This window comes from Lactuca sativa, chromosome 1 (genome assembly GCF_002870075.4).
Source record: "Lactuca sativa cultivar Salinas chromosome 1, Lsat_Salinas_v11, whole genome shotgun sequence".
NCBI classification, from domain to species: Eukaryota; Viridiplantae; Streptophyta; class Magnoliopsida; order Asterales; family Asteraceae; genus Lactuca; species Lactuca sativa.
In genome coordinates, this window is record NC_056623.2 from 72,635,244 (window position 1) to 72,707,332 (window position 72,089).

The 72,089-nt window shown below is 34.8% G+C and overlaps 7 protein-coding genes across 8 annotated transcripts; 2 read left to right on the forward strand and 5 right to left on the reverse strand.

Moving 5' to 3' along the window:
• Window positions 1–24,305: 24,305 nt before the first annotated feature.
• Window positions 24,306–27,766, reverse strand: LOC111916670 (mRNA-decapping enzyme-like protein). Its single transcript, XM_023912343.3, has 8 exons — window positions 27,492–27,766; window positions 26,779–26,819; window positions 26,653–26,702; window positions 26,424–26,568; window positions 26,148–26,198; window positions 25,951–26,074; window positions 25,390–25,866; window positions 24,306–24,638 (listed from the first exon to the last, which is right to left on the reverse strand). Exons 1-8 carry the CDS (start codon window positions 27,648–27,650, stop codon window positions 24,582–24,584), a joined length of 1,104 nt encoding a protein of 367 aa, XP_023768111.1. The 5' UTR covers window positions 27,651–27,766; the 3' UTR covers window positions 24,306–24,581.
• A 476-nt stretch (window positions 27,767–28,242) lies between these two features.
• On the reverse strand, window positions 28,243–29,332 carry LOC111916576 (casparian strip membrane protein 1). Its single transcript, XM_023912236.3, has 3 exons — window positions 28,960–29,332; window positions 28,708–28,831; window positions 28,243–28,591 (listed from the first exon to the last, which is right to left on the reverse strand). Exons 1-3 carry the CDS (start codon window positions 29,247–29,249, stop codon window positions 28,385–28,387), a joined length of 621 nt encoding a protein of 206 aa, XP_023768004.1. The 5' UTR covers window positions 29,250–29,332; the 3' UTR covers window positions 28,243–28,384.
• A 2,433-nt stretch (window positions 29,333–31,765) lies between these two features.
• On the reverse strand, window positions 31,766–32,550 carry LOC128127505 (uncharacterized). Its single transcript, XM_052765965.1, has 3 exons — window positions 32,301–32,550; window positions 32,163–32,232; window positions 31,766–31,955 (listed from the first exon to the last, which is right to left on the reverse strand). The coding sequence occupies exons 1-3, from the start codon at window positions 32,548–32,550 to the stop codon at window positions 31,766–31,768; spliced, it is 510 nt and encodes a 169-aa protein (XP_052621925.1).
• Window positions 32,551–33,123: 573 nt separating this feature from the next.
• LOC128133601 (uncharacterized) lies at window positions 33,124–36,611 on the reverse strand. 2 transcript variants are annotated; one of them, XM_052771103.1, is made up of 3 exons: window positions 34,885–36,611; window positions 33,902–34,221; window positions 33,124–33,835 (listed from the first exon to the last, which is right to left on the reverse strand). In XM_052771103.1, the coding sequence occupies exons 2-3, from the start codon at window positions 34,217–34,219 to the stop codon at window positions 33,278–33,280; spliced, it is 876 nt and encodes a 291-aa protein (XP_052627063.1). In that variant the 5' UTR covers window positions 34,220–34,221; window positions 34,885–36,611; the 3' UTR covers window positions 33,124–33,277. The 2 variants fall into 2 exon arrangements, with proteins under 2 accessions (XP_052627063.1, XP_052627062.1); XM_052771102.1 differs by having other exon boundaries at window positions 33,124–34,221.
• A 151-nt stretch (window positions 36,612–36,762) lies between these two features.
• LOC111916672 (60S ribosomal protein L21-2) lies at window positions 36,763–37,748 on the reverse strand. Its single transcript, XM_023912346.3, has 2 exons — window positions 37,463–37,748; window positions 36,763–37,185 (listed from the first exon to the last, which is right to left on the reverse strand). Exons 1-2 carry the CDS (start codon window positions 37,697–37,699, stop codon window positions 36,928–36,930), a joined length of 495 nt encoding a protein of 164 aa, XP_023768114.1. The 5' UTR covers window positions 37,700–37,748; the 3' UTR covers window positions 36,763–36,927.
• A 6,056-nt stretch (window positions 37,749–43,804) lies between these two features.
• LOC111916577 (dirigent protein 22) lies at window positions 43,805–44,560 on the forward strand. Its single transcript, XM_023912237.3, has one exon. The coding sequence runs from the start codon at window positions 43,856–43,858 to the stop codon at window positions 44,438–44,440; it is 585 nt and encodes a 194-aa protein (XP_023768005.1). The 5' UTR covers window positions 43,805–43,855; the 3' UTR covers window positions 44,441–44,560.
• Window positions 44,561–68,930: 24,370 nt separating this feature from the next.
• On the forward strand, window positions 68,931–69,696 carry LOC111916579 (dirigent protein 21). Its single transcript, XM_023912238.3, has one exon. It carries the CDS (start codon window positions 68,972–68,974, stop codon window positions 69,551–69,553), a length of 582 nt encoding a protein of 193 aa, XP_023768006.1. The 5' UTR covers window positions 68,931–68,971; the 3' UTR covers window positions 69,554–69,696.
• Window positions 69,697–72,089: the final 2,393 nt, after the last annotated feature.

Consider the following 72,089-nt stretch of genomic DNA (forward strand, 5'->3'; position numbering starts at 1 on the left):
CATCTAGGAAACCATTGCATAATGGTGTGGCTGAGAGGTTAAATTGAACCTTGTTAGACATGGTTCGTTCCATGATGAGTCGAGCTTAGTTACCGATCTCATTTTGGGGGTATGCCTTAGAGACTGCCACCCATATCCTTAATCTAGTCCCAACTAAGAAGGTTTCCAAAACACCTCATGAGATGTGGATAGGGAAGGTTCCCTCGTTAGCACACATCAAGTTTTGGGGTTGCTAGGCTTTAGTAAGACGAGAGACTCACGACAAGCTCGAACCTCCCAGTGAGCAATGTATTTTCATTGGCTACCCGTAGAAGTTCTTTGGGTATCTCTTCTATAGACCGAGTGACAATGTTGTCTTCGTTGCAAGGAGAGGAGTCTTTTGCGAGAGAGAACTCATATGCCAAGACGACAGTGGGAGGCAAATTGACCTTGAAGAACTTCAAAAGATAAGTGATGAAGGAACCTCAAACACCAGCGCTCAAGCCGAGGAGGAAACTCATGTTGAACCGATTGACGAATCCGTACCTCTGAGACAATCCAGTAGAGTTAGTGTTCCACCTGTGTTATATGGTTTTCATATAACAGCTGAAGGTGATACATTTATCAATGATAGTACATTAATAAATCTGGATGAACCTAATAACTACAAGGAAACCATGGCATGTCCTGAGTCTTCGAAATGGAAAGAGGCTATGGACAGTGAGATTTAGTCCATCTATGACAATCAAGTTTGGAACCTGGTTGACAACGTGCCAGGTCGCAAGACAATCGGGTGCAAATGGATCTTCAAGAAGAATAATAACATGGATGGGAAAGTACACACATATAAGGCGCTATTGGTTACAAAGGGCTTTACTCAAACTGATGGAGTTGACTATGATGAGACCTTCTCACCAGTAGCGAAGATTAAATCTATAAGGGTTATGTTAGCCATAGCTGCATTTCATGATTATGAAATATGGAAAAAGGATGTCAAAACCGCTTTCCTTAATTGAAAGTTGGCTGAAGATGTTTACATGTGTCAGCCAGAGGGTTTTGTCAATGCAAAGTACCCTAATAGAGTGTGTAAGCTTGAGAAATCTACCTATGGATTGAAACAAGCATCTTGCAGATGGAATCTTTGTTTTGATGAGAAAGTCAAAGAGTTTGGATTTTTGAGAAACGAGGATGAGTCCTGTGTATATGTCAAAGCTAGTGGTAGTATAGTTAGATTTATGGTATTGTATGTGGATGACATACTACTCATAGGAAACAACATCCTAATCTTGCAGGAGATGAGGTTCTGGCCTGGGAAGTGATACGATATGAAGGACCTTGGGGGAGCTGCTTACATTCTCGGGATAAGGATATTGAGAAACAGGAGTAAAAGAATAATAGAACTTAGTCAAAGTACCTACTTAGACAAGGTGTAGATGAGTATCAACATGGTGAATTCCAAGAAAGGTGACTTACCTATCCAGAGCAATACCAAACTGAGCAAGGCTCAGAGTCCAAGAACCGATGAAAAGATAGAGGATATGAGTCAAGTTCCATATGCCTCTGTTGTCGGTTCAATCATGTATGCTATGACGTATACTCACCTTGATGTGGCTTATGCTTTGAGCGTGGTTAGTCGATATCAAGGGAACCCTGGTAGAGCTCACTGGACTGTAGTTAAGAACATTCTTAAGTACCTATGAAGGGCAAGGGACTGGGTCCTTACCCTCGGTGGGAGTGATGACTTAAGAGTGACATGGTATTGTGACGCCATTTTTTAGACCGACAGAGATAATTTACGCTCTCATTCGGGCTGGGTGTTTACCGTAAACGGAGGAGCAGTAACATGGAAAAGTTCCAATCAAGAGACTATAGCTGATTCAACATGCGAATCAGAGTACATTGCAGCGAGCGAAGCATCGAAGGAGGCAATATGGTTGAAAAACTTCATCAGATACATTGGAGTTGTACAATCCATAAGGAGCCTGTGGAGATTTTTCTGCGATAATGAAGGGGTGTTCGCCTTAACCAAGGAACCGAGAGATCATGGAAGATCCAAGCATATCGACAGAAAATACCACTTCATAAGAAATCCAGTAGAAGGACACCTCACTATGAAGAGGGTATCATCAGAGGACAACCCAACAGATCCCCTTACGAAGGGGTTGAGTAGGGTTAAGCACTTGCAGCATGCAAAAGGAAATAGGCTAAAGGACAATGTTAGTTTTAATGATTAGATAAATATTTAGAAACTTGTAATAGCTAAACTGTAATTGACATTTGATGATTGAGTAAAAGGAGTTTTATTTATAATTAAAGTTACTATCTTGTGTCAATTATTTACTATTGTTTCACTTTTTCATGTTTTGACTTTCAGAATAATAAGATTATTCAAACTATCCACAATCGATCATACTTTGTAAGTCGGTTATGAGGCTAGAGTGTCATGAATTGGCTTGTAGATTGTCTAAGGTGTTAGAGATAGCAAAAGTTTGCTACAACATTCATGAGTGCTCTTGAAATAAGATTTGAGTATTGGATTAAACCCACGCTCACATGAATCACTTCATGGAATTTATCACAAGTGATTGTGAGACGATAATATCATATAATCTTCAAACCAAGATATATCAGTTGTTGACGACGAGTTGGTTGTGCATTGATGGTATGAAAACACATCAGTAACTTGATGATATAAAATGTATCGTTGTGCATGATTTAACGAGTAGTTAGTCCAACATATAAGTCGAAGTTTATATGTTCCTTTTATCCTAGGAGGATTAAAAATGATATCTTGCGCCCCTTGATGATTTTGTTTTGGCTTATGTGTCGGGCCCGGTCAGGAATCAATTGATGTGTTCAATTAAGTTTTATGTCAAACAAATCGGAAATTGGGAAACAAACTGTTAGACAATGAGTATGACTATGTTCCATGTATTTCTCCACACGATATCTTGTAGAAAAGGGAATTATACAATACCTTATCTAAAGGATGTGTCACTAACTAGCTCAGAGTTCGACAATGGCTTTTGAGAGCTACAATTGCTAATCGGATTTTGAAGATGCATTGGAAATTATAGTTACTAGACTTATCCAAGTGGGAGACTGTTGGATTAGGTGTCTAATCTCATAACTATAATTGGTATGTACTTTACCCGATTGTAGCATGGTCCTTTTGGGTTGCCTTCACCAAAGCAATTTGATAGGATTGAATCTTTGAGAAGAGGTTATTTGTGGTTTATTAATATATTATATGTATAATATATTAATTGAGAAATCATATTATTTAATTAGTATTGATCAAGAATTAATTTGGAATTAATTTAGTGATCAAAAGAGATTGATTAAATATACGGGGACTGATTATGTAAATCAGTAATACTTATAGTTGGGCTAATGATCCATGGTTGATTTGGGTGGGATAAACATATGTGATAGTCTATAAATGTTTAACCCATGTAACCTAATAAATATGAAGGTTCATGTGAATTAGGGTTTGCATGGATGTAACCCTAGGCTTTGCCAGACTATAAAGGCAACCCCACAATCACCAAAATCGGCCCCCATGCAATCTAAGAAGAGTTATAACCGTTTTTGAGCTACCTAGCCACTTCTCATAAGCCTCCTTTTGCACTTGCTGTTTGTGACACATTAGAGGCATCATATTTGAGGTGCTAAAGCTTTTGAAGGCTAAGAACTCTAAGCTACATTAAAAGTTATTCATTAGTATTTGTTTTATGTTGTATATCTCAAAATTTTGTATGCTAGTTTAGGCTTCATGCTTTGGAAACAATGTTGCATGTATAATAGGGAAGACTTAGATCCAAAGTATCTAGGGTTGCATGTGCGACATAGGAGTGTTATAGTGCACAAAACCCAACATATACAACATACACTTAGCAATTAATGTAACCAAGTAGCATATAACAAAAAAATTCCCTATGCTATAAGGCATCATAGAAGTCAGGAAAATACTATCATACAGTTCCTAAAGGGATCATTAGCCTATCCACTAGCATGCATTTCTAACAATTCACATATCATCAAGCTCAAATTCAACATACAAAACTAGTATGGATATTTTGGGAATCACTTTCCTGTTCGGGCTCCGGCTGATTTTACACATCGCATCTTCTTGTAAAACCCAAGTTGATTCGAAGGACCATGTGTTGGATTTGGTGTCTAAGCCCATAACTATAATTGGTATGTACTTGAGTTGATAGTACCATGGTCCTTTTAGGTTGCCTTCACTCATGCAACTTGACAGGATGACTTTTAAAGAAAGAGGTTAAATTTATTATTTGGAATAATAGATTAGAATAATTGATTTATTAATGTATTATGAAATTAATATATTAATTAGAAATCATATTATTGATTAGTATTTGATCAAAAATTAATTTGTAATTAATTTTCTGATTAAAGGAAATGATTAATAATACAAGGGTTGTTTTGCAAATCATTGATAGTTGTGAAATTGGGCTCTTGGACCCCTTGGATAGGAGTGGAAAAAAACTATAGGGAGCCTTACAGATTTTCATCCAAGGGATTCTAAAAGAGGGGTATGTGGGTTGCTTAGTCCCTAAGTAGAAATTAGGGTTTCCACCTGAAAACCCTAGCAACCACAAGTATTTAAGGAGGGTTACTCCTTGAATTTTCGGCCACTGGAACCTAACCCTAGCATAGCTGAAAATCATAGAGTGCCTCCACCGCTCTCCTTCATCTTATTGCATTGGGTGTTTGTGAACCATTAGAGGTGCAACATTTGGGGCACTAAGCTTTCAAGAGTTAAGGATTGTCAAGGTTACTTGTTCTTGTTATTACTACATAACAAGTAAGGTAATCTACTAACCCTAGTTTATAAATTAATTTCGATTTGTATGCTAGTTTCTAGGTTTATTGCCTTGGTATTCAATTTGCATGTTCAATTAGTGAAAAACTTAGATCCAAAGAAATTAGGGTTGCATGAACACATAGGTTTGGTGTTTTGCTCATAACCCATCAATGGTATCAGAGCCTAGGATGTTTTTCAATTGAATTTGATGCAATAGTGAATTGTCCAAAGAAAATGAAAATCGGATTTGCTCCTTGTTCCAGGAACTCGACGAGTTGGCCCAACTTGACGAGTTCAGTGCCTGACTTGACGAGTTGACTCACCAGATCCCTGATTTTTCATTTATGATATCTTTGTTTGATTAGGATTATTGCCTTAGTTCATTTTTAATGCCTAAAATAGAATCTTTTAAGAGGTAATATGATATCCTTATCTTAATTAAAGGATTTGGTTAAATTTGGTTAATGATAAGATTATTTTCCTAATTAAAATTTAACCTAGTATTCTGAAAAGTTTTAAAGTACACCCTTTTGGTTTTATAATTTAAATTTGAAATTAAAAGTTTACTTTTGGAAATTTAAATGGAAAGCCCTAGAAGATACCCTTGTGGATTTTATTAATAATTTAATTAAAAGATTAATTAAAAGACAATTAATAAATCCATGTGTGATTTAAATTTAATTAAATCAAAAGGTTTAATTTATTAGAAGATTAAAACCTTTAGTATTTTAAAAGTTTAAAATACACCCTTATACTATTATAGAATTAAAAGTTTAATATTATATATGTATAAGAAAAGTCAGTCGTACCGTTAGTAGGTCTTATTCACGAAGTTGGTCTATAAGGGGTGTTTAAGGAAGCGGCCAATAAAATGACTGACATTGGGTATCCATTCTTACCCACAGCACCCCTGATTAGTGGAGGGTCGTTAGCCGAACAGGTAGGATAGGACACTAGACTCTCATTAAAAGTATAATGAATTAAAAAGTAACTAAACGCTTTTATAAAATTCCAAAATCTTAGCTACTTTAGGAAAAATTTGAATTTGATGCTAACCCATGAAATTGCACATTGCACCTTATTGGTCGTTAATGGAGCATGTGTGGTTAACTGGCACACTAATATCAGACGAATATTGTTGGCAATGGTTGTCTCACAAATTATCATTGAGTCAATGGAGTGTGTGTGATTAACTAGCACATTGATTAGGTGATAAATGACATTGAGAGTACCAAGCTAATTTGGATGGTAATCCACATCTCATTTGTGATCCTCGGCATCCCAATCACAAAGTGAGAGCATATTTGAGATTAAACATGCCATTGAAAAGTTCAATGAATCTCAAAAGATCTAGGAATTTCATTTAAAACGTAATTCGTTTAAAATTTCGTTTTCACGGTTGAATTGGTAAATCGTCATTTACCTACCTTCAAATAATTTACAATTGGATTACGGTATCCCTCTTCTGAATTGTGAATTATTGTGTTGGGTCCTAGACTTAATATTTCATTTGGGTGTTATATTAAGCATTAAAATCAACTAACTTGAATTTTCTCCCTTTATAGATGTCGAGTTTATACAACTATGGTCTTCCTCATCCTTTTGGAAAAAGATTTCCGTTTGAAGATGATCTTCCACGTGTCAATCAAGGTGAGAGATCAATCCCTTCTTCGTGCATTGGTGGAATTGGAAATCATACTTCTCTTCCTCCACCCCCTCCAGTGATTCTCCCTAGCCCATAATTTCGTCAACTTGAAAAGTTCAAAGTCACTCAAGCCTTATTTGCATGCAAACACCAAGTATGTGTGTCCACGCATCCTCAAGATGAAGTCGCACATTAGCAGATTGGGAATGTTGGGTGTCGTATTCCCAAGGAAGCTAGTTGTTGACTTGGTTCTTCACTCGCTTCCTAAGTCATATAGTCGGTTCCTGAAGGACTTCTACATGATTGATCACGCTGTAACCCTAATCGATCTAACATATCTGCTAATTGTTGCTGAAGCAGCAATGCTTTGGCGCACTAGTCAAGAAAATTTGTTTGGAGGATCTATCTCCCAAAGTTCCAAGGACGTTGGTGATGGCAACGGTGATAGTCCGGAAATGGTTTCTCCTCTTAAGGGAGAGAGATTGGCCAAGGTTAAAAAGTCTGACCATAAGAGAAAGACCAATTTTGAGATAGTTCCATGTGATAATGCTAAAGATTCCACATGTTTCTATTGCCAATCGAAGGGGCATTGGAAGCGAAGCTTCCCAGGCTACCTGAGAGATCTTAGAGATGGTAAAGTCAAATTGTATGACTCTACTTCAGGTACGTCCAGTATCTAACTCTTTATTAAGTTCCTATTCATAGATTCTGAATACATGATGTGATAAGTTGCATTTTTGATGTTTTGCAGAATCTAAGAAAATGAAGGAAGCTTAAGAGGAAGTAAAGGCTGATTCTGATATGAAGAAATGGATTTCGGTCACATGGTTCAATGATCAAGATTAGGAGCTACTACTTAGGAGTTATGATAAATTGCTTAGGAATATCTAGAAACATAGTTTTCATATGTATTTACATTGTAAGAACAAGTTTTCCGCACATTATCAATAAAGTAAATTTTGGTTTTATCTTATTTGCTTTATGATTACTTGCAATGGCATTTATGGAAATGGGTGTTTATAGTATTAGCAAGGTTGAAAATGGATGTGATTCTTAATTATATCGCTTGTGGTACTGTCGTAATTTACCAAGTGAGGAAAGATTCTCATCACCCAATTTTCAATTGGACAGAAACTTGGAGTCATACAGTTGATTGTGTGATGTATGAGAATCTTGATCTTTGTAAATTGAGAGTAATTCCTTGTTCACATGTATATGTGAGTTAAGCGAAGAACTAAAGGATCTAGTACACATTGATGTGAACTGGCCAGATCCTCCACAAAGGACGGTAAGTCTATTCATCACGATTTACTAATGGTTCAATAAATATGGTTATGGTTATAAGATTAAGTATAATTATGATACCTTGAAAAGTTTCAAGGTATAACAGAACGATTAAGAAGAATCCATTGGGCAAAAAGATAAAAGTTTCTCCAATCCGAAAGGAAAGGAGAGTACTTTAGTATCATGTTTTATGATCATCCTAATGATTGTGGAACCATGTCACAATTGATCCTCTAAGGATACCTTAGTTCATTTATATGACTAAGAAGAGGAATCAGGTATTGTTGAAATGGTTAAATCAAGAATATGGGTCATACTTCGTTCCAAAAATCAAGTTTTATAGTCATACTTTAGTTACTCCAAGCTGTACCTTGAGTAACATGTTCTAAGTAGGTTTATAACACCTCATGAAATGTGGAGTAGAAATATTTTCTTGCTCTAGCACATTTGAAATTGGTAGTTGTGATGTTTTGATTAAAACAAAGACCAATTAAGACGAATTATATGAAGTGTTTCTTGATAAGAACTCACATTCACTCTTAAATATTTGTTTGTCGAGGAATGTTCCTTGACAGAGAATCTTATATGTCAAGAAGTCAGTGGGAGTCTTGTTTATCTTGAAAAGTTTCAGGAGAAAATCAAGAATAAACCTTTTAGAAATCACTAGCACACGACCTGAGGTTGATAACCTATCGTGTTGACACATTCTTGTAGGGATGAGCGTTGGAACCACTAGAACCGGAACAGGACCGTAACCGGTTATGATTTAATATAGCGGTTCGGTTAGTGGTTCTTTAGTTTTAACTAAACCAGTCTCGGTTCTAAAACTGGTTCGGTTCCACAAAAAAACGGTTGAAAAACCGGAACGGGTCCGGAAATTTAAAAGACAAAAAAACATTGCAAATCTTTTTTTAAAATATTTTCTAATTATCTTAAATCCTAAGTAACAAAATCCATTCCTGAATCATCTAAGAAAAAGGGCCGCTCATTACATAATACAAATGCAAATCGGCATTTAGTGAGGAAAAAAATCAATTCTTGCTTGGGCCGATCATAACAAAATCCATTCCTAAAATCAATTCTTTTTTAGGTAATCGACGAGGGTAATCAAAGATCATAGATTCACTCATTCACAGATTCAAGTTGACGGAATTAGCAATCAAATCATCCCTAATCTCGACTCTCGGTTCTTGCTTGGGACTTGGGTAATCACGACCAGTTCAACAAATATCAACAATGGTAAAGCCAAGCTCAAGTAATTGGTTATATTTTAATTTCAAGGTTATATCTAGACGATTTGGTAATATTTTAATTTTAAGAATTAATTTCATGTATTGTTTTTTAAGCAATAGGTAGAGTCCTTATAAATTGTGGAATTTTCAAATTAAGGTTGTTATCATGCAATAAATTGTACTTGAAGCAATGATAATTGCATATGACTGCATTGATTATGCAGTTTGACAATGTGAGATGATTATTTATAACTTTTAGTCCATGAGTTCCATTTCATTTGCATCATGGTACTGAATAGATATACGAGTAAATAAGTAATGTGAAGAAGAGTACATGAGTTATTTTAATGTCACTTGATTATGTCATTATTGTGTTCCTAATTGGTTTGATGTGAATGAGGCTTGGTTTGTTAGATGATATATAATATATTTTTGAACTCATTTTGGTAGATGATATATAATAAAATTTTCTTTTGAACTCATTTTGCAAATATAGGATCATGAATATGACTTTATTGATGATACACCACCGGTAGTTAATAATATTAGTGATGGATCCGAAAAAGAAGATGTGCCAAAACCAAGTCCTAAGAAACGAAAAAGGAATGGAGGCATGCCAAAACCAATTACTAGAAAACGAGAAAGAGCAAGGAATAATCGTAAAGGAACCGCTCCTTGTTGGGTAACGTTCGAGCCGGTGTAGATTGTAGAGGATGAAGGTGTTGAAAGAAAAAGTGTGGAATGTATTCATTGTAAAAAAAACGGGACATCTAATATGAACAAACATTGGAGGAATTGCAAGTTAAACCCGGACAACAAAGAAAAGCATGATAAAAACCAAGCCAAATTGAATTTTAAGAATGAGCCAAATGGCGAGACTAGTGTACAAACATGGAAACATGATGACGTTAGGATCAAACGTGCATTACTAGGCCTCTTTACCGTTGGTGAACTACCATTCAAGTATGTTGAAAATGAAGCATTTATTGAATATACTAACGCGCTTAATGGTAGGGTGATCTTGCCTTCTAGACATAAAATTTCCCGATATGTAGGCAAGTTTTACTTATATGAGAGGAATAAATTGCTCAAGTATTTTAGTAATGCAAACACCGCTATACACTTAACAATCGACACTTGTACATCCTCTTGTAAAAATGTCAATTACATGGTTGTCACGGCCCATTTTATTGATGACGAGTGGGTCATGCACAAGCGAGTCATCAATTTTAGGGAGATAGATACACATAAAGGTGAGGATATTGGACGAGAGTTACTAGCATCCATACATGGGTGGGGTATGAAAAATGTTATGTCAATGACCGTCGATAATGCCACATGTAACGACACGACAATCGAATTTTTGATTAAAATGTTTCCCACGATTTACGATGGTGAACGGTGTATTGCTCACATCCTAACCTTATCGTGAAGGTTGGATTAAAATACCATGACTATCATGTGGAATGTGTACAAAAGGCGGTGAAGTATATTAGAGGTTCAACACAAATGATTAAGAAGTTTAAAAAACCAATCAAAGATGTTGGGTTGGAAACAAAGAAATTTTTGTGTGGCGACTCTCCAACCCGATGGAACTAGACATTCGAGTTGTTGAAAACCGCCTACAAGTTATGGGAAGCTTTTGTGGAATTTGGCATCAAAGGTATTACTTTTTTTTGTTTTAGCACATTTTATTATTGTTTCCCGGTTTTTAAAATAGCATAATTCACTCATATGAAGTCGAAATCACTTGATTTTATTTTTAAAATGTAGATTACTGTTTATACTTCAGTTTAGACTTTTAAAAAATCATATTTTGGTTCAATATTGAATTAGATACAAGCCTTGAAAGACAACATATCAATGCATCATTTTTTCTGTTTCAACATATTTTATTAATGTTTCCCGGTTTTTAAAATAGCATAACTCACTCATATGAAGTCTCAATTATTGTTGTATACTTTTCAAGAAATGATTGGTTCCAAGGATGAAACGTTATCAAAGTCGGAGATAGAATTCAAAGCATATGAAATGCTTTATGAGGTCGAGAGGAAGATTGAGAAATTTGTTAAGACCTACTTGGAAAAATACGACATGGGCGGGTCTTCTCAACAACAAAGTTCTCAACAAGTCGTTGATCGTGATGATGATAACGAATTTTTGGCAACTTCCTTAATAGTGGAGGTGACAACTCGGACGCGGTGGAAAATGAATTAATTATATATTTGAAAGAGCCCATGGTTACGAACAACAAAAGTTTTGATATCCTAAGTTGGTGGAAACTTAACGGGTTAAGATTCCCAATAGTTGCTCGGATGGCAAAAGGTATTGATTTTTTTTTTAATATTTCATATTTCTTTTAATAATTAATGATGTTACCTTTAACAATAATTTATTTTTTAACAGATATTTTGGGGATACAAATCTCAACTATAGCATCGGAGTCTGCCTTTAGCACAAGTCGTAGAGTCTTAACCGACTATCGTGCTAACTTGTCGAACGTAATAGTTGAAGCTTTGTTGTGTACCCAAGATTGGGTTATAAAGAGTAGAAAACCTATAATAGACAATGTGGACGACATTTTAAATGACGATGAAGTAGCTATGGGTATTTTGTACTTTCAATTCTTGTCATATTTTTATACGACCTTTACATTTTAGTAAATGCTAACAACATTTTTGTTTTGTGTTTTATATAGAGATTGAGGATGCTTTACACAATGACAAAACAATGGGAAAGATGGAGAAGTAGATGATAGCTAGAAAGAATTGTTTTGGTTTAAACTTGATTGGTTGAATTGTATTAAATTTGATATGTGGGGATGAGTTTGTTTTTTGAACACTACTATGTTTTTTTGAAACTTCATTATTGAATATTATGTTTTTTTGAAACTTAATTATTGAATATTATGTTTTTTTGGGAAGCCAACTTAACAACATGTAAGTATTATGAATTACATCTAAATTAGTTGCACCTAATTTTTAACCAAAAAGCTCATTAGTTTCACCTAATTTTTAACCGGTTCTTGTTTGGAAAAATAACCGAAAAAACAGGACCGGAACCGGAACCGATATTGGAACCGGCGGTCCGGTTACCAGTTCTTATACTATCGTAATACTGGTTCCAGTTCCGAACCGGTCCGGTTCCAACGCTCATCCCTACATTCTTGTTTTTGTGCCCATTCCAGTTGAGTTGACAATGCTTATGAGTTTTATGGTTTTCATTTGACTGCATAAGGTAAAACACCTTGATCAATGAAAGTACATTGATTTGTATGGGTGAGTTTCTCCATAACTTGGAAGCACTGGTAGGAGCTTGTGCTACCGGATGACAAGATTAAACAAGTTCAGTCCATATGAGTTTGAATTTTTCATAAACCTTGTCTTATGATAGTGGTTGAAAATGACAAATTCACATGGATAGGAACACATATACCATAAAATCTAAGTGGCAAGAGCTTTCTCTCTACTTCACAAAAATGAGTGTGAGGAAACGCTTTTGCTAGTAGATTTTAAAGGATTGATTAATATCATTAGAGTTAGCAGTTGTGATAATTGTGTTCTCAAATTCGAGTATGATTACGATATCCCTATTCATAGTTCGAATTGTGAGAAATGGAAAATAGTTTGAACATTCGGGACTTATTGTTATAAGTTCTGAAAAGGTTTAGACACATACATAAGCTATCTAATGAAAGGTGTATGAGCTTGAGAAGTCTAGATAAAGACTTATCGAAGCACCAAATATCAGAAATTTAAACTTTGGTAAGAAAGTTAATAGGTATTGATTTCTAGAAGTCCAGTTGATTTCTGGGTACATGTCAAAGCTAGTGGGAGCATAATTCTTATGTTAACAAGAGTATAGTTGTTATGCTAGTGGGAGCATAATTGTTATACTAAGTGTTGCAAGTAGGCAATGTTGGTTATAGGAAACAAAGGTTACAAATTTGCAAGTTGCAAAGTTTGGAAGTTGTTTTGCTATAGAAAGTTATAGGGGAGAGAGAACTTATACTTCATTCAAATTTAAAAGTTTAGATTGAAGGATATAATAGAACTTAGTCATGAACCTATATGAATATCATGTTGAAATGATTTAACATTGGAAATTCAATATATAGAAATATTATAGCAAGAGACTGATCAAGTATCATGTCTTTATGTAAGACATTATGTATCGAATCTCATATGCTTCAGATATAGGATTGATCACATATGCTATAATATTCACTCGTTCTGATTTTCCAAATGCTTAAGGCATTAAGAGGGAAAAGGACTAGAAGTGGATATGACTAAAGTTGTTAAACAACTGTCAAGGACAATCAGAGGCTTACCAAAGATTGGTTGCTTGTGGACAGTTGGAAGTATAGTATAATTTTGGAAGGACCATATTGACATGTTCTGAATGGAGGTAACTCTTGTTCAGAATTGATAGTCATATGGGAATATGGAAATGTTTCCATAGTGGAAGTTAGATATTGAGATATATGTGTAAGATTAGCAACTTTAATGCAAGAAGGATGTTCAAGGAATGCTCTTTGAATGTGAGACTTCATGGAATTGTTTTTGTAACCAATCTCCAATGGAATGCTTTGTAATATCATTGGCAAAGTCTCTGTGACTTTGGTGCCTTGACATTACAAAAGGATCATTGCATGTAAGTTTAGACTCTAATGGATTCTAGTAGTGGAAAGAATTTGGTATTCTTACACTTGTGATAAGGATTTGGAATTGTGAAACGAGCATCATTGGAAATGTGTTCAATTGATATGTTTCACAAAGGAAGGACCATAGATAAACATAGTGTGCATGCTTGGACCATGGCATGAGTGTTGTTTTAATTTAAGTATTAAGTTGATTACTCGAAACATTATACAATGAATAAAGTCATATTAATATGGTGATTAAATAATAAGTGTTTTATTTATATTCAAAAGTTTTCAGACAATAGTTAATTAGGATATTCTTGTGTTTCACTTTGCATGTTTTACTTCCCGAATAACTAGGTTATTCAAACATCCACAGTCGATCATATTTTGGAAGTAATTAGTGAATTAAGATTGTCATGAATCTGACTATAGATTGTCTAAGAGCTTAGACATGGCACTGATTTGCTACAGTGATCATGAGTACTCCTGAAATGGGAATTTGAGTATTGGATTAGCCCACGCTCAGAGAATTACATCATGGATTTTATCACGAGTAGTTTTAAGACGATAATATCTTATATTCTTGAAATGGAGACATGTGATTTGTTGTTTACAAGTTAGTTGTGCATTGATAATACATAAATGCATCAGTAACTTGATGTTTTAAAATGGATTATTGTGCGTGATTTGATGAGTGAATAGTGTAAGCATATGAGTCGAAGTTTATCCATTCCTTTTGCCCTAATGGGGAAAAACAATATCCATGGGCCCCTCGATGATTTAGTGATGACATCTTAAGCGCTTGGCCAAGCCAGGACTGAATTGATGTGTTCAATTAGTAGTCTGTTGTTAGTCATCATAAATTGGAAATCGAGAAACAAATATTGGACAGAGAGAATGATTATAATCCATGTCTCATGTCCATACGATATCTTGTAGAACGGTGGGATATTTGATCACTTATCTAAAGGACATGTAACTGACTAGGTCAGAGTTCCACAACAGCTTTTGAAAGCTACGATTGCTAGTCAAATTTTGAGGTCATACTTGCAATCATAGTTATTAGACTTATCCAAGTGGGAGACTGTTGGATTAGGTGTCTATGCCCATAACTATAATTGGTATGTACTTGATTTGATAGTAGCATGGTCCTTTTGGGTTGCCTTCACTCATGCAACTTTGACAGAATGACTTTTGGAGAAAGAGGTTAAATTTATTATTTGGAATAATAAATTGGAATAATTGATTTATTAATGTATTATGAAAATAATATATTAACTATAAATCATACTACTGATTAGTATTTGATCAGAAATTAATTTGTAATTAATTTAATGATTAAAGGAATTGATTAATAATGCAAGGGTTGTTTTGAAAATCATTTATAGTTGTGAAATTGGGCTCTTGGACCCCTTGGATAGGAGTGGACGAAAACTATAGGGAGGCCCTATAGATTTTCGTCCAACGGCTTCTAAAGGAGGGGTTTGTGGGTTGCTTAGTCCCTAAGTAGGAAATTAGGGTTTCCACCTGAAAGCCCTAGCAACCACAAGTATTTAAGGAGGGTTACTCCTTGAATTTTCGGCCACTGGAAGCTAACCCTAGCATAGCCGAAAACATTAGAGTGCATCCTCCTCTCTCTCTATCATCTTATTGTATTGGGTTTTTGTGAACCATTAGAGGTGCAACATTTGAGACACTAAGCTTCAAGAGTCAAGGATCTTCAAGGTTGTTCTTGTTATTACTACATAAAAAGTAAGGTAATCTTCTAACCCTAATTTATACATGAATTTCGATTTGTATGCTAGTTTCTAGGGTTATTGCTTTGGTATTCAATTTGCATGTTCAATTAGTGAAAAACTTAGATCCAAAGCAATTAGGGTTGCATGAAAACATAGGTTTGTCGTTTTGCTCATAACCCATCACCATGTTCCCAATCCCAAGCCAACAATCAAACTAGAACATGACAAGAAACTGAGCCCATCTCTCCAACCCAACCGTTTTATTAAAAACAAATTGAAAACATTTTGTGAAAGATATTGGATCGTAATTTGAGTTTGGATTCACACAAGTGTTCCTCCAAATCCCTCAAACCAGCGCTCTAATACCAACTTGTAACATCCCATTTTCACAAACAAATTCTTCATTTTTAATTAGGGTAAAAACACCATTTACATAAAACCCAAGTTAAGAAAACTCATTTGTTCCAAAATGCAATTGTTTGAAAATCAGAGTAATATAAGTAATGTGGAATCTCCAATGTTGCTGATAAGTGTGTACAATCATGCCTTCGCTTTCCTACGTTCAAAAATGGTAACTGAAAAATATTTAATCCACAATTGTGAGATAAAGCTTAATGAGTTCCCCCAAAATACCATACACCACAATACACATAAAATGCAAGCACACATGAGCCTTTAGTCTATCTGGCCTACCTCGCAAGGCCCACAACATTTCTAGACCACTCTCCTAAGCCTACAATATGACTGGAACACCTCGCAAGGCCTACAATACACTTGGATCACTTTCTATCAGCATAACGCTGACCCACACCTGGCCTACAGCACATCGTTGGCCCGCCCGACTATCTTAGCCTACAATGCAAAGCAGGACCGACTTAACCCACCGCCCAATATGTTGACATATAGATCAAACAAACAATCAAATAACACATAAGCAAAAACAACTATCTATACTATACTACATGTCTCACATCCCTCTACTGCATACATGGTATCGTATAGTACTCTACGAACCCACCAACATATCATTAATGAATGCATAGCTATATGTAATCAAAGGTGAGATAAACAGTCAAATAGGTGATCCCACTCTAGATCCAAAACCAAAAAAGTAACATGCAAGAAATCCTAGATTAAGAGTTCTCAGGCTATCCTACGTGACTACATACAACCCTTAGGGAACTTAACTAGATGATCACCGATCCCTGGTACTCTAACCAGCATACCACTACTCTTATATCCTAACATACATGGATATATAGTGTAACATATAGTATAGTGAGGAAACTCACCTAAAATGTTGAACTGGATAACACTCCAACACTCTCAATTCCTCGCACTAGACAATCTCGCGAACCGATGGTCACCAAATCAAAGAACACATCTTGATCAACAATGGGTTTAACTATAGGTTAAACCTAAGGTCAAACTAGTCAAAGTTCAATGGTCAATGGTTAACAGATCTACAATCCCCACAATATGGCAAGATCTTGACCACATCGTGGCCAACTATGGACAAAACAGTTGAGCATCTGAGCACCTCCACGTTGTGGCTTCTGGCAGTATGCCAAAATCTTCATTAAGTGCTTAATCTTTACATATCTAAACCCAAAACATCAAATCTACTTCTTTTCAATGACTTAATGGATAAAGTTTCAAACTTTATCCATTTGGACTCCATTCTAAGGCTAGATCTACAATCGCAAGTCCACTAAGTCCTTAATGGGACATAACTTATGCATGGACACAAGGTGACTCTAACATGACTCATTTTCCCATTCTACAGAATATATTGACTATAGAGGAACCATACCAAGCTCTGGAGTTCCTCAAACTCCAAGAGCATCCATGGAAGGGACCAAAACCACCAAAATATGACCTCAAACTTGAATATAGAAGAATAAGTGCCAAGGTATAAACTTTATACCTTCAACAACTCAAAAATCTGAAGATAATTTTGGATCTAAAATTTCTCCTTGTTCCCTTGCACCAAGATAAACTGCTCCTTTCCCCTAAGCTTCACAAAAATCCAATGAATAAGCTGTAAATCAAGCAATCAACCGAGCAGGGAAGCTAGGGTTTCGTTTTTATGGGTTGGAGGTTGAATAGGATGTCATAAACCTTATGTATAGGTGATTAAATACGGAAGAAACCCTAAAATCATAGGTTCGGGCTTCAGCAGCTGCCATGTTGTGGCACTCTTCCTTGACACGTTATGGTGACCATTAAATGTGCGAACCATGCATTAGCTATGCCACGTCGTGGTACCCCATTCACCATGACATGGCACATGGTTTTCCCCAAAACCCTACTTTGAATCCCTCAAGCCCTCAACCGATCTATCCTAGAAAACGAGTGTTACACGTTTCCTTAAGATTCCATGCTTCTAGCTCAATCCAACGAATTATTCAGATAGATCATAGTGTACTATTGTAACATCCTAAAAATACCAAGAAAATTTTTCAAATTTTAAAGTAAATAAAACTATTTCCATAAACATCACAAGTTAATAATTTAAAAAATAAGTGTATTGTTTTCATAAAATATCATAGTAAATCCCAAAATCTCGTAGTGCGGAAATCATCAGTGGATGCAATGCAATCAAGCTGGCTCTGTTCACTTGCAACTTGAAGTACCTGAAACCTTTAAAACTTAAACTGTAAGTACAAAGGTTAGTGAGTTCCCCAAAATACCGCATACATACATAACAGTGGGCCCCGCCCTAGGGGTATATTTCAACCTATATGCATGCTATGATCCCACCATTGTCTTACAGACACTTCTGGTGCTACATCTCCGCTATAGTCTTTCATGAAATGGTATCCCATGCAAGTGTTGTGATCCAACCACATTCTTTCATACAAGTATTGTGATCCCACCATAGTCTTTCATTAAAAAGTCACACAACAATCTAACATACATGACACCTAGTGTCCTACATATCATAGTGAGAAAACTTACTTGATCAAAGAACTGACATACACTTCTCAAAATCTTCACCAAATCAGCTACACCAACCTCCTAAACCAATCACAAACAATACATTAGTCTGCAACTCAATATCTTCCCAAGTTTGACCAAAAGTCAAACTAGTCAATAGTCCAAATCAACTTCAGCAAGTCACCACGTCGTAGCCAACTAATGGACATGTCGTGGCAGCTACACAACAAAATAGTCGTGAAAACCCATTACTACGTCGTGGAGAGCACCATGCCATGTTGTGGTTTCTGGACCAAGACATCTTAATCGAATAAGCTCTAAATCTGTTAAGTCCTTTGCTCAGACTTTCCAGAAGGTTTCCTCACATTCCAAAAAACCTTAAAAAATGCTTACTTTATGTATATGCATGTCCAATGCATGTCTTTCCCAAAACTAGGTCAAAAAAGGAGAGAAAGGTGACCTAATTCTCATGCAAGACTCCAAAAGACTCTCAATTTCAACATCTGAAAGATAAAACACTCAAGATACACTCAAGGTTGATAAATTTACGAACTTTATCTAGATTTCATCCATAAACTCCAACCAAGATCATAAAAAAAGGACTCAAAGTACCATAAATCTGAGATCTATGAAGCTAGTACCATCAAGAAAAGAACATGGACACTTACAAAGGTCCAACAGATTCACGAGAGGTTAAGTTGGCGCTTGTTTGCTGCTAACTAACTCCATAATTTCTTCATTCTTCCTTCAAAGAGTTAAAAACATCAAATGAAGCTCAAATATGAAGCTGGATGGATTAGGGTTTGGTTCTAAGCACTTAGAGGGGATGGAGGCTAAGGGCCCAAGGCCCGAGATTTAGGGTTTTGATCCCTATCTGTTACCACTTCGCTCCAATACATGACCACTTCATGGCTGCTTAAAAATGATCGCGACTCATAAGACGTTTCCAAGTCATGGTGATCCTCCTTTACCACGCCGTGGCCACCAAATATTCACAAGATTGAAGCATAAGACTCATACCTGGAAACCAGATATTACAATTTTTTATCGCATATTATTCGAGGCGAATCAATTCTCAAGTTAATCCACGCTATTACACTTGGTAAGTTGGAACATCTTTTACTATAAATTTTGTATTATACAATACAAGAGTGAAAACGATACTCACATTAACATTGACATCTATATAGCTATTATTCATTTCTTTAAATTCAAAAATCCTTGAATTTTCTCACTGAAATAATAATTCTAACTACTCCTACTAGCACTGACATACTTATGGTCCACCTTTGTTTCTCTAAATTCAAAACTCTTTGAATTTTGTCATTAAAACAAGAATTCCATTTTGCTAGATGCTTGTTTCGGTTCATAAATGAACTTACACATTTTATCTTCCTTCGATAATGTGTTTGCACCCATCCTTATTTTTTATCTTCTTGAAGATACACAAACACTTATGGTTTTAAGGTTAAAGGTTTTATCAACCAAGATTCAAACTTACATGTATTGATTCTCACTCTACATGTCATCCTTTCTTCTCGCAACTTTTTAGGGCATGTCATGACTTTCAATATCTGGCACACTCTGATTGTCATCAATCAGTGACTTATTTTCCTCAGTAATATAGATTCTATATAACTAGGTCTATGACATCCTCTATAAAGTTTATTAGGAAGAGTTGGTGGTATGATAGTTTTCTTTACTAACCTATTAAAAATCGAATTGAATCTTATCAAGATTAGTGTGGCCCTCACTTGCTCTTTTGGATATCAACTTCATCTCAAGAAGGACTTCCCTTCGAGCAACAAACATTTTTTTCAAAAGGTTTGTAAAGTAGTTATCCAAAATGCTTGTTGGGATGTCCAACGAGACAACAAATCTATAATTTAAGTCCTAGATTGTTGAGCGTTTTACGAAGAACATAAGTCTCATAATTGTAGACTTTCATATGTGCTAGTAAGGGATGAGCCCTTACTCCACATTTCAGAGAGTGTCTAATAAACCTTCTTAGTTGGTGCAAGACCAATGACTCTTATAACACTTGTTCACTGTACAATTCGTGAATTAATTGTAAAGCGTAATACGACTCATCAAGTCTCAAATCAAAGAATGATTTATTTCTCTATCCAACTACACTCCCTATAGCAATGTTCTGCTTGGGGAAACTTATGAAACCTTTTCAAAATTCCTTAGATGATCGACATATTATTGATCAAGATGCTCATAATTCCTGTAGAGTCTAAGTATCTCATCCTCTTGCCCAGTTGATTCTTAACTTTTTTATGAGATTTCTGAACACCTAAAAAGTTCCAAACTCTTCTTCATACTCTTTCGAAGCTAATGAACTTGTTCTTGTATTGTGGTTATTTTGAAGGGGTCATTAGTGTAAACTAATTTCAACTGATATATACATCACTTAGTGATGCAAATATCATATATCTTGATAAACAAGATTTGTATTAATCATAAGACTTGAGGTCGAATGACTTCCAAAATCTTATCCAACTGGATCTTTGGTAATGCAATTTTTTATTCATATCAATGATACTATGATTTGACAAGTACATTTCATCCAAACTTTTTGATGTATTTGAACTAGTACGTTTTGTGGTCAAATCTGAACAGACAATTAGTCAGGCCAATTCCTTTAAATATTTATCTACCTTGACAGGACATGGCTTGCATTTATCATAAGACTCGTGGTCAAATGAATTCTAAAATCCTTCTGAATAGATCTTTGGTAATGCAATTCTTAGTTCCAAGAAGATGATTCCACATTAGTACTTCAGATTCAAACATTCTAATCAGTTTTGAATTATTGTTAATATATTAGTTTCATAGATTTTATGACTTTTCTTTTAAATAGAACAACATATAAATTGTTCCACATTTAAATTAGTCAGAACAATCTTATGAAATTTGTATAAACAATTTTAATCATAAACCATAGACTTAAAACATTTGGGAGAAAGATTGTTTTTTGATCCTATGAATAGTAGCAAGGGCCCGATATTCATGATCAAATTTCCTTCTCCTTGTTTTAGTCTTCTTACCCCCCTTTTAGTCATTAAACATTCTTGCAAATATTAGTACTTTATCCTTAGTAAAATACTCAAGGATTGAAAGTAATGTTCCAATGATATTATGAATTTTCATATCTGGTTGCAAGGTTGTAGAACTCGCTACTCGGTACCTGCTCGGCCGACTGGGGAGTAGCGAGTACTCGGGAGTACTCGGGGAGTACTCAGATTCGGTAATTCATGTAGAAATATTTTTTAGAAAATTATATATGTCAAAATCATAAGTGAAAAGCATAACTTGATTGAAATATATAACCAAAATTAGATACATGTGAATACATAAAAACTGAAATACACATAATTGTCCCACTACGTGGATAATTACTGAAAATTTAAGATATACATGTAGTAATAATCACATGTTTGTGTTAAATAATAAATCATTAAGTGCATTATACATATTAATCTTGAAATTCTTGATTTTTTTCTCTTTTTATGATAATTTTGACCCTTTGACCGAGTTTGACCGATTTTGACCGAGTTGGCCGAGTTTGACCGAGTAGGCCCGAGTTTGACCGAGTTTGTCCGATTTTTGACCGAGTTTTATCGATTTTTGGCCGATTTTGACTAAATCCGAGTTTTTTGGCCGAGTTGACATTACTCGCCTCGGTGGAGGGCCGATTCCGAGTAATCGACCGAGTAGGCCGAGTTTTGCAACACTGTCTGGTTGTAGACTAAACATTCACGAGAACGAGTTGTCATTTGATCCTATGGATAGTAGCTTGGGCTCGTAATCCATGATCAAATTATCTTCTCCATGTTTCAGTCTTATCCATCAGAAAAATTAGGCATTTATGCTTTATTGGTCATTTTCTTGTTATGGAAACGAATATTTTATCAGAAAAAGTCTCAGAATAAGTCTTCCTATTGTCCTTGGCGTTTAGGGCCAGATTAGGTACATCACCACTAACCGCCTTTTACACATGGGCAACTAACTTTTTTATTCTTGATACTTCTATTCATGATAGAATGTAGGAGTATTTTTGAAGTTGGAGTTTCAATAGCCATGTTAGTCCCAAAGGACCTCAACATGCCATACAACTCCTTTATGGATATTTCCAAGATGTTCATATAAAAAATAGAATGATCTGATTATATGTATATGTTAGCTAGTTAAATATCACCATATTCAACTCCTAACTTGATGAAATTCCGTTTTACTTGAATAGTTTTGTAATGCAGTGGTGGGAGGATCTCCAAGAGGAGCTTTCTAATAGGAATGATTTCTCTATTCGTTTATGAGAATAATTCTCAAGCTACAAATTTTGACTAGATTGATCATCCTACTATCTAATCCTTGTCAAGGTTCTTAAAAGGAGATTATCGGATTATCTTATAGACATCACATTCGATATTAATTTCATTCTCATTTGATTTATTAATTCTTAAAATAAATTTTAAGCGTAATTAATTATTTCAAAGGTTAGGATCCATATTTGGCTCTGTGATGTGTAAAGGGATGTCGCAAATACACCATAAAGTTATTTAGGTACACAATGCACTTTGTCAGTTTCAATCTCTTATGAAACTCCTAGATTATTTTAGATTCATTGGCATCCAATGTCATGTTAATCTTGGATTGTGCTCATCTCGATTCAATGAGGGGAATGTCGCAGATCATTGAATAGATGGTGAATCAATCATCCAGAACCACGTGACACTCGATATAAAATTATCCTCATATTGACATGTCGGTTAACCACACACGCTCCATCAACATTATAATTTCACGAGTGACAGATGATATTAACTTCTATTTTCGTAATGACTTGTCGGTTAACCACACACACTCTATCATCAAAATATAAACAATATGTGCATTTTCATGAGTAACACAAGACTCACGTTATATAAAACGAGATTTTTATTTTATTACTTTAGTTAATACTTTAAACTTATGAACGATTATCTAATCAACCATTTCGGTAACTCCATCTCAAAATACAAAGAGGCGGTGAGGGTGATAAGTCTAAGGGTTTTTGAAAACCGACCTCATTTGGAATCGAAAAGACCTCATTAAACCTCTCTCAAAGCATTAGATTATGTGAGTTTACTCATGGTTCGACGATAACATTTCTGCTAAACATATGAGGACGCATGTTTATAACATTGTTTTACATATAATATTCTTACCATGTATCATAAATCTAAACCTTTTAAATTTATATTCTTTTTCTTTAATGGTTTAGCTAATAAACTTTCAAAATTTGTGATTATTTGAAAAAAGTTTATAGTTTAGAATGTGTAACAGTGTTGATGGCATGTCAATGATGATCTCTAGTCGATTGGATTGAAAGGTTTACTACAACCAACACATACACAAAGAATAGAAAAAAGATCCCAATACATATATTTTATGATAAACTGCTACCCTGAAGGAAAAAAAGAATTACTTATCAGATAGGAAGATAAGATTCATTCCATAATCCTATATAATCAAAATTGATTATGATAAAATCTCTAATCAATTATCTAAATTAACTATAAATAATGAAGATTTTTAAATTTAAAAAAAAAAAAAAAAAAAAAAAAAAAAAAAAGTCTAAATAATCTTTAATGACCAAAAAACACCTTAAATCAAAGGCAAAACAGCAAAACAATGGATTCGACTAACCGGTCAATTTTCCAACTTTGGATTTCATGTTTTGTATCGTTGATGAACAAGCACAAGAACAGGATGAAGGCTTGGGATTTTAACAATAGTAATTTAAAATAAATTAAACTGGATAAAGAATAAACTTCTTTAAATATTAAGGAACCTAAAAATAAACAAATGTCGAGATGTACACCATCTCAACATCACATAGACATAGAGTGACCCGAATTTGTCAGTACGTGAAACAAACTTGTCCCTATCCAAAAATAAATAAATAAATAAAACATGTTTAACATAAATATATAAGTGAAAAAAATGACGTAATAAAATTGGATTCTTAAAAAGCATAATGAAAACTTATATACCAACCAAGATCCAATTCACAAAACCCAAAAATAAACCAGACTAAATACACACAACTCTACATAAAAACACCCAAAAGTTCATATATATCATATATATCGACTCCAACCAACAACTTCCAACTTCCTATTTCTATCAAAAAAACAAAACAAAACAAAACAACATGGCATCATCAATCAAGACTCACATCCAACAATTGGGGTGCAAAAAAACATAATTCGCATATCGACTGACTCAGTGACTATAATCATTGTTGGTGTACTTTCTGTAATGCTTGGTGGAACAAATCAATGAACTGATTATCCTGCACATCATAATTTATACCAATGATTTAAATACAACTTGATAAAAAAATTAAGTATATTACAAAAAATGGTCCATGTGTTTTATAATTTTTACTGTGTTTCGTCCAAAATTGAAACCTTTTCCAAATTGGGTTCTTATTTCAAGGTTACATATCGATTTTGATCCCTGGATCCTTGAAACAAAGACCAAACTCAGAAAGTCCCAGGGACCAAAAGTGATACAAAACCATATTGATAAGGACCAAAACTGAAAAATGTTTTTATTTTGGAGTAAAAATTAGAAAGCATATGGACCATTTTGTAACTTACTTTAGATTTTAATACCGCGTGTAATCCAATATTGAAACATTTTTCAATTTTGGTCCTTATTTCAAGGTTTCATATCTCGCTTTTGGCCCCTAATAAAGACCAAAATCGATACAAAAACTTGAGATAAGAACCAAAACTGCTTAATTTTGGACTAAACACAATAAAAATCAGAAAAAAGCACATGGACCGTTTTCATAATTTAATTTATAGATTTTAATACTCGTTTGTAGTCCAATACTGAAACATTTTCAAATTTGGTCCTTATTTCAAGGTTTTATATAAACTTTTGGCCCCTATAACCATACAATAAAGACTAAAATTGACATAAAAACTTGAGATAAGGACCAAAACTGAAAAATATTTTTTAATTTTGGACTAAACACGGTAAAAGCCAGAAAAACACATACGATTTTTGTAACGTAGTCTAGAATATTTAGATACCTGGGCAAGCATTAGAAGGGCATCACGGACTTTTTCCCTGCTGAATGATCCATAATTTGGAGAAGAACTGGAACCAGGGGTAAGGGAAGGGGGTGGGGTGGGTGGGGGGAATGGTTGGAGCAATGGAATCCCATGGCTACGCGGTTGAACAGGAGCCCCTGGAATAGATGGTGGAATGGAATGTGTCATCAACGGAGTTGGAGTTGGAGTTGGAGAGGGTGTAAAAAAAGAAAGGGGTTTGATAAGATTAGTGACACGTGTACTGTTATTGTTGATGTTGTTGACCTGGTCTTGACTTTCATGGAGTGGGATTCCGATTCCGGAGGTTGATGAAGGAAAGGATGGCATTTGGAGTGGCGTATGGTTGAGTGAAGGGGAAGATGCAACACGGGAATGTAATGGAATTGATGTGGAGGTGTGGTATGGTGGAATGGAATTGACTGAGTTGGATGGATGGTGTCCTAGATTCATGGTATTCTGAAGGAAAGGAATTAGTTATTAACGTATAAAATAAAAGGAAAAATTATAGAAAAACCATTATGTTGATGAAATAATACATACACCAAAGAAGTTTGCAAATGAAGAATCTTCAGGGATATCTGTGGAGCTTGAAGTGGTAAATGGTGGTTCTAGTGGTCCTTCAATTACTGAAGATGTGGGTACAGCTTCAAGTTCCTCAAATTCACTACATATATAAAACTTTAATTATAGTTATTGTAAATAAATTTTAATGAAATAGTGAAAATAGTATTGGGTACCTTTTGTTTACTTTTGGTTTGAGAGGGACCTTTGAATATGCACCGAGTATCCTGAATAAATCAATAAAAAAATGTGTGTGATTATGATATTCTTAAGCCATTGTATTCCTTCTTCAATTCCATTATACTAAAGTAGCAATAAAACTTATACTCTTCAACAATCCAAACATAAAGTTCACAACTTTAAATATCTCTAGAGTTTGATAGCTCAATTCCAACTCATAACACTCTATATGCATATTCAAGATATTAAGAAAAAGGAGGAGAAATAAATACCTTGTAAAAAGATTTGCAACATCCTCACACTCACGTGGATTGTAGAACCAAATACCATTGACCTCTTGAGCAGGATTTCTATACAGGAGATATGGAACTTGAAGTTCATACTCAAAATCCCCTAAAAGATCCTCAACTAGATTTTCTGTGGAATGTTAATAAAATAAAATATGTAAAACAAAATATAAAAAGTAGAGTGCCTCAATTAGAAAGGTGGAAGGAAGCTTGCCTGTATTTCGCCGATTCATTACTATAAATTGAAACCTTGGTTGGGCATTCCTGCAATTAGATCTAAATAAGAATCCATATTTTTGTTTATAATCAACAAAATAGCATTGTTCACAATGACAACAACCTTTTAACCACAAAGAGAGACCCTTCAACATCCTTTCGACTCTGAAAAAGTATAAAAAAGTTAATAACACCATTGATGAATGAATTATATAAGTGATCAGAAATATCATAATCTGTGTTGTTTGTATAACTATAATATATTAACATATTCTTCTCCAATGATCTGGTGTGAGGTGCCTGGAGTCTAAAGAGAACAGCTTTATAATTACATTACTATTGTCTGTTGGCTATATGTTATCTGTTCACAAAGGTAGAATTCTAATTCTCTGTATAATGGAGTGATCCTCGATATTGGCTGTTGAATAATATAATATACAATGAGATAATTTTTCATTACATTTGATATGTGAAAAATGTTATTTTGGATATGATGCCATAAAATGTAAGTAATCCAGGTTCGAAGTCTAAGATCCCTAGTTCCATTTTAGTGTTTCCCCCAAATACTTCCTCTAAATCTGTCGTGCATCAACTTAAATCAACTCATCCCTGCTCAAACATTTAGCCAAATAACAAACAAATCAAATAAACAAATACATAATCAACAAATACCATGAACTGCATTCGAAAACCTAATGCCGATATTGTCGTATCGCGTCAGAACCCTAATTAATCGTATATAGCTAACGTTTACCATTGTTCTAGTGCCGTTTCACGTACGAATCCTATCGAAAAAGCTAAATGAATCAAAATTAAAACAGAAAAAGAAATCCTAACCCATTGATTGAGGTCAACGTTGAATTCGTAAAAGGTAACATGAGCGGCGGTGATTAAGATCTCCTCAATGTAAGGATCCATTCTCTGAAGTACAGTAAGGTTAAGGATTTTTGTACTGTTTTGATCCAGATTGGGCATCAATTTGCCATTTTGAGACATCTTCTCTCTCTGATGAATTCGATCGAAATCAATCCAACCCCTCCAAGGAAACCCTAAACCCAAGCGAGAGCGAGAGAGAGAGAGAGAGAGAGAGAGAGTAATCTGATAAGAAAGTCGGTTATATGATTTTTGTTGGCGCTAAATAGTCCATGAATTTTTATACTTTATCGACATTTGTCGTGTTTATAAAACCTTATTTTTTATTTTGGATTATTTAGTAATAACTAATAAGACGCTATTTATAAAAAAGTTTGTTTGTTTGTTTTTTTAATCTTAAACTAATACGTATAAGAAATTTTTGTGTTTTTCTTGAGATTCATGTGAAAGCATAGAAAAACCATTTTTGTCGAATTTATAAATGTATCAAAGGGACCACAGTCCACACTTATAAATATAAAAATAACAAGTGTATAATTTCTAAAAAATCACATTTCTAAGTAGTTGAAATTTACAAATTATGCATTAATTGATGATGAAATTTAGGGTTTTGATTATTTTGACAAGCAATTAATCGGTTTTTTTCAAGAAATATAATATATGGTTTATATGTTAATTAAACCACATTTATATCACCACATTCTTGAACATTAAGTTTTGTTGTTAACAAACAACTAGATCAATTCCATTGATAAACAACTTTACAACAATTTCAATTCACACTCATATCGATCAATGTTGAAACACAAATCATGAAAATGACAAACTATGCAACCATGAAGAACATTTCGTGTTTTTTAAAGAGAAAATGCAGATAAAACGATCAAGCACATGAGGACAACAACCGCTAGAAAAGAAGCCACCACTGCCCCACTAATTTCCTGACAAAAATCATTAAATTGTTGACAAATCGCTGGCCAATTTGCATCTGAATTTCCGTTATGGGCCAAGTAGACTATGGATGCAGCACCACCGGCTGCCGATGTTGTCAAAGCAACCATAACCTATCATAAATATTCCACTAGTTAATAATTATATGGTAATACTTATAGTAAAATAAAGAATGAATAATATAAAAGTGACACAAATGTATAATATCATAGTATTAAAAATGTCTTACGATGTCAAGGAAGATAAGAAGCACCCTTGGAGCCACCAATTGAGGACGAATAATGCATACAATTGAGATAGGGATCGAGAGGGCTAGGTAGGCAGCAGTGATGGCATTAGCAATCACAAAAAATCTGTCATACATAATATAATATATTGATATTAATATCGTAGATTTTTTTAGTAGAGAATATATTATAAAGTAAATAAAATTGAAGTTGTGTAAAAAATTTAGTCGGTTTTATTTTTTATTATGACTTACGTAAAAGCTGGTAGATCATCAAACTGAGCTTTGAATTGGAAAAACTGAGTGAAGAAAGGGAGAGTTTGGTCTGTAGACCCCATGGCTATCGCAGCTCCTAAAGCAGCTCCGATACCAGCTAGCCTTAGAACCACATCAAATACAGCTAACCCTCTTTTGTACCCTCCCTTAGGAGCCTTTTGAACAATTGGTTTGATGGTACTTGACGATGGTGGTGCCAAAAGTGGTGCCTTCCCTTTCCTTTCCTTGGGTGTCTCGGTAATGTTGACTGCGGTTGACTCGCCTTCCATTTTGGAGAGAGAAAGAGAATGATAAAATGTGATGTAGAGAGAGAATGTGAATAAGGGAGAGGTGTTGAAGGTGATGAGAGAATGTTGAGTGGAAGAATGTATATATAGGAGATAGATTAATGAAGAGTAGGTTAACCGATTTGTGTTAGAAAATATAATGGAGTTTGGAGGAATAGAGAGTGGTTGGTACCTTTTTCTTTTGTTTTGTGGAAGAACAGTTTTTTTTTTTTTTTTTTTTGGAACATATGATCGTAAAATGATAATGATAATAATCTTATTATTAATTATGTAATAATGTTAATATATGAAGTAAATTCAATGTTCATCAAAACATCTGTAGTCAAATCACGGCAAGAAGATGACGAAAATGATAATTTAATGGAGATGATGTGGATTATGCAAATAGTTGTGATTAATATATCTTTTCATGCAAATATGTAATTCACACATATAAAATTTTTAATAAAAAGAAACTAAATAAACCCTATATTATGTTTTTTTATTTACAAGATCCAATAGAACAATCAACAAAATAGATGTAAAGTACATAGAAATATCATCATAATGTTTTCATGTATGTCTTTCGTTTTTATTAGATTAAAACAATTATTATTTTACGCAAATATATTGTAACGAGATGTGCATATAACAAAAGAAAGTCAACTAAATACCAAAATTTTTATCCCAAAATCAGTCAACTAAACAACTAAATCTTCCCTGCTCCATTTATGTATGATGGAAGGGAATACCGTATACCACCTAAACACTTTTCTCTATGCTATCTTTTTGTTATTAGAGAGGATAAATAAATAATGTAGCATATTTATTTTTAATATATTTTTATTCTAAAAAACTTCTTTTTAAAACCAATAGTTAAAAATCTGGGTTATTCGATTAAAATCAATAAAATACAGTTTCCTTCATAATCGTGTATGTATATTTAGACATTAATTATATAAATTTTAATGATCAAAATTAAATGAATCTTGATCAAAAAAAAACATATGAGAAATGATGTTTTAAACATTCGGTTCAAGAAATCAAGTGATTTTTAAAGAGATGAAACCGGGTATAGAGGAATTCAACAAAAGAATGGTATTGATCAAAATAGATAGTGTTTTTTAATGTGTGTGGACATCTAATGTGTTTAAAAAATTTACCACATCTTGGGGTGTAGTAATGCTCATAGAGTGCATTATAACTCCCCCCCCCCCCCCCCCCCCCTCCAAAAAAAAAAAAAAAACCCTGAGACCTCAATGTCAAAGCATATGTGGTATGACAACCATGACCAATGGTAGTCCAAGAGTATATGGTAATGATGGAGACAAACACAAGCATGATGTTGTTGTTGGAGATGTTCACGTTTCGTTGTTTTCAGCTACATTATATTTTACACGTAAAGAAAAGCATGAAAAGAAAAAGAAAAAAAAAGTCGAAAGAAAAACGTCAATCATGCCCTTAATAAAGAGTTTCATTCGATTTTTAGAAGTGGCGGGAGCTTTGGGATAGGAAACGACATGAATCAAAACAAATTTACAAAAATTAATAGAGTATTGGTGTGGAAACGGAGATAAATGAATTTAATAACCCTAAATATATGTAATATAAAAGGCGGGTGGTGATGAATCTTGTTCGGTTCAAGGAATTAATTTTTTTGGGTCTACAAGAAACACGGATGATTAGAATGGAACTATTGAAAATAAAGGGTCTTAGGGTGAGCATTTTGATTGGACCAAGTTTGACAAAAAATAGTAGACTATGGACTAGACCTATTAAGGCTTCCCATGTCTAGGTCCGAATCTAGGTCCAGGTCTAAGTTTTTCGGTTCTTGTACCCGTTGGACCGATACAACTTTTTGAAACCCTACGAAATCTACTACTTTAAAACAAATACACTGTGGACCTAGACCGGGCCTACCTGGTTTTGTACCCGGACCAATTTTGCATGATTCGAATAATCGATAACCAAACCTACTCTAAAAACCAAATCTAGTATGGGTACACATGTCTTGTTCTCGAACCAGTTCAAATGTTCATCCCTAACTAGTAGTGATCGGGGAAGATCACATGGGATTAACTCCATTTAAGATCCTTCGGTTTTATGAAGAGTAATACTTGTACGAACAATTGTTGTTATCATAGAGAAAGAATAAGTGTTTCACTATTTAAAATGTTGAAGAGTAATACGTGTATGAACAACGTTGTTATCATATAGGGAGAATAAGGGGTCGTTTGATAGTTGCTGACTGGGTTAGAGATGACTGGGTTAAAAATGCTGACTGAGTCCATATCTGACTGAGTTTATGTTGTTTGATTATTTATCTAAATGGTTGTGCTGAATGAAAAAATAACCATATTACCCTTGTTTTGTCTCTTGTGCTGGATAAAAAAAATTATGAAAACACAAATTATCATATAAAATCCAAATTAAACATACATCAATTAAAATCTAAATACAAATTGTAATACAAAATCCAAATACAAATTGTCATACATAATAAAAAAAAAGTACACCATTTAACGTGAACCATTTGAAAGTAACTGATTAGCAATTTGGTCACGCAAAATAGTCATATAGTTAACGGTTTCTGAACCCCATTCTATGTCTTCTATGTTTTGACCCTCATTTCCTCCACCACCCACATTATGAGTAACAATAGTGTTTTGTTCAAAGTTCGTAAATAATTCATCTTCAATATCGTATTTCCTTATAAAATTATGGACCGCAACACAAGCAATGACTATGTCTCTTTGCACTGGAAAAGGATAAGGAGCCATTTGTTTTAAAATTGGAAATCTCGCCTTCAATACACCATAAGCACGTTCAATGTAATTTCTAAGTTGTGCATGAGCATGATTGAACATTTCTTCCTTAGTCAAAGCTCTGTTTCTTCGAAAACCGGCTAACCAATACCTAGTATTGCGGTAGGGGGCCATAAATCCATGGGTGTTGGTGCATGCGGCATCACAAAGGTAATATTTATCTGTAGATGTATGACAAATTTATCATATAAATAATATAGATAATAAAACATATAGTAAAGTTACAAACCTGGTGGAGGGAATGGAAATCTGGAAGTTGGGTTAAATGCAACTTCTTTCAAAACTTTAGAATCATGTGCTCTACCCTCCCATCCAGCCCATACAAAGGTGAATATCATATCAAAATTACAAATTCCAATTACATTTTGATAACATTCACATTTTCCTCTTCCCCTATAACAAGTTTGTTGTTCAACAGGCACAACTGCATGTACAAGTGTTCCATCTAGTGCACCTATTGCTCCGGGAAATATCTGCATTAGCCGTCTATGTCGTTCTGAGGTATTTCTTGTTGAATTAGACGAGGTTGGTACTATAACTTCTCGTGCAAAACACATCATTGCACGTAAGAACTCATGAAAACATTGATGAATCGTTTGTGTGGAGTGATGAAATCTTTCTTTAATGGCTCGAAAACGTTCATTATGTCCTATAACATGTAAAAACATAGTCATCTTCTCTTCAACGCTTATCGTCCTACTAGATTGCAACCAATTTCTTTGTGTAAAGTGATTGCATAATAGTACAAATGCATCTTGTGAAAGACGTATCATATCGTAACATTGTATAGGACATCTGTGTATCAAATCTTGCATAAACACATATCCCTTTGCTACCTGTTCGCTAGCTCTTATTCTTTTAATTATTCTTTGCCTTTGTCGGACCAACATCAACCAATACCATGAGAATATAAGAAAATATAAAAAGTCACCTTCTTTATCCATGTGTCCTGTTAGATGTCAAATACAAATTACATTTTAATCAATAACATAACAATCCATAACATAACAAACTGTAACATGTAAATACGAAAAACATAACATTCCATAACATATAAATTCATATAACATAACCGCACCTAAGAAAAACAATCCATAACATAACTAAACCATAGAATACTAATGTCTAACAATGAACCATAACATACTAAAGTCAAACAATGAACCATAACATACTAAAGTCAAACGTAACATGTAAGTACTAAAGTCAACCAACTAATCCAAACTTTCTTCCCGCATTTGTTACCCACGACTCACAAGTTGACAAGTTAAGGCGCAACCAAATTTTCCTATTACCAGCACTTTCAGCAAATAACATAAAAGCAGTGGTGTATTTCAGATCATATTCTCCCCACTCCAAGCTTGTCAACTGCGCCATACAAGCATCCATCTCCTTGTCAAGATTATTTGCTTCGGTGAATGCTTGTGCAGCCTTGATAATCTCTTTTCCAACTTCTTTCAACTCATCATCAAGTGTGGTTTCTTTAGGACCATTTCGTTTGCCCCCCTTGTTTTTTGTCCGCCCAGATGATTCTTCACTAGTAGGTTGAGGTACTGTTGAGCTTGGGGTATCTGCATGAGGTGCTGGCTCATCCATCTCTATATCCTCAAAATCATGTGTACTGAAGGTTTCATTGGGATGAGGTAATGTCGAAGATGGCCCCCAATTGTGAACACCGGTCGAGGTTGCCCCATCAAATAGTTGGGTACAAAGTTCAGGGCAAGGGAGGGGTGCATTTCTCAGCTTATCTACATACTTGTTCAACTGTTTGACAAATTTAATAAATATTATTAAAGTATAATCTACTTTAAAAAATATGTATAAATGTACCTTCACTTCCGCTTCCCATTCTTCATTAATCATGTTAAAAGAATTCGTTACGGGATTATATATATTTCCTGTTTTGTTTTTAAGTTTTAACCACACTGTATACTTTGCTTTTAAATAGTCGTATCGGTTTTTCATTTGTTTTTTGTCGACAATAAAATTATGATATGTTTTCAATTTCTCCGCGACCACAACCCATGAGCTTGCTTTTAGTCCACTACCCTCCCGACCATTGCTTGTTAATTCTTGTATACATGCTTCCAAAAAAGTTTTGTCCACCAATTCCGACTTCCAACTAACCCTAATTCTTTTATCTGTCATGTCTATTGTAAAAAAAAAAAAAAAAAAAAAAAAAAAAAAAAAAAAAAAAAAAAAAACTAATCATCCACATAACACACATTTACAAATAAATCAAGCATAAATGTAATAAGCTAATCATCAACATAACATACATTTACAAATAGCTAACACTATTTGCTTGATGTCAATAAGATAAAACATATATTCTTTTGTTTAACCTAAAGATAAAACAACTTGAAGACAAGACTTAGGAGATATCATATACACACAATACATAACTTGAAGACAAGATCTCATATATCAGTTTGGTAATACACATATACCTATGTAACAAATTCTGATCATTGTCTTGAGCATTTTGATCTTACACACATATGCACATAAACATATCATATAAACAAAGTACACAATTTGTTCGATTTAACAACTATATAAGGGGCTGTGATTTCACAGATTAGTTCATACAAATTTCATACACAAATATTCATTCCTTCATATAGATAAAATCAGATTTCATAAACAAAAACACATTATGAATTGATTTCATGCTAACCCTTCGTTCTAATTGAATCCAAGAATAATGAAAGAAGTAATTTCAAACTTTGATTTCAGAATGAAATCATCAATTTGACAGCAAACATGAAGGGTTTTGTAATTTCAGGAAAAAAAAAACGAAGAAACGTTACCTGCAGTCGAGTTCCTCACCGAGGCTGTGTCGTCGTCGGCGGAGCTGTGTCGTCGTCGGCGCAGGAGGTGAAGTGGCCGAAAGTTGGAGGAGAAATCTTGTTGCTTGTTGTCGCACTGAATATTGAAGGAAGGGAAGAACGATCGGCGATTTTTGTTAGGGCGCAGGAGAAGAAATTGTTTGTTGTATCGGTCAGCCTCTTTTTTTTGGACCGAGTCAGCCCCTTAGTCATTGATTGTTTACCGAGTCAGCCACAATAGAGGCCCATCAAACAGTCTGACTACTGACCAGGTCAGCAGTCAGCTCTGACCAGACTGGGTAAGTGCAAATCAAACGACCCTAAGTGTTTCACAATTTAAGAGGGAAAATGACACCATGGCACAATTAAGTTTTGTGTTTGTTCCGGATATGTCATTGAAGAGTTTTATTATTATTATTATTATTATTATTATTATTTTGCACAGTAGATTATAAAAGTTGAATTTTACCTGTTAAATAAAAGTTTGGCGTTAAAACTAACAGACTTTCAAGTTAGCTCTACTAACTTGGCATCCTGCATGGCAAAAATGGATTAAGTTAACGAAATATGTTTCTTATGAGGCATCCACATATATTACTTATTTACTGACCCACATAGATTACTATCAACTTCCTCAATCCTCACATATATTACTATCACCGTTTCCAGTATTCTTCTTTGAATCGCGTTAAAATGAAACTCGCGAGAGATGCTAGAAAAGTTAAGACACACTAGTCATACGTTAGTTCTTTGAATTTTGTTAAGCGAATTGTATGTTGATTATGAGTTAAAACAAAGTCTCTCCTCTCATTTTCTTCATCGAAGTTTTCAAAGCCATATTTTAGGGGATTAGCCATTTGAAATTTCATACTAAATGCAATTCTTAATAGTCGCAATTCTGATCAAACGGAAGAACAAGATCCAAAAGTCAAAACCATGGAAACTAACAGCTTTCCAAAGGTTAGAGTTCAAAGCAGAAGACGTCGTCATGTGTTTAAGAGACGAAAACATAATCGGAAAAGGTGGTACCGGAATCGTCTATAATGGATCAATGTCATACGGAATCAACGTCGCAATCAAACGATTAATGAGCAGAAACCACCAATTCAAAGCAGAAATCCAAACATTAAGAGCAATCAAACAATCAAAGGCCAAAACATCGTGAAATACTCAGTTACGTTTGTAATTGTGATACAAGTCTGTAAAAGGTGCACATTTCCAATGTCAAACAAGGTGTAAGATTGCAATTGAAGCTGAAATATGTAAAAATAAAATTACTTATAATATCTATGTGTAAAGGACATTGCCTATTTGTTGTCACAACACCATGTCAACTAAGGGGTTAATTTGATTTCAACTTAGTTTTTAACAATAGGGCTTTTTTAATAGGTATAACTTTCATGACATGTTGTGCAAAAAAAACCATGAATGATCAATCCGAGACAAACACGAAACTTTATTGTGCTACATAGTTAATATCCCCAATTTAAAATGCTTTGTAGTATTTTTCTACAAGAGTATTACTTGTACTAATAACGTTTCTTGATGGATTTGGAAGCACATTTTGATATCAGGACAACTTGGATTAAGAACTTTTAGAACATGATTGAAAAGATTGACAAGACAAAGATTATAATTTATATGGAGAGTTCAAGAAGATTAAAACTCCAAATTTTTCCATGGGACGCTAAATCAAAGAATGCTTCAATTGTCAATTCGTGATATAAGATCATATGTAGCTTAATATAAGATCATATCTAAATTGCTCCCTATAAATTTAATAGACGTGTTAAAATGTTTACATTCCTATTAGAAAATATGAACAACCTATGCAAATTAAGAGCACAAAAAAGCCGGATATGAACGGATAACAAAAAAAACCTTCACGTGTTGAATACACAGCAGAACCCTAGAACCAATTCTTAATATCCTCATAAAAATTAACAGAAAACAGATCAAGAGACCCAATTCCATAAACAAAAAGAAACAAAATTTAACATAAGAACCTGAAACAAGATTTCTGACTTAATATCCACCCTTGAGATCATTGACAACATCATATGGAATGGGAGTCACTGTCTCTAGAGTAGTGCCTTCAACCATGAACCCTGGTTTTGGTCCCAAAGGTTGTCTTTTTGTACTGATCACTACACCTTTAGCTTTGGCTTCAGCCTTTAGTACATCGTTCTTCTTAACCCTTTGCTTGAATTCTTCTGTGCATCTTGATGGCATCACATGCTCCACACGAACATGAATCCTTTTCTTGATGATCCTGTTACCAACCTGCATCACATGGGCATGTTAATTACAATATCGAACTTCAAAGAATCCGTTAAAACGATGAATATACGTCTAAGAAAGTTGAGAAACAGTTAATTTAGGGTTCTATCCTAATGAACTACCTCGAATACGATTACCATTTGCATCAATTGAGTTGAATTGTTGAAATGTAAGGAATGTTAAACGATGAATTCGTCAAACGGAGTATCATTGAGCATTAGTGTGAATACAGATCATGGAATTAGTAAATCGGAGAGATTTGTGGGAGAATTAGACTGACCTGTTTGTTCATTTCAACACCGATAGCGCGCTTGGTGACGTTCCATACCTGACCGGTGCGACCATGGTAGAACTTATGCGGCATACCTTTGTGAATGGCGCCATTAACCTTGATGTCAACGTAATCTCCGACGTGATAAGTTCTAAGGTAAGTTGTTAGATGGATAGTACCCTTCTTCCTGAATCCTCTTGCGAACAAATCCCTTGTTCTTGACCTCAATCCATGGCCGGCCGGCATCTTGCTTCTTTCTAGTTCGAGAAAACACAGGTGAAGAGAAGTATAAAACCCTAATTTGCAGCGTGTGACGTTTTATATCGATTCGGGCTATAAGATACTCGGCCCAATGGGCTTGTAGCATTTGCATGTTTAGAATAAGATTTGCAATAAGTTTGGGCATAACACAAATTTTGATCTATGTATTTTTCGTACTATTATTATATATCATTATTATATCAGATTTTTTATAATAAGGTTGGGCATAATATGAATAGGAATAGGAATACGAAGACAAGGAGATAAATGGTTGGTATGGAATGAGAAACATGATTGTGAGGTATGACAATGAATGATGATACCTAAATCAATTTGTGGTCTTTTTGTTTTAGATTCATGTCGTTTTTCTTTAGTCCTCGTAAGATTCATAATTGGATCTAGATATCTTTGTGAAATTCATTTGGGAATGAAAACAATGGCAAAGGCACCAAGGATCGTAGTCCTAATTCATTTTATAGTCAATTGATGCATTAAATCATTGACATCATCCCCGTAGATCCTTATAGATATTATATGAATGCATCAACGTCTTATCCTGAATAGGTCAATTGGGAATATGGAACATAGATTATATGAATGTATCCACGTCTGATCCCTGAATAGGTCAATTGGAAATATGGAACGTGAGTGATAAATCAATGATTTCTTATCATTACAAAATTATAACTTTATGTAGATAGAAACTATAAAATTTAAATGATAAAACCTCATAAATGGTCCATGTGTTTTTTTGGAATCTGGGATATAGTCTCGAAGTTTAAAAAACCTCATAGTTTGTCCCTGCGTTTTCAAAACTTTTAACAAATAGTCATTCACCCACATAAAAAAAGCTTATATACCCTTTTTAATTTATTTTTGATTTTCTTTATTTAAATCTATCTTAATAAATAAAACCCCTGACTTAGGCATCTCTCTCTCTCTCTCTCTCTCTCTCTCTCTCTCTCTCACAAGAAAGCATCAATCAACCCCCTGTTCACCTCCTTTCATATATATCTCCAGTGAACCCAAAAATCCTTCATACACTTGTCGGAAACCAGCCACCCTAACCCAAATCGAAACTAGAAACTTAACTTTGATACATAATGATGCTTTCGATTGGGTTTTGTAGGCATTTAATCTAACGCTCCCATTTGGGGTTTCTGATGATGTCGTGATGGAGAAGAAGATTGGACAATCTCCTCCATCTATTTCATCAGGAACCACTTACGATTTCTAAAGTCAATCAAATTCATCAGGTTTGGATCTGCCTTCAATTTCATCATGAACGAGTACTTATTTGATTCATGGATGAACACAACTTCAAAGATGAAGAATGTTGTTGGGAGGTAGGAAGCGAAACGGATAAAGATCAATTTGTTGGTTGAACTCTAGCACTTATAACTCTACCTCCTCCCATCTCAGTTTTCCAATCACTACCAACACATTCTAGCATCTCTCCTAATAGACATTCTAGCATGCAACCATGATCATATCCCTATGTTTATCTTCTAGCATGCAAAACAAATAACATAACAATATGTATGGGTATTCTAGGGATCACTTACTTGAGCTCGGCTGATTGCAGACATCACACCCCTTTAATATATATATATATATATATATATATATATATATATATATATATATATATATATAGAGAGAGAGAGAGAGAGAGAGCTAGATTCAAATGTTTTTAGCAAGTATTGTGTGCCTAAATGCACCAATGAGAACTCAAGAAATAATAAACAATTAAATAAATCATTTAAGGGTATTCTGGACATTTTGTACTTTTTAATAAAGGGATCATTTAATTGAAAATCCTGCAATTAAGGAAATAAAATCAATATATTTGACCTAGTTTCTCTTATTCGAGTATTCACTTTCCTCGAACTCAAATCGGCCACCAATGGCTTTAGCCGCCATTGGTGTTCATCCTCCTCAATCGGTCGTCAATACAGGATACGAAATAAGAATCCCACGGGTTTATTACGACTTCTTTCACTTTTCCTTTCTGTTCATATTCAATTTACCAATCGGCTAATGACCACTGAACCCTAACCCTTATCTTCATCAAGTAAGCGGACTCTAATTGGTGAAGATTCCACATTACGAAGAAAGTCTTTTATATCATTTGTCTATGACGCTGCCTCTGGTGCGGATGGTGGTGTAGAGACGGCGAAAAGTGGCGACTCTGGACGACAACACAGAGGAGGAAGGAGAAAGTAGACAGGAGTTCCCTTTTTATTTCCATTACTCTATCCTAAGGTGTGTTCATTACTTTTTGTATTAAATTCGGTTTTTAGAGTTATAAAAAAATATAATTCATGTGGAATTGAAATTGACTGAGATATTTAGGGTTTTGTGGTTGATAATCGGAAGAAAGATATTCATCTCTGTATCAACGAATCCTGTCATTCAACAACAAAATCCTTCCAATTTCAATTGTTTGCCTTCTGTCCTCCTTCACAGCTTCGAGAATGGCCCCAAAGTGTCATTGGGTTTTTGTTCTTTAACCCCAAGTATATTTCTTTCTTAATTTTCTTCACTTTTTCATGGATTTTTCCTTTAAAGATTTAAGAATAAGAAGTCGATCGGTGGCCATCGGTTGTTAACCCGATATCCCACCGCCCATCTTCTTTCTTTCTCCGATGTTTAATCAATAATTGCATCTAATCCTTTACGTTTGGCTGCTTCTCCATTTTCTTCATCATTTGGATTTCATATGACTAGCGTGATGGAGAGAATCGATTGGCTTCACCGTCGCCGCCGCCTTTGCTTCACCTACATCTTCTGAAATTATCGTCAAGGGGTCTCTTTGGTAAAACCGTGTGATGATGAAGGACTGAATGAAATCTTTGTTTTACATTTTTCAGGTCAAGATGACACAAATAAGGAAGCTGGAGATGATCCAAAAGCAAGTGGTAATGTTTTGTCACTTTGTGCTTCATCACCACATTGTTTATACACTTGCAATTATTCATGATCTAAAAACAACATCTTAAAAGCATATTTGACTCTTTTATATAATTACATGTCTAGCATAAATATTTATAAATAATGGAATCAATAAATCAAAGAAAAAAAATTTATAATTAAGCTAATTATTTGAGAATAACATTCTTACCTTATCATCGGGTGTTATCTTCATCTTCAACTATTTCATTCTTTAAGAATTTTTTGCATCTAAGTTATTCTTCTATTTGCATAATGTGTAAAGAATATTATATTCTTGCAGAATCACATAAGAATGATTCTGCCATAATTGTTTTTTCGGTATAATCACATAAAAATGATTATGGTAGAATCACATAAGAATGATTTTGCCGGGATTCTATTGCAACTGGCTTTCATGCAATGCAATTCTCATAGAATGACAATTCTGATAGAATGTTAATTATTTATATGTTTAATGTGCAATTGTTACAAGTGTATCACTACAAAATATTTCGCAATGAATTTGTGATGGAAATGGCTTGAAGACCTGATGGGAAAGACTTGAAGAATGAATCAAAGAATGATCACACTCACTGTTTAAGAATGTTGTTATTTTTTAAGAATTACACTTGTTATTCTTTTAGAATGTTGTTATTATTCAATGAATCACAATCATACAATGTAATTATTTGGTATATTATTAGTTCAATAATCGATTTTGTGTATTCTTTCAGAATGTATTTACTAGTTTATGGTTGACATTCTGTCATTCTGACAAAATAAAATCGAAAATATATTTACTAGTTTATGGTTGACATTCTGTCATTCTGACAGAATAAAATCGAAAAATATAGTTATTAGTTTATGGTTGGCATTCTATCATTCTGACATACTAAAATCGAATTTTTAAATTTGAATTAATTTAAAATATTCAGATTTTTAAAAATAAAGGAATGAATTATTCCTAAAAATCCGAAAATTTTCCTTTTTAATATAGGTTAATTGACTAAAATGCCCTTATGCTGAAATTTGTGTGATTATATGGTACATGTTATCCTATTCTAATATCATAGACTCTCAGATCATTACCTTTGATTCTATTCCAATCGGTGGTCCAGATCTGTGCATTCTGGCACACAATAGTTAATAGAAACAAAACAACCAAAGCATATATATATATATATATATATATATATATATATATATATATATATATATATATGTGTGTGTGTGTGTGTGTGTGTGTGTGTGGAATATATTTAATTGAAATAAAAATTGAATCAATTCCATCTCACCAGCGTTATATAAATTACAACATCCATAATGATTCTGATACCTTTGGTTTTTTTTTTCTCTGCATTCTTGTTCTCCTCCAGCAATTCATACTAAAATGTACTACAAATCCATTACTTTTTATGTTTCATAACAATTCAAACTCATCATTAATAAATGTTTTCATTTCCTATATAAAAAAAAAATTCAATTTTTGTTTTCCTTTTATGTATATATCAATTGTTTCTTTTTTCTATATAATATGACCTCCAACCAACTACATTGTTATTTCCGAAAAACTCCATATACAAGTAATATGAATTTATACTACAATTTCAAAATAAATTTACTATGAGAGTATATCTTTTCTAAAGCCTTCAACAATATCAACAATATCTTTTTTGCTTTTAGTATACAAATTTATTTTTTGTTTTCTGTTTTCATTTGATGTATGATATCATATGTTTCATTTTTCTGTAGAATATCACTTGTTTCATTTTCTGTTTTCGTTTTTTCTGTTTTCTGTTTATTTAAACATTATTAATAACAATATATTGTCTATACATTTATGCTGATCTCTTCATGTATATATGTATTTTAACAAAATTTCATCTATATACATTTTTATTTTCAAAAAACTCCATATACAAGTAATATGAATTTATCCTACATTTTCAGACTAAATGGACCATGACAAATTGACAATATATTTTTTCTAAACCCTTGAATAGTATCAACAAAATCTTTTTTGGTTTTCATTATACAAATTTATTTTTTCTCTTTCTAATTTCAAACTAAATGGATCATGACAATATATCTTTTCATTGTATTATATCGTTATTTTTTTTTCTTTTATTCACAAATAAAATTTGTTTATTACATGTTGAAAATTAGTCATATTTTTATTTTAATCAATGATTATAATTTTATAAAACTAAATAAAATATCTTTTAATTAATAATTTATTTAAATTAATTAATTAATAATTATGAGTTTATACTATGAAAATATAATTAATTTTGTAATTATGGTTCTCACGGGTTATAAATTAGGTTTTTTTTTTGAAACGGCAACGAATTAAATGAAAACATACTCGTAATATTTCAACAAACAACCGAGGTTCGCTCATTTACAAGACAAACCCAGCCCCATAAGGATTTATAGGGTAAAATTCTCGTGCACCAGAAGAGGTATAAGAATGCATAGTTAAGAAATTACTTATTTGGACTTTGATTCGATTTGATTTGGTGCATTTTATTTTATGGATAAAGTTAAATAGCATAACTGCATAAGGAAAAGTCAAACGCTTACACTCGTTGACTATGGAGAAGGTCAATGGTTTTGATGATTTGAAGGTTTCACGACCATGCAAAATTTATTGACCTTATCCAAATATGAACGATGCATGCAATTAGTTAACTTCAAATGGTCGCAACTGTATATTATTATTATTATTATTATAAATTTAGATACATATATATGCAAGTAATTGATTTATTAGATTTTATCGAATAGAATTTATAAATTGTAATACAGTGTAGATATGGTTTGTCTTTAAACTCTATATGAATCAAATTAATGAGATCTCATTTTATCCAAACATTTAGTAACCTGTAAAAACCAAACTGATGTGTTTGTATAAGTTTTTAGAGATCTAAGACGAGTCAAAACTACAGTGTACAGCGTACGCGTAATTCATAAAAGAGCTCGATACATGCATTTCTTTTCATAATTAATACAAACATTTATCTAATAATATTTGTTACACTTGTAATTATATAAAAGAAGTTCATGCTTGAAAATATGTAAAAATAAAATAATAGAAAATATCCCATGGACTTTACTCGTACCTGTTCAAGTATAAATACCCAAGCACAATGCAAAGGAAAAACATCTTCATCCACGATTTTCCATTTCTCAGTCTAACAGAACGCCATGGCCAACAATCTTTTCTTAACAAATTCCACCGCCGCCACTACCTTCATAGTCGTCCTTTTCTCCCTCCTCCTCGCCGGAAAATCCCAAACTTTCTCAACCAGCTTGCCAAGAACAGCGCTGCGACTTGGGAAGCAAAAACTAACACACCTCCATTTCTTCTTCCACGATGTTGTCGGTGGTCCAAATGCAACCGCCATTAGGGTGGCTGCAGCCTCTATCACCAACACTTCCACCACCGGATTCGGGGCTGTGATCATGATGGACAACCTCTTGACGGTGGGGCCAGAACCAAACTCTACCAGGGTGGGAAGAGCACAAGGGATGTATGCGTCTGCGGATTTGAATGACATGAGCTTTATGATGGTTCAGAACTATGTATTTGATGAAGAAAGGTATAATGGAAGCACTTTGAGTATATTGGGTCGGAACCCTATTATGTCGCCGGTGAGAGAGCTTCCGGTGGTCGGTGGAAGTGGTGTTTTCCGATTTGCTCGTGGGTATACCGAAGCTCGGACTTATTTTCTGAATGCTACCAATGGAGATGCCGTTGTCGAGTACAATGTTTATGTCATTCATTATTGAATTCATCTTTTCTTTCTCGCTTATTTATGTTTATTTTTCTTGGTTTTAATAATTAGTTCATGAAAATTCATTTGATTTTTAATTTGTTTATTTATGAGTACATATTTGTTTATTTGTTTATGCTGAATTACTTAATTACCTGTATTTAAATTTGAGAACTTTGGTTGGCAACGATATCTAGAATATAATTTGGGCTAATACAAGAAATCACAATGCATTAATTATAAATCTTTTTATTGTAATATTGTCTTTATATTTATCTGTAATGATATTATACTCACTTAAATTTTATTTACAATTTTTTTTTTAAAATTTAAAACTAACAATTATGACAACGAGTAACCAAGTGTCTTTTAAGCTAATCATCGTATTTCACCGACTGATCAGCATAATTAGGCTATCCACATTGGCATTTTCAATGGTCTTACAAAACAATTTAAATTCATATTTATTTGAGATGTGTTTAAGTCAAGATTAATGGCCCCATTTTTAATCTTAAACATTATTATTAAGACAGCGAAGAATTTTCTCTATGATTCTTGTATCTTGCCATTAATTCTCATTTGAATGACAAGTAGAATTATGCGATTGTAATAGTATTCTATTGTATCATACTCTTTCATACGCATATTTTCGAATTCACATCTCAGAGTTTGAAGTCTAACTATCTTTACCTTTTCTTTCCTGACCATTGTACGTCTTTAATTTGTAACATCTCCCATGCTTGTTTTGAATTAGATGAAGTGGAAATCCTTTCAAAGATCATCTCGTCCGCTGCTGCAGAAAAATACTTTTCTGTCTTTTTCTTGGTTCCCTTTAGATATTTAGATAGCTTAATTGTTGTGGGGTTAGGTAGAGATGATGTATCCGATAGTTTAGCTTATCCATTCTCAATGATCTTCCAGAGGTCTTGTGATTCGTAGAGAGCTTTCATCTAAATATTCTATTGATGATAATTTCAACCGGTAAGTTTTAGGTGTTGGGGTTGCAATGTGTTATTAGAACTTGAAGCCATTGATTCTATATCAATATTTTGGGAAGAAGGAAATGCTTAAATGCTTAATTCAAGAACATCTAAATGTGAACCGGTGCAATCCTTCAGAAATGTTGCAGTCATTCTGAAAATTGATTAGATAACTGACTGACTCGTAACCGCCATGCTAACTTTTAATCATAATAATGGCTTAAATAATAATTAGAAATGTTAAATCTTAAAATTATAACAATATGAGTTTTAGGGTTAAAATTGTCAAATTCAATAAAGTATGTTTGACCATAGGGTTGACTCGCCTAAATGATTTTGGATCATAAAATTCATAAATTGTAACACTTATTTTTCAGATGTTTCTATTATCGGGATAGCAGACTGTAAATGGATGAAATAAAAGTCTTAGGCTTCAAGGGAATAGAGTTTAGACCCTGTCAGATGTTGATAATGTTGGATTAAGTGATTAAAGCCATCGAATTGCGCTTCGAAGAAAAATGGTAAAGTGGGAAAAGTTGTATATTGGGTTTCTTGCGTGGATTATGGTTTTAGATCGAAATGTACTAAGCCAAAAGTAATTATATAGGGTTATGGGGCTCGTCAATACATTTCCCTGCATATAAAAATTGTCAAAAATGGAGTTGAAACGAAGAAGTTATATCTATTTTAAGTTGGTGTGGAATTTGGGGAAAACCATTATCATGAGATGATAGGAATGTTGTCACGACTTAAGAGCCCTCACGACGTGATAAACAGGCTGTCACAAGGAGAAAACTATGCAACCCAAACCCACAAAAAATTTAGGATTTTCAAGGTATTTGAAGGTAAGAATTCACGCTTAAGGGTATTTTATTAGCCTCCATTATATCTAGAACCCCTTGGGAGAAACCCTAGCCTCTCTTTCACCACTTTGAGCATCATTTCTCCTCTTTCATCCATTTTTTGAGTTCTTGGTGGATTTTGGAAAGAAGCTCTTTCAAGATGGAGTTTTGGAGCCTTGCTTAAGAAGATCTTAGCTTCCAACTATCTTATGGACCTTGGGTATGATTCAAGTTTCCACTTTTATGCTTATAAGTTGCTAGATCTAGATTCTAAGCTTATTTTTTGGTCCATTAAATGAAGATTGTGTTGTGGGATGTGATAAAGCTTGCAACTTTATCATTCTACTTTGTTACAAGAGTAGTTTGGTCTATGGATATGATCTTTCATGATCTATTGGGCGCCATGCTTGAAATTAGGATCTTATTTTTTTTTTATTTTGACCTAGCTTGTGTTTAAGACATGCATTGGACATGCATGTTTAAAAAACAATGATTTTTATGGTGTTTTAGCATGAATAAAGCCTTCTGGAAAGTTGGAGTTGATAACTTATTGGATTAAGGACTCAAATGATTGAAATATTGATTCAAACTATAGTCACGACATGACACTAAGGGTGTCACGACATCACCATGAAAGAACCCGCATATGTTGTGCCTTTTATACTCATGACATGACAGAGGAATGTTCTCTTCGTGAGGTTTGTCCATGGGTTGTTTGTGACCGAGTTGGATGAATTAGAGAGAGTCGGGTTGGAATCGGGTCGAGTGTGCCCTCACGACGTGACCAAGGGCTGGTCACGACGTGAGGCTCGATGGTTGACATTGTTGGTTGTTGACTATGACTTTGACTATTGACTTTTGGCATGGGTTGAATTTGGGTCAAACTAAGATTTTTGGAGTGTAGACTGATAGGGACACTCTTTATTGTTGTTAGGTGTCACGTAGGGTCCGTCCTTGCTGGGTGAGAGTTGTGGTGTTTGGCTACTACTTGTGAGGTGAGTCCTCTCACTATACTTGCTTGTGTGGTAGTATGTACATGTTGACGAGTTGGGTCTTATCTATTGATTACTGTTATATGTGAACTAAGTTGCTGATAACTCAAGGACTGCTGAAAGGCCATGGAATTGTTGATAGTCCCCAGGGTTGCTGATAACCCGAGTGATGTGCAGTTAATCCATAGGGAGTGCTCTTAGCCCACTAGGACTATTGATAGTCCATAGGGTTGTTGATAACCCATAGTTGATTGTTATGTCGTGATGTATGAGATATTTTGGGAAACTCACTAAGCTTTGTGATTACATTTTTGGATTAAATATTTTGCAGGTACTTATCAGACTGCGAAGGCCTGACTGTATACACACATCAGGAGCTTTATGATTTGAGATTTTGCACTATCTTCATTATAACTCTGGTTTCTGAATAATGGTTTATGGACAAATGATTTATCCTAAATGTAACTTTATTAAAAATGGATGTTATATTATGTACAAACGAAAAAATTTCCTGGGTTTTTGGGACGTTACAAGTTGGTATCAAAGTCCTGGTTTTAGGGATTTGGATGAACATTCGTGGGATTCTAAAATCAAACTATGGAACTGAGAGTTTTACTAAGCATTTTTGGAAAAGATTCATTTCAATCAAAGAAAAGAGAAGATGCGATGTGTACAGTTAGTCAGAGCTTGTAAAGTGATTTCCCAAAATATTCATACTTGCTTTATATGTTGTGATTGACTTGCTATTATATGTGTTATCTTATGGTGTGTATGCTATAAGATAGGCTAAGGATCTACCCATGGTTGCATGATAGAGTGCCTGCTAGGAGATATGGCTTTCTGTGTGTGCTATGTGAGTTGTTGGTAATGTATGTGTAGGCGAAGAATCCTCAGGAATTATGTGTTAGAATTGATGGGTTTTACATGTAATAATGCGGAAAAATCCTTATACTCTTAAGGCTACATGCAACCTAATTTTATCTAATTCATAACACTATTGATGCATCATACTATTGAACAACAAAACTTATAAACCCTATATGAAAACAAATTTCACGTTAAAAGAAGGGTTACATACCTTTTGTAGATCCTAATCAAGCTAATCAAATTCTTCATTAGTCTCCATGGAAAACCTAGCTCCAATAGTGTTCGAGCCTCTAATGGTTCACACCCAAAGCAAAAGAAACACTAGGATTTAAGGAGAGTTTAGAGAGAGAAGGAGAATTGTTGGATTAGGTGTCTAAACCCATAACGATAACTGGGATGTACTTGACCCGATTGTAGCATGGTCCTTTTGGGTTGCCTTCACCAGTGCAATTTGATAGGATGGACTTTTAAGAATAAGGTTATTTGTGATTTATTAACACATTATAAGTATAATATTTAGTTAGTATTGATCAAGAATTGATTTGGAATTAATTTAGTGATCAAAAGAGACTAATTAAATATACGAGGACTAATTAAGTAAATCAGTGATTCTTATAGTGTGGGCCAATGATCCATGGTTAATTAGGATGGGCTAAATCAATATCATAGTCCATGTATAGTCCATGGAGGTTTAACCCATGGAGCCTAATTAATATGAAGGGTCATGGTGCATTAGGGTTTGCATGGATGAAACCCTAGCCTTTGTAACACTATAAAAGCAATCCCCTAGAGCCAAAATCGGTTGCCAATTCATTCTAAGAGAGTGATAATTGATTTTGAGCTAACTAGCCTATTCTCTCAAGTCTCCTCTTGCATTTGGTGTTTGTGAAACATTAGAGGGATCACACTTGAGGTGCTAAAACTTTCAAAGGCCAAGAACTTCAAACTACATAAGAGGTATTCATCAAACTATGAGTTTTTATGTTGTATATCCTCTATTGTATGCTAGTTAGGATGTGTGCTTTGGAAAATTGAAAATGCATGTATAATTAAGGAAAACATAGATCCAAAGCATCTAGGTTTGCATGTGCACCATAAGAGTGTTATAGTGCTTAAAACCCAACAGTGGTATCAGAGCCTATGATTGTTTTCTGTTATATTTGATGCTTGTTAATTTTCAAAGCTGAAAAAATCGATTTTCTGGCTTCTGACTGATGAACTCGCCGACTCCAATGTCTGAATCGACGAGTCCATTCAGTAAAAGGGCAACTCAACGAGTCCAGTTTATACACTCGTCGGGTAGATGCTTCTGGTTGTAGAATTTCGAGTTTTTGGCCAGAATTGGATTAGGATCATTACCACAAATTGTTTTGTAATCATAAAAATTGTATTTTCTGATTTGCTAATGATGATCCTCATCCAATTAAAGGACAATTGTCAAATTTTAAGATAATAAGTTAATTATTTGTATTATTTGATATGAATTGCCTTGCTATGAGTTAGATTAGATCAATAGTGAAATTATATGATAATGTTGTTAGCTAAAATTGATTTAAGTTGTTCTTGAAGTGAGTTTTTTAACTTGTCCTCAAGTTATATGAAGATCCTCGTTCATAAACATTAAAACTTATAAGTGTTCATAAGCTATGGAAACCAAAAGTTTTGAAAGTTACAAAATTTGCCCTCAAGTTTTGGAATTTGTAAAGTCTCACTAATGAAACATTTAATTCAAAACCTTAGAATTTTAAAAGTTTAAAATTCAACTCTTATACTATTATAATATTAAAAGTTAATAATATATATATATATATATATATATATATATATATATATATATATATATATATATATATAAGACAAGTCAGTCTTACCGTTAGTAGGCCTCATTCACGAAGCCGGTCTATAAGGGGGGTATAAGGTTACCGCTTATAAAATGGTGGTTTGATGGGTGTCCAGTCTCACCCATGGCTTCCTTGACTGGTGGAGGGTCGTTAGCCGAAAGGGTAGAATAGGACATTAATTCTCGTTAAAAGTATAATGATAATTATAAAGTAAGTAAACTTTTATTAAATTCTCAATCTTAGTTACTTTAGGAAAAATGTGAAAATGGTGTTATTCCATGAAATTGTACTTTGCACCTTGCTAAGTCGTTACTGGAGAATGTGTGGTTAATCGACACACTAATCTGGGACTAACAAGGGTGGCAAAGGGTAGCTTGATGTTAATCATAGATCAATGGAGCGTGTGTGGTTAACGGACACATTGATTAGGTGATTTGTAACATTAAGAGTATCATGCACATTTGCATGGTTATTCACACCTTGTTTGTGATCCTCGGCACCCCAGTCACAAACTTGAATGGCATAATCAAGATTTAAACATGTCATTGAAAAGTTCAATGAATCTCAAAGAATCTAGGAATTTCAATCCAATTAAAACTTAATAATCAATTTCGTTTTCATGGTGGAAATTGGTAAATCGTCATTTACCTACCTTCAAATATTTTACAACTGGATTATGGCATCCCTCTTCCAAATTGTAAAATATTGTGTTGGGTCCTAGCCTTAATATTTCATTTGGGTGTTATATTAACAATTCTCATCTAATCTGAACTTTGTTCTTTTTCTTTTTAGATGTCTATCCCAAATAATGCTTCAGGCTCCAACCCTTCTAGCTCATTCTCCCTCATGAATTTGGTTGGGAGAACTATCTTCGATGGGTCAAACTTTAGCTATGAGGACAAAGAATATGTCTTGGATAAATATTTGAATGAGATTGATGAACAAATTGCTACTCCCGAACAAATCAAGGAATATAGGATTCATGAGAGGGACGTGACTAAGGTGTCATGCATTATGATTGCTACCATGACTGCTAAGCTTCAAAAGTCCTATGAGGACTTCTGGCCCTTCGAAATGCACCAAGATTTGATGGAAAGGTACCATTAAAGTGATCAACATGAGAGGTATAAGATCATTGCCTCCATGATCACAACCAAAATGAAGGATAGAGAGTCCATCCCGGCCTACTTGTAAAAGATGTAGAGATATGTGGACCGCTTGCTGAAGTTAAATGTGAACTTAGATGAAGAGTTGGCCATTGACATCATCCTACATTCTTTACCTGCTTGTTATGATCAGCTCAGAATGACCTATCATATGAACAAGGAGGAGGTCACTCTTAGCAAGCTTCAAGGCCTTCTAAGAACTGCAGAAAGCAACTTGAAAGGCAAGTCGGTTATACCTACTCCTACCGCTGTTGCCCCTATTCTGTCAATTAGACATGGGAAAGGGAAGAAGAGGAAGGCTCCTTCTAAGAGCCGCAAGGGAAAGTCTCTTGATGGATCCTCTTCCAGTGGGACCAAAGCTGGTTCTGCTAATCCCTCTACCAATCCAAAGGAGGCAGAGTGCTTCCATTGTCATGAAAAAGGGCACTGGAAATGAAGTGGCCCCAAATACTTGCAGGACATTAAGGATGGAAAGATAAAGCCCACCTTCGCCGGTATTTACACTACTATTTCTAATAACTCATCACATGCTAATTCTTGGGTCCTTGATACAGGTTGTGGATTTCACATTTGTTCTGATGTGCAGGGACTAAAAGGAAGTAGGGATGTGGAGCACGTGAAGATAAACTTAATCATGGGAAATAGGAAAATGTCGCCTGTCACCAAGATTGAAGTTTATTCTTTATTGTTTAGTAGTGGGTTAAATTTAGAATTGAATAATTGTTGTTACTCGTCGGAAATGGCGAGAAATATTATTTCCTTTCATAGTTTGTATAAACAAGGTTTTACCTTTTCTTTTAATAGTGAAACTGGTAGTATTAATGCTTATTATAATTGTACATTTTATTTTGAAGCATTACCTTGTAATGGTATATATGAAACTATGATGGTTGTAAATAACCTAGGAAATTATGTGTTGAATATTGATTCGTCCAATGTTTTGGACAAGGAATGCTTGTGGTATTGTCGTCTTGGACATGTAAACAAGAAGCACATAGGCCAACTCCAAAAGGCTAGAGTTTTGGAGTCATTCGAATTGAAGTTGAATGAAACTTGCGAATCTTGTTTTCTTAGAAAGATGACCAAGTCACCCTTCACTGGTACTTGTGAAATGGGTGAAGGTTTGTTGGATCTCATACACACTGATGTGTGTCGACCCTTCAGAACCGCCACAAGGGATGCTAACCGCTTCCATGTGACTTTTACTAATGATTACAACAGATATGGTTATATATACTTAATTAAGCATAAGTCAGAAACCTTTGAAAAGTTCAAAGAGTTTAAGCAAGAAATGGAGAATCAATTGGGCAAGAAGATAAAGATGTTGCGATCCAATCGAGGAGGAGAGTATCTTAGTATCGAGTTCCTAGACTATCTTAAGGAATGTGGAATTGCTTCATAGTTGATGCCACCTAGGACACCATAGCTTAATGGTGTGGCTGAGAGGCGCAATCGAACCTTGGTGGATATGGTTGGTTACATGATGAGTCGAGCTTCATTACCTATCTCATTCTGGGGGTATGCCTTAGAGACTGCCGCCCATATCCTTAATCTAGTCCCTACTAAGAAGGTTGCCAAAACACCCCACGAGATGTGGACAGGAAAGGTTCCTTCGTTGGATCACAAAAAAGTTTAGGGTTGCGAGGATTTCGTGAGACGCGAGACTCACGACAAGCTTGAAATTCATAGTGAGCGATGTATTTTCATCGGCTACCCACAAAAATCCTTTGGATATCTCTTCTATAGATCGAATGACAATGTTGTCTTCGTTACGAGGAGAGGATTTTTCCGAGAGAGAAAACCCATATGCCAAGAGGACAGTGGGAGGCAAATTGAACTTGAAGAGCTTCAAGAGTTAAGTGATGAAGGAACCTCAAACACTGGCGATCAACCCGAGGAGGAAACTCCTGTTGAACCGATAGACCAGTCTGTACCTCTGAGACGTTCCAGTAAAGTTAGTGTTCCACCTGTTATATATAGTTTTCATATAACAACTGAAGGTGATACATTTATCAGTGATGGTACATTGATAAATCTGGATAAACCTAACAACTACAAGGAAGCCATGACATGCCCCGAGTCTGCTAAATGGAAAGAGGCGACGGACAATGAGATTCATTCCATGTATAACAATAAAGTTTGGAACTTGGTTGACATTGAATCGGGTCGAAAGACAGTTGGGTGTAAATGGATCTTCAATAAGAAGACCGACATGGTTGGGAAAGTACACACATATAAGGCGTGACTAATTGTGAAAGGCTTTACTCAAACTTAGGGAGTTGACTATGATGAGACCTTCTCACCAGTAGCGAAGATTAAATCTATAAGGATTATGCTAGCCATAACTGCATTTCATGACTATGAAATATGGAAAATGGATGTCAAAACTACTTTCCTTAATGGAAAGTTGGCTGAAGATGTTTACGTGAGTCAGCCAGAGGGTTTTGTCAATGAAAAGTACCCTAATAGAGTGTGTAAGCTTTAGAAATCCATCTATGGATTGAAACAAGCATCTCGAAGATGGAATCTTTATTTTGATGAGAAAGTCAAAGAGTTTGGATTTTCGAGAAGCGAGGATGAGTCTTGTTTATATGTCAAAGCTAGTGGGAGTATAGTAAGCTTTCTGGTATTATATGTTGATGACATACTGCTCATAGGAAACGACATTCCAACCTTGCAGGAAATTAAGTCCTTGCTTGGGAAGTGTTTCGATATGAAGGACCTTGGAGAAGCTGCCTATATCCTAGGGATAAGGATATTGAGAAACAGGAGTAAAAGACTAATAGGACTTAGTCAAAGTACCTACTTGGACAAGGTGTTGAAGCGGTTTAGCATGGAGAACTCCAAGAAAGGTAACTTACCTATCCAAAGCAATACCAAACTGAGTAAGACTCAAAGTCCGAGTACACAGGCTGAGACAACAGAGATGAGTCAAGTACCATATGCTTCCGCAGTTGGCTCGATCATGCATGCTATGACTTGTACTCGCCCTGATGTGGCCTATGCTTTGAGCATGGTCAGCAGATATAAAGGGAATCCTGGTAAATCTCACTGGACTACAGTAAAGAACATTCTTAAGTACCTGCGGAGGACTAAGGATTAGGTTCTTACCCTCCGTGGAACTGGTGACTTGAGAGCGACAGGGTATTGTGACGTCGATTTTCAGACCGACAGAGATAATTTGCGCTCTCAGTCGAGGTGGGTGTTTACCCTAAATGGAGGAGCAGTAACATGGAAAGTTCCAAGCAGGAGACTGTAGCCGATTCAACGTGTGAATCGGAGTACATAGCAGCGAGCGAAGCATGGAAAGAGGCGATATGGTTGAAAAACTTCATCGGAGACCTTGGAGTTGTGTCATCCATAAAGGAGACTGTAGAGATTTTCTACGAAAATGAATGGGCGGTTGCCTTAACCAAGGAACCGTGAGATCATGGTAGATCCAGGCATATCGACAGAAAGTACCACTTCATAATACATCAAGTAGAAGGACACCTCGTGGTGAAGAGGGTATCATCAGAGGACAACCCAACAGATCCCCTCACAAAGGGACTGAGTAGGGTTAGGCACTTGCAGCATGCAAGGGGCATCGGACTAACGGTCGATATCGTTTTAGTTATTAGTTAAATATTTTGAAACTTTTAATAGCTAAATTGTAATTGACATATGAGGATTGTAATAGCTAAATTGTAATTGATATTTGAGGATTGATCAAGAATTAATTTGGAATTAATTTAGTGATCAAAAGAGACTAATTAAATATACGGGGACTGATTAAGTAAATCAATGATTCTTATAGTATGGGCCAATGATCCATGGTTAATTAGAATGGGCTAAACCAATATCATAGTCCATGGATAGTCTATGGAGATTTAACCCATGGAGCCTAAGTAATATGAAGGGTCATGGTGCATTAGGGTTTGCATGGATGAAACCCTAGCCTTTGTAACACTATAAAAGCAATCCCCTAGAGCCAAAATCGGTTGCCAATTCATTCTAAGAGAGTGATAATCAATTTTGAGCTAACTAGCCTATTCTCTCAAGTCTCCTCTTGCATTTGGTGTTTGTGACATATTAGAGGCATCACACTTGAGGTGCTAAAGCTTTCAAAGTCCAAGAACTTCAAACTACATAAGAGGTATTCATCAAACTATGAGTTTTTATGTTGTATATCCACTATTGTATGCTACTTATGATGTATGATTTGGAAAATTGAAAATGCATGTATAATTAGAGAAAACATAGATCCAAAGCATCTAGGGTTGCATGTGCACCATAGGAGTGTTATAGTGCTTAAAACCCAACAAGAATTTCATTCTCCCCTTTAGGGCATGAGAGAGCCATGAAATTTAGATGCACAGAGGTTCTGTTTATAGTCCAAGGTAACTTAGGTAGGGACAAAGCAAAATCTAAAGGATTTATAATAGATTTAATTCCAATCTAAATCATTTCCTTATTTACCATTAGGAGGCTTCTAGAAACCCTAAAAGGCTCCATAAAACTACCCAACTTATAGAACAATCTAGAATTGCCTTTCCTTGCTCAATTATGATCAATTACAACTCACCCCTTGCTCCTTTAATTAATTTCAATTAATCCCATGTTAATTCCAAATTAATTTTGATTAATAATTAATCAATTATTACACATTTCTAATTAATTTATTATTCATATAACTAATCATTAATTAATGATTTCTAATTAATATATTAATTACATAATATATTCACAAAAACTTTTGTCTCTGTGTCCTTTAACCAATCCAAGCCATTTCCTGGTTTTGAGGGAAACCCAAAAAGGACTTTACTTTTATTCATCAACATTATAGCACTTTAGTTAGGACCTTAGACACTTAATCCAAGAGTCTCCCACTTGGATAAGTCGCTAACTACAATTGCAAGTATCACTCCAATTAACAAGTAAAGAGTGTTTTCCAAAGACACTACCAAACTTTAATTAGACGTTGGTCCTCAGATAAGTGATCAAGTATCCATTCGTTCTACAAGATACCGTATGGATACAAGACATGGATTTGAATCAATCTCATAGTCGAAGATTCTATTTCTTGATGTTCCCGATTTATGACGACAGAATTCAGACTATTAATTGAACACATCAATTTAGTCCGGGATTGGCCAAGAACTTCAAATGTCGGCAACAATTCATCAAGGGGCCAAAAAGATATCATTTTCATGTTAAGGCAAAAGAAATGATTAAACTTCGATTATATAATCATCAATTTCACTCACCAAATCATGCATGGACTTACACTTTACAACACCTAGATACGAGATGCGTTGGAGTAAACCGATACAAAACAAATTTGGAAAATATAACTTATATATATATATATATATATATATATATATATATTTGAAGAATAAAAGATATTATCGTCTTATAATTACTCGTGATTGAATCCATGAAGTAATCTCTAAGCGCGGGTTTAACCAATACTTAAATTAAATCTGTATTTTCAAAGTACTCATGGATATTGTAGCAATCCCTATGCAATGTCCAATCCATATGGATAATCTACAATCAATTCATGACATTCTTAAATCAGTAATTACTCCCAAAAGTATGACCAATTGTGGCATAATGAATAAATTAATATTCAGAAAGTAACACGCAAAATGAAACATAATAATAAACTAATTATTCTATGGTTGCACACTATTTGAATATAAATAATTCCATATTATCTAATCACCATAGCAATTACAGATTTATCTATTATATAAATGTTTCAAGGTAATCGACTTAATGACTAAACTTATCAATATTTCCCATGCCAATGCTCTTAACATGTGTGTCATGTTTTCCTTTGGTCATTACTATTGTGAATGAATCAACATAAAGATATTCACCTCACAATGAGGAATCCATCCTCATCTTTATCTTGGATGTAGTGGAATCTCCTCCTTCTATGCATTGACCTTCTGTGATTTTCAAGAATCCTTAGTCAACATGACTTCACTTTCACATAATGTTTCTAATGCCAATTTGTTACTCAAAACAAATCCAAGGTCAATAATGAAGTTTTCTAGTGTAGTTACACTCCTTGGATACTTTACTTGCACCAATGTGGTCTTACCCACATTGTCGAATTTACCACCATCTCCTATATGAAACCTTTCATGCTACATCTCAAAATGAGTATCCATTTAAACTATGAATTAAGGTCATCTCTAAAATTCATGTTACTATAACTCTTCTTAGTTATGTTCTCTATTGTCTACAAGCAACCCTTCCTTGGTATCTTTCAATACTTTAGAATATTCTTGACATTTGTCTAGCAATTCAGTCAAACAAATTTCTGATACAATCTCATGATGCTTAAACCATCTAAGACATTATAATAAGCGCAATTTGTAGCATTTATGATCGATACAATATCTAATGCATATGGGACTTGACTCATCCTGTCATTTTCATGACGAGTATAAAGGACATTTGAGATTCATTCAACTCTTTACTATGAAGCATATAATTTTCAATATTAAAACCTTTCAACATATTGTGCTTTGACTGAATCCTATTAATTATTTCAATCTGTACTTTTAGATCCAAATTCCAAGTATCATTGTCATTTCTCCTTGTTCATCATAGCGAAACAATTCCTGAACTTTTGCACCTTGAAACTTAGGACAATGTTTCCTATGAGGGGTATTTTCATCTACATGTAATGTCGGGATGATAACAACACTCCCACAAGCTTTGACATGTACTCAATACTCATCTTAACTTCTATAAAGACAACACTCTTTGACTTTGTCATGGAAAAATAGATTCCTGCTATGCGATGCTTGTCTAAATCTATAAATAGATTTCTCAAGCATACACACCTTATTTGGATACTTTTTATGTTTAAATCCTTTCAAATATGTCATATATACTTCGAAGGTTTCCTATGGAAGAAAGTCATTTAAACATCAACTTTACCATATATTATATCAAATAAGGAAACAATGGTAACAAATAACCAAATAGACCTTTCTCAGCTACTGGTTAGAATGTTTCCTTATAATCAATTTCTTGAGTTCTAAAAGAAAACCATTTCTACAATACTAGCTTTGAATGCATGTACATTCATATCCGTGTTGGTCTTCACATTGAAGAACTAATCGCAAGAGTAGGTTTAGGATCAACCAATTTCAAAATTATTTATCTTTCATGGGCAAAATTTTGCTATACTTAGACTCATATAATGACGGCCATAACGCCCATCATTTTACTCAACTGGTTTATTAACCTCGAGTTGAGAGCTAGTGCTAACTATAGGTTCATTGTCAATCATATCTTGATTTTTTTCAAGTTTAATATGACTCCCACTAACTTCTTGACATCTATATGTTCTTTCTCTCAAGGAACATTCCTTTTGAGCTATAAGTACAAATATTAAAAGTCTTCAGTGAATACCCGACAATGTAACACTTCATAAATCTCGACTCAAGTTGTTCATAGGTTTCTCGTCTAATGAAAGTCTTCACAACACCAGATCTGAATGTGATTAAACTTTCCAACTTTACATTTCATGAGGTGTCATGAAAACCTACTTAGTTGGATACAAGGTTTAAGAATGCTATACTAGTTCAAGTGTATATTCCCAAAAATTCGTGAATGGTAGAGAAGTACGACTCATCATAGATCGAATTACATAACGTTCCATTCTCCTTTTAGTAACAACATTACATTATGATGTCCTTGAAGAAGTCATATAACGTCCCAAATTTCAAGACTAAAAATTTCTTTTAATAAAACATTACGTTAAGCTAATTCATCATCTCAAAACATAAACAAAGTATTAGTTTCCAAAATACATATTCGTTATCAGAGTAAGCATTCCCAGGCTGTCTAAACTATGGTGTGTGCCATGCGATCACCCCGAGCTCTTCCTTCCGCTACCGGAAGTACCTGAAAACAAAACTAAAAACCGTAAGCACGAAGCTTAGTGAGTTCTCTACCCTACCACATACCATGCATAACCACATACTGCACATACTGGGCCACGCCCGCTTTCCTGGGCCTCGCCCACTACAACGGCCCCGCCGCTCCAGGCCCCGCCTGGCTTCGAGCCCCGCTCGGATACAGATCTGTTTCACTTAGGCCTCACCTGTCACAGGGCCTCGCCCACTAACATAGATTAGCACATAAACATATCACATAAGATAAACACATACTAACAGATCTTGTCCTAAGGCCTCGCCTATCTCTGGGCCCCGCCCCTGACCTGCTACTGATGAGTCACGGAACCCCGTCCATGCTCCTACTGGTAGTGAGATACGAGCCCAGCCCACACTCACTCCTCTCCTAACTTGGGCCTCGCCCCTACTCTGCTGCTTCTGAGATGTGGAACACCATCCACACTCTGCTATTGGTGAGATACGGGACCTCGCCCACACTCACCTCCCTACCAGGCACATACAAGTATCACACACACAACAAGTATAAACTATCACATAAACCACTCCTTGGGCACCCGCCCTCTGTCATTGGACCTCGTCCCGAATATCATACTAGCATACTGTGCCTAGGGCTAACCCCCGGGTCTTCTACTCATAACTACATGGGTCGGCATTGTGGCCGTAGACCCATTCATACAAAGGGAAACTCACCTGCACTGGTTGAACTTGTTGATGATCCCACTAGCTGCTACCCGACCACTCACTGAACTCCTGCTCTACTAGCTTCCTGAGCTATCAATATCAATGCAACACTTAGCCTAACTGACCCCCGACAGTTAACCAAGTCAATTCTGGTCTAAGTCAAAGTCCTGGTCAAAGCCAACCTTCCAGGTCAACCCTACTCGCCGAGTCCACCTACTGACTCGCCGAGTTCACATACTCAGGGTCCTTCTATTCGCGACATGACTCGCCGAGTCCAACGATTTCCGAGTCCTGACCTGTCCAACTCGCTGAGTCTCCACCCGACTCACTGGTTCGAGTCTCCACTCGAAGGGTTTGGGGCTACGCGACCTGACTCGCCGAGTCCAAGAACAGACTTGCCGAGTACCAGGAAATCTTCATCCAACTCGCCGAGTTGTTCCTCCAACTCGCCGAGTTCATGCCCAACATCATCCGACTCGACGAGCTGTTCATCCCACTCGTCGAGTTCCTCCTCATCTTCATGCTACTCGTCGAGTCCACTCGAAGGACTCACCGAGTCCATTCAGATCTACATACATGCAGAGGACTTTTGAGTCATGCATGGACTCCAAACTGTAGATCTACCCTTCCCAAGCATATTCCCCACGTAAAGTTGCAAACTTTACGTGTAGAGGTGGAGATCTAGGCAAAATGCACCATAAACTAGGGTTTAAGGCCAAGGGGCTTCAAAATCGACTCAAGGGCTGATACTTTATGCTTCTCCAATCCATAACACACTTGGATCTGAAGTAGCAACTCCAGATCCGACTTCTAACTCAAAATAATATCATTATGGCTAAAGAGCCCTAACAACCACACATAGATCTAGGTGCAAAAAGGGTCCAAGAACTTGTTTATTACCTCCAAATGCTCATAATGAACTCATAATCCCAGATCTATAGCCCCTTCTTGCTCCTCCAAGTTCCTTCTTCCTTTCCCAAGCTTTAATGCACCTTCCAAGGCAACAAATGGCTCAAATAGAGGATATGACGGCTAGGGTTTGGTATCCAGGGCTAAAGAGGCAGTAAGGAACCCTAGGAAGAAGATTAAGACGTTTATATAGGCTCCAAGTCCCGAATTTAGGGTTTTCCACGCACAGACCAGACTCGCCGAGTCACCTTGGCCGACTCGCCGAGTCGGTCACTTACTCCTCGACCCGGATCACGCTCTGACTCGCCGAGTTCCTCCTTGGACTCGCCGAGTCGCCCCTTAACATTAAGGTTTTCTTTCCTTTCTTGGCCTTCAAAACTTTGGGTGTTACAAGTCAATTATGGAAACCATTCCACAACCTCTAAGATAATTGTAAAGCTAGATACTAAGGCATTCTCCTTTGCTTTCAGATTGAAGAACCTTTATCTTCATGTCTAATCTTGATTCCCTACTTTGTTCTGATACTCTTTGAAACTTTTCAAAGTGTTAGAATTATGCTTAATCATATAAACATAACCACATCTATTGAACCTATCAATAAATATGATGTAGTAGTATATGTCATCCCTTGCGTTGGATCTGATGGGTCCACGCACATTAGTGTGTACAAGATCCAACAATCCTTTATCACCATTACATTTTCATGTGAATGGTGACCAATTTGTCTTGCCAACATACAAGACTCACATTCATAATCCAACTCAAAGTAGAATGATTCAAAGTTCGGTCCAATTAGAGCTTGGTGTTGCGATGCTTACTTATGTGGCCAAGGCGATGATGTCACAAGCACAATCATATCTAAACTATTAGAAGAATCAGTGCTCAAGTCATCACTGCTACTATTAGATACACAAAATACAATTTCATGAGTGCCAATTGCAAGAAGATGTTTTAGACATAAAACCACCATCTTTATAAACTAGGATTATCACCTTTCCATATGCAAATGAAAATTGAAATTCATGTTTATACAACGCATATGATGAAACTTTGTTTTTACACATCGTCAAAGAGTAATAGCAAGCGACTAGATTTATCCTAACTCCATTATTAAACATAAGCTCAAAATTCCTCAATCATTGGGACATATGACATTTGTCCATTACAATGATCAGGTTTCACTATTTATGTTTAACTTCCTTTTTTACTATAGACTATATATTTCCATCCAAATGTGATTATCACATCATGCATCAAGTTTTAAAAAATGGATGTATTGGAGTTTGATTATTTAAGTACATGATGTAGAGTCAAGCATTTAAATTTACCATCCTAAAATACTTAAGGAAATCTTCGTTTCCTATGATCCTTGTCATTGCATTAATTGCAACTTGCCTCTTTTGAATTGTGGTTGCGTGGAAGAGAGGACACACCAATTACATTCCTTCATAATGGCTGCAAGAGAACATCGAGGACATAAACATAATGTTGCAAGAGAACTTATTTGACAAATCTTCATTGTATGGGAATAACAACATATCTTAAGTTGACACATTATTGATTTGATGGATATGCGCATTATGGAAATTTTTCCCAATATCAAAATCATGGAAGATCCCATAACCAATGAGCCATTCTCGATAGCGAAACAAAGAGAAGATATAATTAGAAAGTGAGTGATGAGGTGGGAGAGGATTCCATCTAACCTAAAAGAGAAAGTTTAATTAAGTCGATTTATTCCTTAATTATTAACCCAACTTTAAATTAAGGCTAGGATCCAAAAATACGATTTGTAACATGAAGAGGGATGTCATAATCATATCACGGATCTATTGTAGGTAGGTAAAACACTTTACCAATTTCAATCATAATGAAACTCCTAGATCTATTGAGATTTTTTAACAATCAATGATGTGTTAATCTCAGATTATGCTCTTAGATTTGTGACTGGGATGTCGAGGATCACAAATAAGATGTGAATAACCATGCAAGCCCGCATGACAACCTCGAAGTCTTTTATCATCTCAAATTTGATGTGTCGGTAAACCACACACGCTTCATCAATTAATGATAATTTTCGAGCTGTGCCATCATAACAACTTTATAGTCCCTAATTAGTGTGTTAGTTAACGACACACGCTCCACTAACGACTCATAAATATCGATGTGCGTTTTGATGGATTAGCATACAATTTCACATTTTTTCTAATGTAAATAGAATGGGATTTTAAAAGGTTCTAGTGCTTTATATCATTATACTTTTAATGAGGTTATGTCCTATCAATCAACTAACGACCCTCCACCATAAAAGGGAGCGGTGGTTGAGAGTGGACAACCAAAGACGGTCATTTTATGGACCGCTTCCGCATACCTCCCTTATAAAATGGCTTTGTGAATGAGACGTACTAGCGACTCGAATGACTCATGTTATACATATAGTATCAAATTTTAATATATACACGTATAAGGGTGTATTTTAAACATTCAAAATAATGTTCAAAAATCATATTAATGATTTCAAAATTAATCCATTTTCATTTAATCAAGCAAAAAATTAAATTTAATCAAATCATGAGGATAATTCAAAGATTCCAGATATTAGGAGATTTAATTACCAATTTAATAATTCAGATTTTATCCAATTAAAACAATATCTATAAATGTAATTATCCTAATAAATATATTATTATTAATAAGAATTCGCTAAATAGGAGGTCCCCCACGATGTGGCATAAATCTCCATGTCGTGGCAGGAGAAGAAAAAACGCAGATCAGACGATCGCCACTAACGTGACAGATAGAAGCCCACGACGTGGCGCTGCGACAAAATGTCGATTATGTGTTCTTTTAGTTTTTTCAAGTCCAACTAATGCACATTTAATTGTTAGACAACCTAATGTTCTGATACCACTAATAGGTTTTACATGTAATAATGCGGAAAAATCCTTATAGTCTTAAGGGTACATGCAACCTACTTTAATCTAAGTCGTAACACTATTGAAGTAACATACTATTGAACAACAAAACTTATAAACCCTAGATGAAATAAAAATTCACATTAAAAGAAGGGTTACATACCTTTTGTGTAGATCCCAATCAAGCTAATCAAATTCTTCATGTAGTCTCCTTAGAAAACCTAGCTCCATTAGTGTGCGAACCTCTAATGGTTCACACCTAAATGCAAGAAACCCTAGGATTGAAGGAGAGAGGGGAGAGAGAAGGAGAATTTCATTCTCCCCCTTAGGGTATGAGAGAGCCATAAAATTTAGATGCCCATGGGTTCTATTTATAGTCCAAGGTAACTTAGGGACAAAGCAAGATCTAAAGGATTAAATAATAGCTTTAATCCCAATCTAAATCCTTTCTTATTAACCATTAGAAGGCTTATTGAAACCCTAAAAGGCTCCATAAAAACGTCCACCTAATAGAACAACCTGGAATTGCCTTTCCTTACTCAATTATAAACAATTAAAATCCACCCCTTGCACCTTTAATTAATTTTAATTAATCCCGAATTAATTCCAGATTAATTATGATTAATAATTAATCAATTATTACATATTTCTAATTAATATATTGTTCATATAATAAATTAACAATTTCTAATTAATATATTAATCACATAATATATTAACAAAACATTTCTCTCTCTCTCTCTCTCTCTCTCTCTCTCTCTCCTTTGATCAATCGAAGCCATTTCTTGGTTATGAGGGCAACCCAAAAAGTATTTTACTTTTATTCATCAATATTATACCAATTTAGTTAGGTCCTTAGACACTCAATCCAACAAGAATTGCTTGATCTTTATGATGCCTTTTTCATATTGGTTTTTTTTGCTCGAATGTTGCTTGCTTTGTGCTTAGTGAAATTTATATTCATGTTAGTTAGCTATTAAGCAAATATGTTAAGTTACATGCCATGATAATTAAATAGTTTTAGAATGTTTGTTTTGGCCTATTGTGTAACTCTTGTTTGAGTCCAACCGTTGTAGTGCATGATCTTTCAATCGAAGGACTGTTTTAATCCTTGTTGCATTTAATGTATTTGTAAGATAGTTAGTTGACATTGGTAGAAGCTTCTTTTGCAGCTGATAGGTGGGGGTGAGTATTACTAGTGATCTCGGGGGAGTGCTAGAGTGTGCTGATGCGAGCACTTGCGAATAAGGAAGTCTAAGTTGGGAATCTAGGTAGTTTATTATGGCTTTCTAAGCTTTTGGGTGTGCTGATACATCTGGCAGTGGTAAGGTTTCTATAAAAGCATTCTAGTGCGTGCTCATATGTGAGAAGAATTCTAGAATGAGAGAGTCTAGGATGAGCAGTAATGTATTCTTGTGGTGGAACAGGTACCAGAGATTGATAGTGGTTTGGTGTAGCGACTTAGGACTTTGAGACACTTCTTGGGGCACATACTGATAAGTGTGGAAGGTAGTAGGGGTCCATACTACTTAAAGAACATGATATGTACGAAAATCAAGAAGGGCCGAAAAGGCTTCTAAGACGCTAGTGGAGGGTAGATATTGTAGTATAGCACTAGTGTTAATTGCATTCATCCTCGTCGATGTCGACTTGACAGTTATGATTATATATAATGAGATTGGTAATAATTTGGAACTGAGTGTCCGTGGCAATTTGGGTCTGGTTGGTGTAGACTTATGAGGTTTAGCTGGTTCAGAGACATCAAGGACCTTGCTCGAAGTAGCATCAGTCTGAGTCGCGAGACTCAAGAAGGAAGTTGTTGTTATGATCAACTCAAGGATTACAGTCCAAAGCTGAGTGGTTAGCCAATGGAAAGCGATGTTACTTGCTACATCGGGGTTGAGTTTTCCTGCCTCTTGTGGTTAGACAAGGTGAAGGCCATGTAGTAGGTGGTATATGTAACGCAAATTCTGGGAACCCTTAGGTTTCTTTGCTGACCACATCATGCGACCTGCCACATTTGTAGCAACCCAAACTACCCGCTCTGCAAACCTCATCATGTGACCTGCCACGTTTGCCACATCGGCTCCTGTCATGTTGTCCCTTCAACCTAGAGTTGAAACCCTTGGGTTTCTTCACTGAAACCCCAACTGTCTGCCTAGGCTCCGCCTTCCTCTTCCCTAAGTGCTCCAGATCAATCTCTCGCTCCCGCGCCTTGGATATCATATCATCTAGAGTCGGGCAAGCAAAAAAAAAACACCTTGTAAACTTGTTTGGGACCCCATATAATTTGTACAAAAGGAAATGACCTAAAAGAAAATATGAAAAGTAGGATGGTATAGTGAGAAAGAATGTTCAAAATTAAGTTATTGCGTGGAAAATGCATTGTGTAACATGCAGACGTGCACTTAAGACTATTTTATCCACAACTTTTGCATACAAACTCGAAATCACGCATCGTTTTTTCACATGTTCATATTTTAGCATAAGGAATGCTTTGAAGCTGTAAATCTATGTTTTTAGTTAAGATATTACTAACTATATTAATGGATTAATTAATGGATGATGATTCCTTTATAGTTATGTATAGAAGTGTATTTCCAAATAAAGATGAGTATAAGGTTGCAAAGCTTTGGACTAAGGTGAGTTACCGGAAACATACATCCCCTATCTTACTTTTGTAATTTTGATAAGTTATGTTGGTTTTGAGTACGCCCCGCATACTTAGCGCTGACAACCTATAAATAGAGCTCGATTTTCACTCTTTTCCTCACACCATTCCATCCTACTCTCTCATAACCCCCCAAGGCCTCCATGTTTACTGTACTTTAAGTATAACTTATGTTTAAGTTCATTATCGTTATTATGAACCTATAAACAATATTTATCAGTGATTGCAAGTCGTTATAATGATTGTTCTACTTACTGGGATTATGTCTAGGTTGGATTTAGCGAGGTGTTTAAAGTGGGATTTCCAAACAGTATAATTTGTATACCAAACGAACTCTACCTCCGATATGATCCTACCTGGTTGTCCTTTACTTGATAGATCTTGAAGTAGACTTTGAATTAATGATGAATATAGAGTAATAATTAGTCTCAATAAATATTAGACTAAGACTTAGTGATAATGATATGAAATATTTTCATCTTACACATAGATATGAAATATTTACTATAAATTACATGCTATATGTGTCTATTATCTGTGTTCCTGATATCTATACTGGATGAACGATTTATAAATGTTTTACTTGATTTAAACTGTATATGTATTTTATACATATAAATATGTTGGGTAAGTTGGGTAGATGAAAGTTAAAAGATGAGATTAACTTGGAAAAAGGCCACGAAATGTGTGGTGGCACTTATGACTGATTAAAACGAAATTGTAGTTGTCACAAATAAATTTAATAGCTCTCAATTCGTTTTTATAACTGTTAACCAAAATGAAATAATTGCAAAAAGGTCCTTGAACTTTTCTGGTCGACCGGTGGTGCATTCGTGTCCAAAGTCAAATTTGGCTCGCATTTGCACCCCCTATGGGCGCGCGCAAAAGAGAGTCTTGGTTCTAATAAGTCTTACAAATGTAGCTAGTCTTTGTAATTATAAACCAACTTCCTTTTCATTCTCCCACCAATGTAGGATGAGTTTAATACCCACTTAACTCATTTATTTTCTCTTCCAATTGTCCTTCTTTGACAAGTAATTTCTCATTTATTTTTAATTCGTTTTGGACGTGTGATATATCAAAACGAAGATATCACAGGGAAGAACAAGAATATATAATCAATAGTTTGTTTTGATTATATTTAGAGTCCAAAATTTATACTAAAAATAGAAAAAATCCATTTTTGAAAATTAATAAAATTAATTTTCCAACATCTCAACTTTTTTTTTTTTGTCTTAGCTTGTAGTAACTTGGCATCCTCAAAATAATAAACAACTCTTGATGCCAAAGTTTTCTTTCTCTTGAAGTGCTTTGGAAAGTTGCTCATTTCATGCAACTTGATCTTTTGCTGCTTCCTTTTTCTACATATTTAAAGAGTAAATTACTGAAATCGTCCTTATAATTTGGTAAAAATTGCATGTTTGGTCCCTAATGTTTTTTTTGCACTCGGATCGTCCCTGTGGTTTTATTTTGTTGTGTTTTTAGTCCTTATGGTTTGGTCAAAATTACACGTTTGGTCCCTAACTTTATGTACATAAGGGGCGAAAAACGCAACAAAATCAAACCATAGGGACGATCCGAGCGCAAAAAATTTTTAGGGACCAAACTTGCAACTTTGACCAAACCATAGGGACGATTTCCGTAATTTACTCTATTTCAAAATTCCATCATTGCCTTTGGATCCTCTTCTTGCTCATCGATGCTAATATCATAGAATGATGCATCATATTCAGAAAAAAAAATATGGCAACTAAAATTTGAATTAATTAATTTGGTGCATTGTAATGTGCGCATAAAGTTAAGTACCAAGCAAAAGTCAAAACCTTACATTCGATGACCATGGAGAAGGTCAAACAATTTTACGTGGTGGATGCCTATTCAAGTTTCAAAACCATGCACATTTATTGACCAATCAAAAATATGAAGGATCTATGCAATTAATTAGTTTCAAATTGTCGCAAAGTTGGACGTTCAACATTGTGAAATGTAATTTATTATTATAAACAGGGCCAATTATAAAACGAAAACCAAATATTTGTTTTTTTTTTTTTTTTTTGGTTTAAGCATTTTAACATTTTCCTATAAAAATCATCATATTTTGATTTTAATAAATCCACTGTTGATCACTTATACGATATACCGATTTACAAGTTTATCATAATGTGACTTATTTTTTCCTCAAATCGAACAAAATTAATTAAGCCAAGACGAGTAAAACATAAACACGATGACCCTAGATTTATTATTTTTACTTTTTTTTTTTTTAATTTTTATTTTTACTTTTATTTTTATTTTTTATATGTAAGCTTACAAACTTGTTTGCAAAACTCAAGCATTAACGGACGAGCAAAAATTTGTATGCGTGTATATCTCACTACAAAAGAATTGTATAAATTTCTATGCATAATTAATGCAAAGATAATGTTGCTTACAATAATGAATGTATCATAATAATAATAATTTTCCACGCTTATAAATGTATAAAAAAAATCAGGTTTTTAAATATATATGTTGATCAGAATCATAATAAAATATAATCAGTTTTTTTATAATTAAGTTCAAGGTTGAAGATTTATTCAAAATGTTTACATCTAGAAGTACTAAAATTTAGAAATAATTTTTATGACAAATTGTTCTGCAGAAATTTCCATGGACTTTCTCGCTCTTGTTCACGTATATATAAATACGCAAGCACCATGCAAAGGAAAAACATCTCAATCCACCATTTTCAATTTCTCAAATTAACAAATCGAATACAATGGCAAACAGTCTCCTCTCCACTTCCACAGCCGCCACCACCTTCATAATCGTCCTCCTCTCCCTCTTCCTCGCCGGAAAATCCCAAACTTTCTCAACCAGCTTGCCTCGAACAGCGCTGCCACGTGGGAAGCAAAACCTAACCCACCTCCATTTTTTCTTTCACGACGTGGTTGGTGGCCCAAATGCAACCGCCATTCGGGTGGCTGCTGCCCCTATTACCAACACTTCCGCCACCGGATTTGGGGCGGTGATCATGATGGACAACCTCTTGACGGTGGGGCCAGAACCTAACTCTACTCGTGTGGGAAGAGCTCAAGGGATGTATGCGTCTGCGGATTTGAATGACATGAGCTTTATGATGGTTCAGAACTATGTGTTTGATGAAGAAAGGTATAATGGAAGCACTTTGAGTATATTGGGCCGGAACCCTATTTTGTCGCCGTTGAGAGAGTTTCCGGTGGTTGGAGGGAGTGGTGTTTTCCGATTTGCTCGTGGGTATGCTGAAGCGCAGACTTATTTTCTGAATGCTACCAATGGAGATGCCATTGTCGAGTACAATGTTTATGTCCTCCATTATTGATATTAGCTTTTCATTCTTTGCTTATTTATGTTCTTATTTCTGGGTTTCCACTTCACGATAATTCTTTAATTATTTATAAGTATACATTTGTTTATTTGTTTATGCAGAATTACTTATCCGTATTTAAATTTAAGAAATCTGGTTGGCAACAATGTGTAGAATTTAATTAGGGCTAAATATAAGATATAACTTTGCATTGTTTTTGTCATATATAATATTGTCTTTATATTTTTTATTAACAGTACTATATTTTCATATTAATATTAATATTTATTCAAACATTATCCTATAATAACTAACATTTATGATAACGAGTAACCATGGACCGCCGTTTAAATTAAGTAACCATTGTTTATCTCACTGATTTTGGCATAATGACTAGGGGAGCTGATTTTGCCACTGAGTAGACCTGACAATGGGGCGGGTTTGGAGCGAATCGACCTTAATCCAAATCCTTTTAACAAATTCTAAAACCCGATCCAAACCCACTCCGTAACCCACAGGGTTTTAAATAATCAAACTCATACCCTTATCTACCGAATCAACAGATATACAAACCCGCCCCGTAACCCATAGGTTTTTTGAATAATCAAACTCATTTTACTTAAATCATAAAATCACATTTGTTAAATAGAACAAATGTTGATTTAGAAAACACATTATGTACTCGAAGAGTTTCGATTGGAATTAAAATCATTATTGTAGTTACTTCCGATTGGTTTTTGACCCTCGATTGCATTGACAAAGAATAACAATTACAAACTTTCTTCCGATTGATAAATGAATTTATTGATTTATAAATGAAATTGGTGATTATACGATGAAGTATAAATGAAATGACATCATGATTCTTGGGAGAATACTAGAAGTTTAGAAGTTGAGTCCTCGAGTATTATGTAAAACCAGTTTAGTGTTTGGACTTTCGATTGGAATTTAAAGTAAAACTTAGGAAATATAAAATATAAATGTATAATTCTAAAATTTATATGGGGCAGGTTATAAATGGAGCGGATCGGTGATGATCCATACCTGACCCTTTTAATAAAAGGGTTAGCGGGTACGGGTCGTTAACGGGTAAATGAATCAAAAACTATGCCCCAAACCCATATAATTGTTAAGGGTTTGGATCGGATCAGGGTCAAAACCCGCTCCATTGCCAGGCCTACCACTGAGGCTTTTTATCGATCCACTGAGAATTTAAGATACAGGGAGTGTTTGGCACGGAGCTTTTGGAAGCGTTTGGGAGCTTCTAGCTTTTAGCTTTTGACAAAACGCTCTAGTTTAAACAAAAAGTTTCGTTTGGCAGTACGAGCATTTAGCTTTTAGTTTTAACAAAACGCTCTAATTCTAAAAGCTACTTCATGTAGCTTTTAACAAAACGCTCCGGAGCTTTTGAAATCAATTTCCATAATTACCCTTAAAAATATATTTATATATATTTTTTTTATTTTTAACCAATTGTCCTTTTATGTAATTTTATATATTTCAAAAGTTTCCAGCTACTTTTGCCAAACATTCATATAACAAATAAAAGCTACAGCTTCCCGCTACCAGCTACTAGTTACATGCTACCAGCTAACTGTTGGAATAGTGTCTAAGGCTGCAACTATATTAGGCAAGTATTTGACCCGATTGTGCATGGTCCTTTTGGGTTGCCTTCACCATAGCAACTTGATAGGATGATTTATTATGAGAGAATAAATATTATTAATATATTATGAGAATAATATAAGGAATAATAATATTATTATTTGATTAATATAAGTCATAGAATTAATTAGAATTAATTTGGTGACTTAAAGAGATTAATTAAATAAGAGGGTATAAACTGTCAATTATTTGATAGTTACACTTTAGACTGTAAATCCTTTGTGGATAGAGGTTGGATGAATTCTAGAAGCTAAGGATAGCTCAAAATTGTCCAAAGGCTATCTATGGTAAGGATATGGATTGCTTTAAGGAAATATTATCCAACTAGGGTTTAAGGTGAAACCCTTAAGGAGTCTACAAGTATAAATAGACCCCCTAGAGCTAAGGGGGTCGGCATCTCTTCTAAGGAGAAGAAACCCTGGCCGAATTTCATCCATCTCCTCTCTCTCAAATCATCCTCCTTGCTAGTTGATGTTTGTAAGCCATTAGAGGAGTGACAATTGTGACTCTAGAGCTCCAAGACAACAAGATCAAACAAGAGATTCAAAGGTAAACTTCTAGATCTGATTTTGTATTGTTCTTATACCTAATTAGTCATTAGAAGTATTGGATTCAAAGCATGTTTAATTAGAAAGCCTAGATCCAAGCATTAAGGTTTTGCATGCTCACATAGGAAAGTTCTTATGGCTAAAACCCATCACTAACCGCTACCCGCTTCCAGCTAACAGCTACTTTTGCCAAACACGCCCATAGACAATAATGCCCCTCATTTTAATTTAGAGAGAAATCTGATTTGTTTCCAAATGGACACACCCCCTCCTCCGTTCTTCGTTCTTCCTTCTTCCTTCTTCAGATCTTGCCATTAAATAGATTATCACAATCATAA

Coding starts and splice junctions, on each gene's coding strand:
- LOC128133601 (XM_052771102.1), bottom strand. CDS start 34,219: ATGACAGATAAAAGAATTAGGGTTAGTTGGAAGTCGGAATTGGTGGAC.
- LOC111916670 (XM_023912343.3), bottom strand. CDS start 27,650: ATGTCTCAAAATGGCAAATTGATGCCCAATCTGGATCAAAACAGTACA. Junction 26,569..26,652: donor AATGAATCGGCGAAATACAG/GCAAGCTTCCTT, acceptor AACATTCCACAG/AAAATCTAGTTGAGGATCTT. Junction 26,199..26,423: donor GTTGCAAATCTTTTTACAAG/GTATTTATTTCT, acceptor TGATTTATTCAG/GATACTCGGTGCATATTCAA.
- LOC111916576 (XM_023912236.3), bottom strand. CDS start 29,249: ATGGAAGGCGAGTCAACCGCAGTCAACATTACCGAGACACCCAAGGAA. Junction 28,832..28,959: donor GATGATCTACCAGCTTTTAC/GTAAGTCATAAT, acceptor TATGTATGACAG/ATTTTTTGTGATTGCTAATG. Junction 28,592..28,707: donor TTCTTATCTTCCTTGACATC/GTAAGACATTTT, acceptor TATTTATGATAG/GTTATGGTTGCTTTGACAAC.
- LOC128127505 (XM_052765965.1), bottom strand. CDS start 32,550: ATGCAGATATTTCCCGGAGCAATAGGTGCACTAGATGGAACACTTGTA. Junction 32,233..32,300: donor ATTTCCATTCCCTCCACCAG/GTTTGTAACTTT, acceptor ATACATCTACAG/ATAAATATTACCTTTGTGAT. Junction 31,956..32,162: donor GCCCCCTACCGCAATACTAG/GTATTGGTTAGC, acceptor TAATTTTATAAG/GAAATACGATATTGAAGATG.
- LOC111916672 (XM_023912346.3), bottom strand. CDS start 37,699: ATGCCGGCCGGCCATGGATTGAGGTCAAGAACAAGGGATTTGTTCGCA. Junction 37,186..37,462: donor GTGTTGAAATGAACAAACAG/GTCAGTCTAATT, acceptor CATGTGATGCAG/GTTGGTAACAGGATCATCAA.
- LOC111916577 (XM_023912237.3), top strand. CDS start 43,856: ATGGCCAACAATCTTTTCTTAACAAATTCCACCGCCGCCACTACCTTC.
- LOC111916579 (XM_023912238.3), top strand. CDS start 68,972: ATGGCAAACAGTCTCCTCTCCACTTCCACAGCCGCCACCACCTTCATA.